Source organism: Camelus bactrianus, chromosome 23 (assembly GCF_048773025.1).
Source record: "Camelus bactrianus isolate YW-2024 breed Bactrian camel chromosome 23, ASM4877302v1, whole genome shotgun sequence".
NCBI classification, from domain to species: domain Eukaryota; kingdom Metazoa; phylum Chordata; class Mammalia; order Artiodactyla; family Camelidae; genus Camelus; species Camelus bactrianus.
The window spans coordinates 14,323,341-14,395,429 of NC_133561.1; the positions used below are offsets into that span (position 1 = coordinate 14,323,341).

Below are 72,089 nucleotides of genomic sequence, written 5' to 3' on the forward strand. Positions count from 1 at the left end.
TCAGGATGGAGCACCGTGGAATGCTGAAGGAAAATTTCCTCACAGAAAAGGATGTGAGAACAATGCAAAACATGTGCTTATCAGACTTTTGGTAGAACTTGATTTTCCAGGTCTACTTGTCACTGTGTCATTCTGCTCAGGGTGTAGCACCATCAGAAGTCCCCTGACTGTCCAGTGCCCAGGAACCAATCTGTGTAGCAGCTTTGAGCTGTGCAGGGTGGGGCTTGGATGGGATGTAGCCTGCAGAGGTGGACTGCTGACCCTAGGCTACACCACAGAGATTTTCTTGGCCACAGCCTGCTAAAAGTGACACACAGGAGGAAGACAGAATACCAACAGTGCATGGAGGTAGGACTCTTTCTATTGTTTACATGTCGTTTGACCCAGATACATCATCTCCATAGCCCATTGCTGCCTCCAATACTCATCATGTGGGGGAAGGGCCGGGGGGATTTCCAGGCTTCACTTCATTCCCATAACTTTCCACCTGAGAGGAAGAGGAATGAATTATGTGAGCGGTAATATTGATGAAACAATCGTTGGCCATGTTTCTATTGGACAAGTTTTAAACAGTCAAGGTCACTGCTTCTATGTGCTCCCCCATGTCCCAAGTTCTCTCGGATTAGCCTGTGTTCCAGAGCACTGGGTTCTGTGCTGTCAGTCTCTGTGGGTGAGCCCTTTGGTGAGGCCACCTCAGAGCAGGGAAGTCCAACTTTCCTCAGTTTCTTGGCCTGGAATTGGGTGGATAAGTCAGCCTGGCAGCTGTCTTTAATTCTGAGTCGGAAACAGGAAGTTTTCCTACATTATTCTATCTGTTACAAAAAGTCCTGAATGGAACTGATATGATCTTCATTTAACAATAGAGTTATCTTTTATCAATGAGCATCCTCAGGGAGGAGAGAGGTGGGTGACAGTGTTACAGTAGAGTAGGCTCTTGTCTCGTCGCAGAAAGAATTCAGAGACAAGACACAGAGGTCAAGAAAGTAAAGTGAGGATTTATTATGTGATAGGATGCTCTCAAGGGGAGAGTGGGCAAATTCAGTTAAGTAGCTGCAGTGAGTTTCTTTGGCAACATGGATACATAGGGTGTAAAATGAATGGGTGGAATATTCATTGAAGAGGGAGGAGCTTGGAGGTCATATTCCCCAATTTTCACTCCAGGTGCATCTTCCTGAGGGGAGGAGGATTTTTGTCCTTATTTAGTCTGGATCAGAAGCATCATGGCATTGGTGCATGATGGATACTTCTAATCTGCGAGGCTAATTTTATTGTAATAAGGGCATAATGAGCACAAGTTACATTCAGACACTGGAGATTCCTGACTTTTCCCACCTTTCTTCACCTGCCTTCAAGACTTGTCACCCCAAAATGTGTGATTTCTTATCAGTCCAGAGGATCCTGCTTTCCTCTGTCTCCCCAAGGTCCCCCGTTGTTCACAAGGTGTGTGGTTTTCTGCCATTTGACGCATTCCCCCATTTCTCTGCGCATATCTAGAGATCTGCCCGCTCTAATATTACGGTCTGGGCATGAGGCCTCCCCACCACCCCACATTCTCAACTATCTGAGATTCCCACGTGGGCTTCTCTCATATCAGGGTTTATCGGAAGGTGTGAAGGTTTGTTGGCCTCAGCACAGCAGAGGAAGGAAAGGGACTGAGACTTGGCATGAGACATGCCCTCCAGGGTGGGGCAGGCCCCGCTAACGAAAGAGATTCAGGGAAGGCACACGGGCAGGGAGTTCAGCCTTCCACACTCCTGTTCAACAGAACAGTTGGCACCAGGTGTCCTGACTGGAGTGGTAAACCATGCCAAAAGGTGAGCAGGGCCTGCTGGGAATAGGGGGTGGGTCATTCTTGGAAGTCAGGGCCGGCTGCCAGCCTCTGGTAGCTTTGTCCACAGGCACCCAGGCCCCAGCACTGCGCTAAGATTCAGAGCTAAATCCTCCCCTGACCCTCCCTTCGATAGGGAGTTACTGTCAAGGGCAAGTCACTGGGATGGGAACTGTCGACCGAAAAAAAATGCACAACCTCGAAGTTGAGAGTTAGGTTTTATTCGGTGGAAATTTCTGAGGACTTAAGCTCGGGGTTTGGCCTCTCAGATTGCTCTGCAGGACTGTTTTAAAGAGGCAGAGGAGGAGCCAGGATATATAGGAGTTGTTGCAACAAACACCAGATGGTTGGAACAACAAAAAATTACTGTTAAAGAAAAACAAATATCTCAAGTTAAGGAATTTGGCAATTTCTACTTACGGGAAGGTGCAAAGTCTGAGCTCATTGGAAACATGCCTTGGACAGGCACCTTAGCTACCAAAGGCCAGTATCCAGTACTTCCCATCCTGCGTCCCCTCAGGGGCACTGTTGGGGGTGGCTGCCATGGCTGAGAGCTTGACAGCAGGCAGCCTGCTTGTCTCCATCCTGAGTTCCCTCCAGCTCACCGTTGGGGGCAGGAGTGGGTGATGGCTGATGGCAGATGGCTGTAGTGTCCTTTGTTTGCTGGTATGGTAGGCAATATTTTACATTCGCAGAACCCAGGTCAGAAAGTTCAACCCAATATCTCCCCAAGGGAAGCCTCTATATAAGTGCCCTGTAATCACAGCGGGGCTGTTATTTGACGGAAGAACTTCAGCCCAGGGAGAGAGAGGAAGCCCACTGGGCTGCACCGGAGCTAAAAAAAAGAGCGAGGGAGAATCAGGTAAGATGCGGAGCCCGGTCAGCCGGCTCAGCCTTCGTGGGGAGAATGACTCGGTATCAAGGTGCCACTGCTGGGCAGAGGGGAGGCACTCAGCCTGCTTCAGTACTTCCTGTCTCGAGCCCACACTGGTCTGGGGACTGAGGCCTGAGGTTGAGGGGACCCGTGCATCTGGTTGTAGAGATCGGGAGCCTGTAGAGGGAAAGCAGGAGTCAGGCTGGGATTTGTCATACACCCTCACTACGAGGGCCTGGGCCGTGTCGGATCTGAACAGGGGACCCAGACAATTATCTTAATTTAGATTGCTGCTTGCCCTGAACAGACATGGGCGTGCCATCTGCCAAAGCCTGCAGACAATAACTCCGGCCCTGGCACCCATGGCAGCAGCTGGCGTCACTGTAATGGGACAGCCTCCAGCTCCCTCCAAGATGCAGTTGGGGTTTCTGGCTTCATTCTTGGAAGAGTTTTGTTGGATGAGTTAAACTGGACTCATCTTGCTTTCCTGGGAAACTTGTTGTTTTGTCTGCTCTGCCTCTGGGCAAGATCCTTAGGTCTTTCTTGCTGCTGCTTCCTCCTGCTCTAACAACACCTCCATTGTTAGGCAGACGGGACACCAACATACGTCTCACGATCCTGGCCCTGGGGATCTGGGGGGGTCTTACCTTCTAATTTTCTGTAAGTTCTTATTTGTTATTATTGTTTTGGGGGGTTGGTTCTCTTTGCCCTCAGCTGGGGAGCAAAACAGACCAGTGGTAAGTGGAGGAAATCAGCAAAGTATCAGTTTGTCTTGAGTTGCTCTGAGTTGCTTTTTTCATAATTTTCAGGTGTGTCCCCACAAATGTTGTTCAAAGGACTTCATGCACAGCAACCCTCCTTAATACGCACATGAGTGAGCTGACGAAATTCGGTGGGTACTGTCAACAATCTCACCTGATCATTTGGGACAACATCAACAACTACTTCTGTTTTATTGTCTTATTTTGCAAGTTAACAGATAAGAACCAGGCATATCCAACCCCCTTACCCTCCATTTATAGCATTTCTCACTTAAGATTTTTTTGGTTCCTCTGTTTGAACCTCCACCCTACCTCCAATGACCCTGATCCCCGACCCCAGCCAGCTTCTTTATTACTCCCCAGAATGGAAGCCAAAAGGCAAACGATTTTGCCATCAAGGAAAAGATATCTGACAATCTGAAAATTAAGGAGGGCCAGGAAGACTGTCAACTGTCAAGGTGAAGCCCCAAGAGCAGCAGTTCCCAGAGCCTGGGGCTCCGAGTGCAGGCACCTGCTTCATGATAGAGTCTGAATAATACGACCTTCAATTTAGAACACATGCATTTCTTTGCCCAGCTCAACCTTTCCCTAAGGCAAGTTTGAGAGCTACTCTTGGCTCTTTTGTGGGCACAAACTAAGGGGCATTATTTTCTAGGCTTCTGGCCCAAGGATATGTACCCCCTGTGTCCTTCCTTGGTCACCAAGGCTGCTCCTTCCTCCATCACGTAGCCGGATGGTACCACCCTAGACACGAACCTCTACATCCTTTCTCCAATACATGGTGGACATTCAGCAAATACAAATCAACTTGATTCCCAATTCCTTTTGTTCATAGTATCTCCACTCCACCTTCCCATCCACAGTGTTCTCCTTTCTCCATCACTGCCCATCGAATTCCCCTCTCTGGTTCAAAGTTCAAAACAAGTTCCAATTATATCATAAGGTTTTTCTGCCAGTCGGGCTCTCACTGGCATCTCTTTAAACTATATTCTTTAGCACTTGTTACAGTGATTCATATCCTGGATACTCTTGTGAATCACCTGGGGACTATTTAAAAAATATAGACCCTGACCAGACAGACCTCATCAGAACGTCAGTGGGCGAGCTACAGGCATCTGTGGTTTTACAAAGCTTCACAAGCAATTCACCAGCTAGGGTTGAGAAACACAGATAACACATAGATGACTAATTGTAGTATCTAATCATACCTTGCTTTTTCTACTTGTCTGTCTTATTAGTAAATGCTTTGTAAACTTCTAAAAGGCTTGTTTTAGTTTCCTGCTGTACCTAACTCAATGTTAGGTACGGGACTGGCACTTTTCAATGAATATTTTGATATTAAATAAATAGTAATCAGTAAGAGTAAATAAATAGTAAAACCACTTACGAATTCACTTTTGAACCCCTTTGCTGTGTCAGGCAATAGAGCTATGCAGATGAAAGCAAGCTTAACCCTTCAGACCACAGTCACTGGCTAACAGGTAAAGGTTGCTGGGAATGTTACTTCGTTGTTGAGGTGCCCTTGGGGTTAAGGGAGGTTTGCTATGATTAAGATGCCTGACTGCAGAGAGGATAGTGGAATATGGAGAGGTCTCTGTCTCATGAAGGGTGAGAGGTTGCTGAGTATTTGGAAAGGATTTAAATATTAGCACCATCAATGTTCCGCACCTTCCCATGCTGTGCAGCAAGCAGGGAGAGCCTGCAAAGCCAGATGCACCTGCTTATACCCACAAACTACTGCCCAGATGGCCCCTCAGTTGGAAGAATCATTTGTGGCTTTTCTGCTAAGTGAACACATGGACATGCATAAGGTGTGTGAGTGAGGGCACGTGTGTTCGCTGCGGCACTAACGTGGCTGCATCCAGATGCCCACCGAGTGGACGTGGGCACCAGGTTGGGCCCCAGGGCTGCCCAGGCAATAGGGGGCAGATGGTGAGAGGTTTCTTTTAGGCGGGCCACTCTGTCTTTCCCACATCCTTCCTCTAATCTGCAGTGTTTGCTCCTTCCACCCCCAGGGGGCTTGGTACCTCTAAGATCTCTATTCCTTCACGTTTAGCAAAACATACTCTTAAGAATGAATCTTACAAATAAATTCTTAGAAGGTATACTTTACTGATAAGAGTATTTGCATCTTACCAAATAAATAAGGAAATTAACTTTTATTGAGTTCCTAATGTGTGCCGGCTCTGCTAGGTTGAGAGATTATTAATAAATTAAATTGGAAAGGTGATTAGAAAGCTGGGGTCTCCTGTGGTTCAGGACCCATGACACATAGATATTTGCTTCTTCCTTCTCCCTCCTTATAAGTTAAGCCCCATCTGCAGCTTCCTAGGGGATCATACACTTAGTCTTGGCCTTAGATACCTATCTGAGATCGGCTATCTTCTCTGGGGTGTTTATCCAGTTGATTTTGTTCCTGACTCTTCCTAGAGACACAAGGTTACTTTCTAAACTGGGCCACTGTTTTAAACTATGAGCTCAGGGAAAGGTCAGTCTCCAGGGAGGGCTGCCATCTTGACATATGGTGCTTTGATTTGAATGTATCTCTCTGCACACAATCTACATGCAATATCTCTATCGATCTCGCTAATTGTAATACTGCCCTTCTATCTGCAAGGTGACAGCAATTTATTTCCCCAAGAGATCATAATAGTTCCTACCTTATCGAGGTTTTTGAGAATTCAGTGGTATAACACAGAAAAAGGACCTAGAAGAGTGTCCAACACATAGCAGGTCCCCAAAGGTGTGTCCCTTTGTTATCACTTTCCCTTTTGAACAGACAATGGAGAGTCTGTTGTTTCTCAAGTTACCTTTATTAGCACTGACCCACCCAATTTCCTCCCTGCTCCCCACCCCCAAGCTCCCCCCTCTTCCTCCTTCAATAGAGTTTCCATTCATGGTGGTGATAACAGAAGTAACAGAATTAAGAATTAACAGTAAAAGCTTTCATGTGTCTCTTTAGTCATCACTAATTGTGATCACTTCCTCAGCATCGATAAACATGAAAGGCATTTTAAGTGCTGCTCCAGCCCTCTCTTCACTTCCTGTCTCTTATGACCCTATGAGTTGCGACCAGACACCTGGACCAGCTTTGTCTGCACTCTGCTGTCATTAGGAACTTAGTCACCTTTCTGAGGTGGGGACCTCTGTGTTGTTAATGCTGACCCAGTTGTGACATCAAGAAGAAAAACCAGCAAAACTTAGGCTCCAGTGTCATAAACACCTACCTAGGAGGGCTTATTAAAGAGAGAAGTATAATGATTGTCTTTGACATCCTAAAAGTAAGTAATATATCACAAAGTAAACAGAGTTACAGGGGAAACTTGACTTTGTAGCATAAAACAGTAGTGAAATATAAACCTGCAGGCCGAAAAGAACAGACTCTCAGGTTAATATCTGGGGCTTGGGGGAGGCCTGTGGAGTGAATTTCAAACAAATGCATAATTAAAGAAAGGGCCGAGACTCTCAGGCACTGCAGACTCCAGATGTCTAACATCACGTGATGCTGTCCACCTGTGCTAGAGCGAAATCAGACAGGCCACTGAAACGCCGCTGCTTTTGTATCAGCCAGGTCACTGGTGATGTTCGCAGGCCTGGCTGTGGGAGCCTTCAGGGGGATTCGCTGCCTGCATTTGTCTGGGGAAAACACTACCCAACCCCTACCCACTGAACATGGCTAAACAGATTCTATACTGTCCTCCCCTTAAGATAAAATGGTCAAGGTCTACTAGGAGCCTCCCGGCAGAGCCAGCCAGAGTTTTGATTTTCTCTGGAATTAAACAGCTTCTAGGAAAAAAATCTGAAAGCAAATATGTACCTATGTTTGATTTAAGGGAAAAAAAACTCTGAAGAAATGTGAAACACACCGATAAGGAGAGGGAAATTATTTGATTTGCAAAGTAGTCTTTATTCTCCAACCCCGATGTCAGTGAGAAGGGGGCTACTCTAAAGCATTTCCAGGTTTGTCTGGTGCTTTTAGAGGCTCAAGCAGAGGTCTGTGACCATGGGTGGGAACAAGAGAAACATTTCCAGTGGCTCAGTTTGGTGTTGGACTGATTGTACATTCCATACACGTATTGGCTATCTAGGGACAGATTAAGGCCACCAAGATCAAGGGCTTAACCCCCAGCCTGATACTCTCATGTTTCTTCTAACAGAACAGATCTCATACTCATTCAAGTATCTGCAGCTTCAAGAAGGCATCCACACATAGTGAGAGCTTCATATGATGTATGGATTTGCGGTTGGATGGATGGATGGATGGAGGGATGGATAGATGGATGTTAATGTTAATGGCAGGACATAGATGCTTTGCTAGTATAGTCAGGTGGTGAAATAATCCAATCATGATTGTTGAGTTGGCCAAGAGAACAGCTTAGGGTGGATCAGCGATGGACCCGCACTGATGACAGATTGGGTTCCACAGATTCAGGATGTTTTCCTATATACTCAGGACATTTGTTAGAGAAAGGCAGCAGGGATGACTGAAAATTAACATGTGACTCTACATTCAAGTAAATAGATTGAATTAGTAATTTAAAAATGGACCACAAAGAAAAACTTATGCTTTTCTGTTTATCACAGGCTGCGTGGCTTCACCCGGTGATCTTGGCCCCTGAGAGAGAGCCACTGAGTTTTAATGGGCTGGGGCAGAGCTTCTGGCCTGACTCTCCCCTGGGGAAGAAGTCTCTGGTGCCCAGGAGACTGGAGTCAGCGGGAGGGGTGATTGTCATTACTGAGACTGTTTCCTGTGTTGGGGTCACTTACCCTAGAACCTGAATCTGAGAGAATAGACTCTCAGGCCTCTGAGCCTTAATCCCAAATCAGCTCTACAATCAGGCGATGCATCTCCCTGGCAGCACGTGCAATTGGTGCTGTGACCTGGGAATTTGACAAATGGGAAAGAAAGAGGCAATTTGAAGTTTAACTGGAGCCTCTAGAAGAGTAACAAGAATGCCCACTCTCATCTACTGAGGACCCATTACTCTACAATAACTGCTGTACCATGATTAGATATAGTAATATGATTCATGGTGACATCCTTTTATGAGGCTTCTGTTCTTGTTCGTTTTGCTAGTGAGGAAACAGAGAATCAGAATCACCAACTTTCTTAAAGTGGCAGAGTCAAGATTTGGACGCAGGGTTTGGATGCGCCAGCCCATCCTTTTTTGCTTACACTGTGTGTTTTTAGAACTACCCTGTGCTTAGTGTACCATCACACACAGATGTGCTACAGGGGCAGGCAGAGGGCCGGGAGAACATGCTACTTCATTTGCATCCTTGTATATAGCCCTTTATTTGGGGGGTCTTTTCTGGCACATGATTGGGGAAGAGCAGAGGATTTAAATTTGATGATCTCGCAAAGGCATCCACGACCGGACTCTTGCTTGAAGACTTTTAAGGCAGACACTGGCGGCGGGGCCCGACTCCGGCAGCGCGTCCTTGTGAAGGACAGGTGAGCTGACCCCTTCTGCTTTCTGAGCTACTCTTCTCAAAACATAAGCTGGAGAAGCAGCAGGAAGTCAAGTTCCCAGAAGAGGCATTGCTATTTTCCAACTGCCTCGGCTGTCTGCCCTGCTGCCTCAACAAATGTTATCCCAAATATCTGTAACAGTCATCTTCCAAGAATGCACCTGAAATGCCCAAAACAGGACAGGCTTCTGAAATGGTGAGTCCACACTTCAAGATGCAGGTAGGTTTTAGATTTTCTCTATGTGCCTGGCTGGGCCTCCTTGATATTTACCAGATACCAGTTCATTAGTTTTCTGGGTTTTTTTCTTTTTCTTTTTTTTTTTTTTTCTCTCTCTCTGGCCGAGTGCCTCCTTGTAACACTGTGCAATTAACAACTGTTGGGTTGGACTAGCGGCAGGCACGGCTGGCTTGCATGGACCCTGCTCTTTAATTTCAGGTTTGGAGATCTGCCATCCATTACATCTCCCTATCTTATTAGTGATGGTGTAATCAATACAAATAAACCTCAGGGGGCCCCAGCTCTAGGTGAACCATGCCAGCATAAATCAATGAAGTGTTGAGAAACTCTATGCCACATACACTGATACGCTGTAATTCCCTTTTTCTGGTTACCAGAGCCCTCCCACAGACTCCAGGGCTCAGTTTAGAAATCTCCCTGCCTTTCCTGACTTAGCTCATAATGATCTCATGCAAAAATGTGGACTTCTCAGAAGAGACGCTGGAACATGGGAACTATGGGGGTTGCGTTACTCTTACTACTTGACTAAATCTGGACTATGTCCAGTTTGACCATCAGGAGATCCAGGAAAAGAGAAGCAGGCAGTTGGAGGGGTATAAGCAAGTCTAGACCCCACTTCCCTGAAGCTCGCTGAGTTCCCCTCGTGCTGCTCTGCATGGTGCTTTTTCTATGCCCCCTCCTGCTCCCTGACTCTTCTTCCCAGTCTCCCCAGTCCAGTGTGAAGCCTGTGTCCTCCACACACTGGTAATTGGGGGCAGCGTTTTGTGTGTTTTGACTCTTCCTCTTACATCTATTTTTTTTTAATTGAAGTATAGTCAGTGTACAATGTTATGTTAATTTCTGGTGTACAATATAATGTTTCAGTTATACATATATATTTCCTTTCATATTGTTTTTCATTATAGGTTACTATAAGATATTGAATATAGTTCCCTGTGCTATATAGAAGAAACTGGTGATTTCTCTATTTTATATATAGTAGTTAATATTTGAAAATCTCAAACTCCCAATTTATCCCTTCCCACCCCTTTTTCCCCAGGTAACCATAAATTTGTTTTCTGTGTGTTTGAGTCTGTTTCTGTTTATATCCATTTTTAATCCAAGTGGTTTCCCATGTTTATGGGCACTTTTTCAATGATTCATTTGACTGATTCCAAGAGTTCTGTGACAAGTTACTATCAAAGGTGTGACAATGAACCAAGAGGGCCAGCGCTGGTTAGAGTGGTGAGACCAGAGAGGGGCATCTGACGGAATCTCAGAGAAAGTCATTCAACATTTATTTTTACTCTTTATTGAGAAGCTAGGCAAAATTTGAGATGACCTAAATGGTCTCAAAATTAGGCCTCCAGAGTAGGACCTACTGCCAGCTCCTTAAATGTGGTCATTTATCTCATAGGTATCTTAGCAGTTAATGTAGCAAAACCTGTCCCAACCCACTTTGCTTTTAAATACGAAAAATGCAAATTTTTTTCCTATTTGATGATATAATTTACCCTTCAATTGTATTTTCTTTGGCTAGAAATTCCCCTCACAGCTCCATCTGACTCTATTCCAGCATTCTTCTTGCACCAGAGTCCTTATAGAGCTTGGAAGTGAACATCAGGAGGTACAGCTCAAGTCCAGCTGGGAGAATAAATGCAAAGCATGAAATTCCTTGACTTCTCCTCTCTGCTTTTCCCTGAAAATTAAACCTGAATTTCTCTCTGTCCTCCACATCTGACACCCAACCAACTGGCCATCCAAGTGCACAAGCATTTTACCAAAAAGAATCAAATCCACAGGGAAAGAAGAACAAGCAACAAGAGTTACCATTTACTGAGCATGTACTATATGCCTAGCACACTCTACATGTTTATTCTGTGCTATTTTATTTAACTCTCACAGTGACACTGTGAAGGAGGTACTATTATTATTACTGTTGTTCAAGGGTGTAAAGTGAGGCACAAAGTGGTCAATTACCTGCCTAGGATCATCCTGCTCGTAGATCTTAGAGCCAGAATGAAAACCAAGGTGTCTGACTTTGGAGGCTATGCCCTTAACCACAAAACCTTGCTGCCTCTCTGGGCAGTAAGAGCCTCTCTGTTGAAGTTCATCACTCTCTTTCCATTTGTTTTTCGTTTTTCATCAATAAGCACTCAAAGAGCACCAGACATCAGTGGCACAAAGCTGAGTAAGACTGGTTCTCCCTTCCAGTGGGAACATGATGGGTCTACAGAGTAGAGGAGGGGGTAAGGCATTACTGAGACGTGTGTAAAAGACATAATCAGAGGTGTGAACAGAGCGCTGTGGGAAGACAGAGAGGAAGTGACTAAGTCTTCTTAGGGAAGTTGTGGAAAACTTCATGGAGGACGTGACATGTAAGCCTGTCAGATAGCAAGCACTTAGTAAATGCTGAGTGAATGAAGGAATGGAAAAAATTTATGAGTGAATGGAAGAAGGAATAGCAATTGAAATTCATCAGACAGAGACGACATTAAACAAAGGGAAAGTCAAGGGCAGAAGGTGGTCCTTGACGCTGTCAACCATTAGGAGACTCAATAGATTATGTGTCCCAAGTGGGGCCAGACTGGGGATTCCTGAGCTCTGTCTTTCTTGAGCTGCTCTGAGCACCTGTTTGCTGAAGTCAGGACCCCATGTGGCTGGAAGCCTGGCTCACGGGGGTAGAATGGGGCAGAGTGATCTGCTGGGGCAGCAGGTGAATGAACACAGCAACACTGAGGTGTCTCTAGACAGAGCAGGAGCAGAGGTGAGGCCAAGAGAGGAATAAGATGAGCAGGAAGGAGACCATACTTGTTACAGACAACAGACTGGGGGAGTTCTGGATCCCCACTATCTTTAAATGGATAATAATAACAACAATAGTAATAGCAACACCAACAATAGCTCCAAGACTCTAAGCAATGAAGTAAAGTGATAGTATCAGACAGATAAAGCTCACATCCAAACCAACTGTGAGAAACCAAAAGGCTGAGGAGGAGTAATCCATGAACTAAATTAGACATTTTAGAACACCCTTTACTTTCAAGTTTCAGTTTCAGGTCTTAATTTAACTTAATTTAATGTTAGATAAAAAGGAAAGAGTGCAGCTGTCACGGCAGCGGGCTGTCTTGGAGTTCCTCACCATGGCAATGGTCCTGAGAAAAGTGAGAAAGACGCAACTAAAGAAGGAAATGAGGACCTTGTTGTTTATCGCTTTTATACATAGTAGTGTGTATCTGCAAATCCCAGACTCCTAATTTACCCCTCCCACCCCATTCCTCTTTGGTAACCATAAGTTTGTTTTCGATGTCTGTGAGTCTGTTTCTGTTTGTAAATAATTTTATGTTATCTTTTTTAGAATCCACATATTATTGAAACTAATGCAACATTGTAAATCAACAATATTTCCATTTAAAAAAAGAGAAGGAAATGAGGACAAAGGAAGCTGAATCTAAGAATTAAGTCCATTCCCCAAGGAAGTACTTAACTTTCAGAATGATATTGTTTGGAAATTCACTGAACCTCCATAGACAGCATTGGTTTTCATATTAAAACATGTGAAAGAACATGCATGTGAATATGCAGTGTCACAACTTCTGCAGAAAAAGCAATTTCCCTTATTTTCTTCTCCACTGGGGATGGGGTTAAGACTACAGTAAGAGGAAACTGTTAAGGCAAATAGTTTTATTGTAAAACTAGGATCATATGGTTCTTTAAGGACAAAAATAAACCTGTATTTGACATGAGGGAGAAAAGGAAATGGAATTTTACATACACACACAGAACCCTGATCTTCCCATCTCCATCCCTGGCAACATCATCTACTCATGAGGCAAATATATAAGGCAAGAGACAAGTAGTTGGTGCTGCTCTCTCCTTTTTTTTACTTCCTCTACAGCTACTCTAAGCTTTACCAGAAATGCTGAGATTCAAAATTTGTAAGTCCAGGGGATGTGACCTGGTGACACTGGGTTTTCTGCCTGAGAACATCTTGTTTATATCTTAACACCCTACAAGGCTATTTTTACAAAGCTACCCCTCTTTCCATTTCAGCCGCCCTCCAGGATGGCCTTGGATTGTTTTCTGGGAACTTCTGGAAAACAAACTATTCTAGTAAGGAGTAAAGTAATTCAAAAAATCAACTTCATCGAGGTATAATGTACGCAAAGTAAAAATCAATTATTTGGGGTGTACAATCCAATGAGTTTTGGCCAATGTTGATGGTTATGTAACCACCACTACAATCAAGTTGTGAAACAATTCCTCTGCTCCCAAATTTTCCTCACGCCCAGTGAATCTCCTCTCTCTCACCCTGGGCTCTGGGAACCACTGATCTGTCACCATAGGTTGGACTCTGTAGAATTTCACATAGATGTAATCAAACAGTAAGGAATCTTTTAGTCTAGCTTCTTTCATTTAGCAAACTGCTTTTGAGATTCATCCACATAGGTGCATGAATCACTAATCCATCCCTTGTCACTGTGGACAGTGTTCCATTGTGTGAATGTGCTACAATTCATTTATCCATAAAACAAGTCAGTGGGCATTTGAGTTGTTTCTAATTTGGGGCTATTATGGATAAAGTTGCCTCGAACATCTACGGTTCTACGTGGACATATATTTTTAATGAGATATAATTTTATTATTAATATTTAATTATACCCTTTTTTCCTATTGTAAATTCGTTTTTCTCATCCATTATAGATTCTCATGGTTATTTGGGTATGTGAATGCTATCAGTTTTTTCATGTTAATCTTACATCTTGCAGTCTTGCTGAATTCTTTCACAGATATTTTATCACTAATTTGCTAAGATTTTTCAGGGATACTATCATGTCTTTTGCAAGTAGAAATCATTTTATTTCTTCTTTTCAGAGTTATTGGCCTATGATTATTTTCCCTGGTCTAATTGCACCAGCTGGTACCTTGAGAATGATATTAAGCGGACATGGATGTGGTAGGCATCCTGGCCTTGCTCCTGGTCTCTGTAGGAGTGGCCCTAGGATTTACCATCCATTAAGATGCTGTCCAGTCTTTGACCGTATATGTCCCCAGTAGAGCCTTTCCATGTACACCCCAGACAGTCTTTGAACTCCAGCTCCTACCCCATCAAGTTCTCCCTGAAGACTTCTTGGACTTCTTAGCACATATAATAGTGAGAACCATCCCGTGTAGCAGGGAAAGGTTCCTTTGCTGTTATGAGTTAGCTCCTTCTATGGAACTAGATTCCAAGTACCCTGAAGGCACAAATCTCATTTCTTTCCTTGTCTCTTCTTCCTGCCTACTGCCCTCTGCCCGTTATGACATAGCTTGAACACCGAGTGTATACTGCGCCTAATGTATAAGGTGTGTAGTGTGTAATGCACATAGTTTACAATGCGTGTGCTGCATATTGCATGTTGTTTGTGATGCCTGTAGCCTATGATGTGCCTAGTTTATAATGCACATAGTGTGAAATGCACCCAGTGCATGACAAACCAGAAGTATAATGCACCTAGTGGTATATAATGTGATTGCATTGTAATTGTGCAGACTCCGATACAGACACCACCACTGTCAGTATGTAGATTTGCAGTCTTCCTCTGTCAGTATGTAGATTCCATGTCAAGCACTTTTACCATCTTCTTCTTTTTAACCATACGCAGCATCCACCAGCAACTCGCCTTCCTTCAACTCTGTTTAGGGGCAGGGGACCTCAGATAACCAGAAGAAAGCCCTGAGCACCTTTTACAGCGGTCTGCACCCTCCCACCCTCGCCTGCCCATGCAGCACGGTTTGGTCGCATAATGCAATTTCCCTCACATTACTAACACTTAGAGAGGACAGGGATGGGCTTTGTTCTCCTCCTGGCTCATCCATCCTGGGATGGAGGTCTGCACCCTTGTGATGTGGTTTCCCTCTTGGGCAGCCATCCCCAGCCTGACCTTTTGGGATACATACAGAACGGGCAGCTCGTTGTCCTCAAGACCGTTTTATAAAATCTCCCCCTTCCCTGTATCCCTCTGTGGCTGCCAGAGGTGACATCTCACGTCTCCACTTGGCAGCCATGGCCCGTGAGGTCATCTTCACTGTGCTGCTTCCTCCAGTATCCAGACTCTCTGGCTGTGACTCAATGTTTACTATCATGTCAACCTGGGAAGAGCACGGTGTCGAAGAACATGGCCCTTTGCTGGCACCCAGGGAAGTGAGGACATGTTCTTGGGGGCAGGAGGGGAACAGGGAGCCAGCAGCAGCCACGCCGAGGATACCTGTCTGCAAGCACTCTCCTGGCAGGACATCGAGTCCTGAAGGGAGGAGGGTGACTCGTCGTGTCCAGTCTAGTCCGAGCTGCTGCTTGGAAGGGAAAAGGAACCGTCTGTTCACAGGCGAGGGCGGGCACAGTCCCCAAGCAGCCAGTTCATGTGCGCAAGTCACACACGATGACATCCATGCAGGAGGAAGACCATCTCGAGAGGCCTTACCCCCCAAACACACAAGCAAATAAATCTCGCTCTTAGAGCGGGAAGAAGTGAAAGGAAGCGCCTTCTGTTGTGGAGGTGACCACATCCGGGATGGACAGTTCTGAGCACCTGAACTATGTCCTTCAAACTCCAGAGGATGGTCTCCACCAAAAAGTGATAACAGTGTCTAAGTCCAGTGAGATCACAGACTTTATTCCCACTATGACTCAAGAGTACATGCACAAAAAAACACACCTCTTGGTTCTGTCTGTAGCTATGATGGTTTCATTCCTGAGGGTTCACTGACCCATTGGAAAGAGGGTTAACTTAGAGCCATATCAACTTCCAACCCCACTGCATCAGATCATTTAAACAGCCTCCTTAGTGAATGCCCAGGTCACATGCTGGGCTCTCAGATGTCTCTGCCTCCCTCCCTGGGAGGAGGAATCCTCAGAGATGCTATCTCAGCAACTGATGCTATCTTAGGGCAGAGGCAAGGCTATGGGCCCCCCAGCTTCTCCACTTCCTGGAGAAGCTGGTTGTTTCTCACCTTGCTGCATGGGGACACAGGTATGAGTCTGGGCTTACTCCTGGGAGACTATTTCCAGGTCCTGGCCGTGACACGTAGGAACCAAAGGTAACACCAGGAAGCTAAGCTTTAAGGCCTCCTGTCACTGGACCATGTCGTGTGGCCAAACTGACCATCAGGCCAGGATAAATCTGCCTTCTCTCGAGCTGCCCACGGAGGGCAAACTAAGAGGACTTCTTTGCCCTCAGTGACTGTCTCTCTCTCTCTCTCTCTCTCTCCTTTTCTGGGCCTCACATAAATACACATCCTGGAGTATGAGTTTAACTTCCAAAGAGGGTAAGAACAAACCAGAGTGACAGTGTGATCACCTAGTCCAGTGGGATTCCAACATAATTTAAAGACACTTTTAAAATACTAAAAATTACTGCCCAGAGTAGCAGACACATGAAATTGGAGCTGGCCTTTTAAGTAATATAGGAAAGGACCAGACCCTACAGGATGTGAGCCCCAGGGTTTTGCAGATACCATTCTACGAAAGTTACTGATCTTTTTCAAACCCATCATCTTCTGGATGGAGAAGCTGAGGCTGAATGCGTGGAAGGAAGTTGTCACGCAAGTCACAAATGGCAGAGCCTAGACTCAAAATCTGTCTCTGAACTTTCCACTACACTATGCGTTTAATTTCCCCCAAACTTTAGCTTGATCACAAGGACCATATGCTGCTGGTATTCAGTTGCAAACCTACATTCTGATTCCCTCAGAGTCAATGACTTTCATATGCAAGAAACAAGTCACCATCAAAAACAAATAGTCTAACGGTCATACTTAACTTTAAAAAGAAAAAAAAGTGAAAAATTCTAACATGCTTCAATCTGATGACTCTTTACTTAATGACTTCCTTATGTCTGGCCCCAATGAGACATCCCAACAAAGTCTCCCTGAAGCGTAGGGTCACGTTAAAGTCACAGAGACACAGCAGACCGGGCCTACTCAACCTTCTCCAGGTTTATTCTGATTAGTATACTACTAAGGCAAGGATGAATAAACCTCAGGACTGTTTCGCATACTTGCTGAAGTAATGCTTACTTGAGGTTGACAGAGCAGAGGAACAAATAAATGACTTTAGGCCATGATCGGAGTGCCCTTCAGAAAGGACAGAGGAAGAAGTGAATTTCAAGGTGACACCAAAGATAAATGTGTCAGGGGCTTTTAGCCCCAATCAAGGCAGCTGGCATTTGGATCTTTGAAACCTAAGCCACCGCTAGTTGGGAGGAACGTAAATCAGTGGATCATTTATTCCACAGCTAGTGACTTATAAACACACCTTGTCACTACATCACTACATGCTTTCAGTCAATTACTGGGCAATTACACCTGCAAACTACCTAGTAATTAAAAGAAGGAGTCTCATGTGGGCTATCATTTGGTAAGCAGTCACTGCTTTCTCACTTCACTGGCCTGATCACATCCTCTTGCGAAGACCAAATGCCTTTAGGAGCCAATAGATAGGTGATCCATTTATAGGACAACAGAATCACAGAGGGAAGATGGCTCTAACCCTAAGATGGTTCAAAGCAGTTCTTCCTGGGTTAAAACACATCTTTATGGGTAAAAAGCAGGTCCAGGGTGCGTGTGTGGGGTGAACATTTATGCAGCAAGGATCTACCAAGCGCTGGGCACATGAGGAAGCTTGGATCCACCAAACAACCCTTACAAAGTGCCAGGCTCTGGACACTGTGCTGAGTGTTTTACATCTGCTTTCTCATTTAGTCTTCCCAACTAGCCTGGGAGGGAGATGTTATTATCTATATTTTCCAGACAAGGCTTCTGAACTCAGAAAGGCTAAATAATAAGCCCATATTCCTCTGCTAGTGAAGGGTCAAGCTGCAATTTTAACTCCTGTATTCTAACCACAGACCCTGCATTTATCCCTGTTTCCCTTCCTGCAATCAGGAATGATGGAAGAGAATTTAAAGACGTAATTCTAGTCTTTCAGGAGATTACTAAGAGTGAAATGACTCTAAAACAATTAAAATTAGCCTACAACTGCAGGAAGGGCTATAATGTGCATCAAAGACAACACACCAAGTGTAGAGAATGTTAAAGGTCTACGGCTCATATATACGCAGTTAGATGTCCCAAACGGATGGGAGTTTCGAGCCAGGTTCTTAAAAATATGGCTATTTTTAACCTCACCTACCACAAGTGTTTAATTATGTTGCTATCATTCCATCAGCCTACCTCTGTGACTATGGGACTAAGGGTTGGAAATATGTTTTTCTTACCCTTGAAAATATGATGTGCTAGAAATCGCTGGCAGGTGTGATCACGTTTTGACTGAAAACCAGCTGGTGAAGAAAAACCTTGGTTTGGGACCTGATTTTAGGTGTTTGATAACTACAGCCCTAATACTTCTTTTCCTTATTATTTTGGAGAATACTGCAAAGCTAGGAAATTGTCTTATTAACGGTTGTCAAGCTCTGTGTAAGTTTTGTTAGTCTAAAGACAAGTAGACCAGGCATAAATGGTAGACATGTGGAGCAACTTTAACAACTGAAGTATGAACTCATTTCTGGCCATAGAAAGGAACAACTGCTAAGAACAGGAGTCCAGTTTCTACTAGTGTGAAGAATCCCAGAGGTCGGTCAGTGAGAACTTTCTTGTCAGTGTCAGGTCCTCAAGGGAGTGACTGGAGTCTAGAAAGGGAGGGCTAAGGAAAGAGAACTGATTTTATCTGTTATCAGCAGGTCGGTTTTATCACTCTTACTATTCAAACCTATATAATTGGAAAAATATGATCTATTTATGCTATTGAACATGAAATGTATGCAAAATTACTTTATCAGTTGGAGAACTCCTATAGTCATAAGGTATTCATAATACATTGGGTCCTTGCTATGTAACTTCAGGTCGATGAAATTCATGTATTCAAAGTTCAAGTATGTTCTCACTTATTTATAATTACTAATAACCATAATCCAAGACTATGGTATTATTTAAAATAATGGATCAGTATTTACAATAAAAAGATTTTTAAATTCCTATTAAAAATTCCAGTGGTTATCACTGGTCCAGAAAATAACTTTTTCCTAACTAGGATCTAACTCAATGAGCCTGAAAGTATGGTACCCATAGAGTATAAATCATAGCAGTGCAAAAATCTTACAATTTTTTAATTTACGTTTTTCCATCAGTTGAATGAAGACATTAACACTGACTTAGCTATGTGACATTGGTTCACACCATCGACAACACACTTATACAATATCCTGCTAAAATTCTTCTTCTTTGCCTCCCTTGGAATGGAAGGAAAAAAGATGAAATTATATGTATTGTTACTGATCCTAGGGTGTCACAGACGAAAGTGCCAGGTAAGCCCACTGTTTGATGTCTTCAAGGGTGATGATGATGTTAACAATACATTTTTCAAAAATGTTCCTCCAACAAAGTTGTGTTCAATTGTCAGTTGATAAGCCAGCTTGAGGAATGCCAACTAACCCTTCCCTTTCATGTTGTTGATAACAAGTTGCAGAACTTGGAAGCTGTGTTGACACCAACCCATTTTGTGTTGAGGCAGCAGTGTTGATACTCTGCCTGCCCTCATGCTTCTTTCCTGATTCCATCCCTCATACCTGCTATTCTGTGAATCACATTCAACTCTAATTAACCAGAACTTGATAAATGCATCTTTAGCATCCAGATGCATTTGGGCAGTAATTTGACCTGCAACATGAGGTCCAGCCCTCCAGGGTGGGACCCCAGAGTGAAGGCTGGATTCCAGACTACCTACCAACAATAAATCCGGTTGGGAAGCAGCAAGTAGACTATGTAGAAGCAAGAGCCAGTAGACCTGGGAGGTCACCCAAACACAGTTATCAAACTTTGGTGCCTTAGGAAGAGAAGCAAAGACCTATAGGAGTAAAAGAATAACTAACTGAAAGAAAAGTTATCCATAGCAGGTAGGGAGACCTGGGGGTGTTGCATTCAGGAAGTTATTGAATCAAGGGTTACTAACCATTTTCTTCAAATTGGATTTTGGGGGATTTTAAGCAGAATAATCAGGCAATTTGCTGTTGCTATCTTTTTTTTAAAGTCTGTGTTTCTCATTGTTGCCATCATCGGTTTATTTTTATAGCATAGCTCATGTAGGAAATAGCCAAGTTAAGAACAGAGCTGAAAATCCAGCAGAGGATGCTGAGAGAGAAAGACCTGGTAAATCCTAATGCCTGTGGACCACCGTCTAGGGTCCTCGTGGCTCTGAGGACCCACTTCCTTGCACTTGGTGGAGGACAGCCCAAGGATTCAACAGCTTTAGGAGAAACTCTGGGAGCCCATATATTTGTGGGTAAAAAGGAAGAAAAGGCCAACTTTGTTTTGTGAACAAGTTTGGCTTGTGTATGAAAAATGTCACACCTGCTTCAGAAACAGGCCCTTACAGAATTGCTTACCAAGTCCAAGTCCAAGTCCAAGTCCAAGACAATCTCTTAGAGCTACTGTACTAAGAATCCGCCACACTTTTTCTCGCCAGCCTGCCAAGTCAAGCACGTCCTGGGCATACTGGAGTGATAACTACTTCTTCCTGCCTTACCCCATCCTTTCTGCTACTTCTGTAATCGCTTGTTTCCACTTCCTGAAACCCTTGCTTCCCTAAGCCACATCTTCCTGTAGGAGGGGAAGCAACGGTGGAGGTAAAAACCCTGGTGGCGACAAAACTCATTTGTAGCCCTGAGTCTCCAACCCACAGATTTGTTGAACACCCAATGACTTCCCATGTTAATCCATTCTTCTGCCTGCCTGATTCCAGGCATCTTGCAATGTCTTGTTGAAGATTTGTCTTAGTTTGAGTTCTTCCTCACCTGCAGGAGATGTTGAGACAAAGATTAGGGTGTAATTAGTTTATTTGAGAGAAGATTGCAGGAGACACTGGTTGGGGGTAGTGGGGATGCGAGACAGGGAAAAGAAGGAAGCCAGAAAAGAGTTGGGGAGTAAGTTACCACTTTGGGCAAAGTTACCACTTCCTCTCCTGCTGGAGAACTCTGTGGAACACATTTCACAGGATATCACCGGAGTGGTGGGGCAAGTGGGGTATGAATACACTAACTCCATCAATATGGGTCAAGAGCTCTTGTGAGAGAGGCATTAATTCCTTAGCATTTCTGGCCTGCTGCACAGGTGGGCAAACCAGCCTCTGGTGGCTAGAGCAAGCTATGAAGCAGAGAATTGCAAGCATTGGCAGTTGGAAGGTGGTCCTTGTTCACTGAAGTGGGAAGCGCAGGAGATATAGGTCAGGGCACAGACTGTTTCAATCACACTATGGAAAGTTCCTCATTGCTGCTACCCATGTAGTGTTCTGCTCCACTGCCTGTCTGTGACAACCAGTGGCATTGATGATTTCTGCTTGCATACTGCTGCTATCAAATTATGGTTGACATAGAAAAGGAATACATAATTGTAACCCACTAGCGTTACAGTTCAGGTAAAAGGCGCCCAAAGTTTGGCCTTGCTTTTGATCTTCTTAGCAAAACTTTTCTCCAGGATCTTGGAAAAAGTTTCCTAGATTGGGTTAATTTGGGTTAAATTTATATGGCACCAACCAGGGTTCCAGACAAAATCATGTCTGTCTACTGAAAACCACCTAGGGTCTTGGATAGAGAAGGCATCAAGGTGAGTTTTTTAATCCCTTAGTGATTCTTTGAGGTAAGTTGGTATCTTTCTTTCCTTTTCAAGAATATAAACCCAGTTTCACAGGCCTGGTTCTTGGTCTCAAAGTCCCCCAAACTGTTTCCTCCTGGAGACCATCAAACAATATACCAGATCATTGGAGGCAGGCGTGCTATTTGGACCTCCACATACCCCATAATCCCACCTTGCTTTGTATCTTTAACTGTGTTGTGGGTTTCTAGAAGGTAGGTCTGCTTCTCAAATATCTTCATACTTGCCAAGTATAACCCTAGACATGTGAGGATGGTCATTAAATGTTAGTTCAATTGGCATGCCCAGAAAAGGCAGAAGCATGAACACCCAAGGTCCCACCGCAGATCCTCGAGGTGCAGGAGCATAGCTGGTCCTGCTCTTTTACACAGGACACAGAAGCCACCCTGCATGATCACTCTGGGCACAGCTATATTTTTACAAAGACAATGTGGGGAAGGGCTGCTTAGCTTTGAAGCTTCTGTTACGACATGGAAAAAGTAGATGTCAGACAAATGCTGCATGAAGGCATGTAGTCCCTCATCTCTAGTGAGAAAGAGGAGATGAGGGGAGAGAGGTAGCCTAGAACACTTCAGCAGCTCCAGGTGTATTGCTCCACTCTGTCCTTGAACTTTAGAGGAGCACTTGATGATATGGGCATTTTACTAAGTTTCTGAAGAAGGGTGGAGACAGTAGTAGCAACGAGCTGGTGCTCAGGGTCCACGTTTGGAAATTAAGGTCATTGCATCCACTTTTGCACATTTCAGATGAGAACATGGAGGCCCATGGATGCACAGCAACATCCTCAAGGCTGTACAACAGTTGGTGGCCAACAGGGGGGCTCTTGCTTTGGGAGATGCTTTAGGTTTTCTGGGTCTCCTCATTAATGGAAAACACACAAAAGATCTGCATCCCCTAAGTATAAACCTAATGTGTCCTTTAATCAGAATATTTATTTTCCTAAGCATAGAACTTTCACAAAGACATCTCTGAGACCAAACACACACACACACACACACACACACACACACACACAGCCTCTTTTCAATCTCCTTCTCAGGAACTTGACTACAGCTTTGATGCCCTTCTATCTTGTCTATATTAGGAACATTCGTGAGGTGGCAGACTGGGTTGTGTGTCTGGAATTAGTTAATTCTGATCTTTTTTTTAAAAAATTGTGTTTAGTTATTCTACACTCAGACCTCTCTCTGTGCTTACCACTGTAAAAAAAAAAAAATACTGAGATACATACCAAACTATCCCTAAAACAACATGGAAATACTCTATGTTCAAAGAGTCTGATGACCTAAGAGTCTATAGCAGACTCAGGAAGCAACACAAAGCAAAAGGCAATCCAGTGCTGGGAAGAGTAGTCAGAGTGAGAGATGTTCAGAGGTAGGTGAGCTTCCTGGTGGCCAAAGAGAGTAGAAAAGGGATCATGGAAGGGGTAAAGATGCCAGCCTGAAAGCTTCTGCTTCCTATGTGATTTCACAGCACAGGGATGAGAGGAGGGTAAAATTGAAGACTCAGGTATCTCTTGCTCTTGTCTCCGGGTTAGACAAAGTCAGGGCTCCCAGGCAAGACTTGGGGTTGAAGAGGAGACCTCGCTTGTCCGAACTTTGTCCTCCAGTGGGAAGAATCAGGCTGTAAGCCTTGTAAATTTAAAAAGTGGCATCATACCTGCTCATTACCTCAAGCAGAGGGTTAATTAACACAGAACTCTGAAATATATCACTCCGGTCCTCAAAGGGTAATGCTAGATAGCAGTTCTCAACGTGAATGGCACTGGGTTTAGAAACTTTATGGAGATTTAAAGAGAGTGTAAAACACTGCTACAACTATTAAATAGGAAACTCTAAAACTTGAGAATGAGTGGCGGGGGAGAATGGAGAAATGATAAATCTGCCAACTGTTTGAGTCAACATCATATTGGAAGATAAATTGAAAACATCTGTCTGTGAAAAACCATGGTCACAGAGTGGACTTGACAAGCTCTTGATTAAGATGGGAGAGTAGAAAAAGTTAAGAATCACTGCATTGGATGGTTCTGTCTTTTTGCCAAGTTCCCCCAGCCTGGAAAAGGATTGCTTTTCTAGATGGGTTGGTGAGAAATTTCTATTTATAAATCAAACATAAAATAAAAATCAAATCATAAAATATAAAAACTATAGACAAACATCTGGACAAAAAGTTTAAAAATATGCAGCCGATTGCAGTTATTTCCAAATACGTAGTCATTTAGTTGATAGAATTCTCATTTATTTCTAAGCGTTGACTACTTTATAGAAGCAATTTCCAATGTAGTATATTTACCCATGTGTATTTGCCCTACATAATTTTCAGCCTGGTAATAGTTCTCCATTTTGAACAGGAGTCATTTTCTTTTGGAAAATGTGTCTTGGCCTTAGCAGGACAGCCAGGATTATGTCAAAAGGGGAGAGGCTGAGCTGCGTTACGTCCTGGAAGTGAGAACAAGGTAACCGTCTCTTCCAACCTGGACTTGTTGTCCCTAGGTTACTACCTCCCAACTTGACTCGGTTATTGGCTGTCCTCAAGAACACTTGAGCAGCACAAAAAGGAAGCTGGTTTGTGGTCTAGTCCATCTGGCCCTAAAGATTAGAAACCATAACATGGTGTCAGTAACGCGTTGACCTTTCCTTTTCCTGGATAAAGTAAGTGACACATTTAAGGACAGAATGAGAGGCAAGCTGAAGGGTACATTGCTATTTAGGCATCTCAAGGCAGATAGCTTACTTTAGGACAAGGCAGAAGTAACTAAATAGCCTATTGAAATCACTGTGGAAATTTTGAGATGAAAGCACCAAAGGAGGAAGTGATGGAGATATTCACCACACGGGATCATACAACTCACCTCAGTACTCAAGTAATCCACCTTAGTAATCAACACACACACTCCTCCCCTACACAGATGAGAACAGTGAGGATCAGTGACGCGAAGTGACTCATCCTAAAATACAAAACTAATTAGTAGCAAAATGAGGGCTAGAACTCAGACCTCTGAATATTTAATGCATTTCTTCTCTACACAATGCTTTTTGATGAGCTAGAATAAGTCCATCCAAACTTCAAAATGATTTAAACTGTTTGAAATGAGACATATCGTGCCCCCCACCACATGTTCCTCTCTCTGTTCCATCCAAACTGGCCTAAAGCACAGACCTGATCACCCTGTTTTTAGAGAAACCTACAGCAGCTCCTTATTTCTAACCAAGAGAGACCACAGGACTCTACAGGCTGGTTCCCCAGGAGGTCATTCCCTCCTTTCCAACATCTCACCATTGGGCGAGTTTTCCAGCCAAAGAAAACCACCTGCTGTTACACTTCCTCCTCCACCCCCTGAACCTCTGTGCATTCTGCACATTCCCCCTGAGAAACCCCAACCCCAGTCTTCCCTGTGAACATTCCACTCGTCCTTTACGGCCAGACGACACGCTGTCTCCTTTAGGAAACCTTCCAGGAGACCCAGCTGTCTACAACTGCTCCTCTTCCGCTTTGCTTGTTTCTCTCTCACTCTCTGCCATCTGCTCTTTTATAAGCCCTTTGAGGAAAAATCCCTCTCTTACGCACCTCTGCAATTCCAGAGCTTTGTACAGTGCTAGACGCATAGTAGGTGCTCAGTTAAAACAAACTGTTGAGTAGATAAATGTGTGGTTTAATTAACAATACAACAGTTCCATCCTCCTCCACCCCCCAAATCAGTGAATTCGCATGAAAATAATCCAAATATGAGATAGTGGTGAACAGATAAAATGATTAGCCTATCTCCTATTTTTATTACCAACTCATTTTGCGTGACGTCTGCACAACCCTAGTCTCTCAGGAACACCTTCAGTAACTGGAAATTTAAAGTCAACTTTAAACTTAAAAGCAGCATGCATTTGTTGCTTTATCTTTGGTAGAAAAATAGACAATTATACTGAATTCCCTAGTCATATACAGGGTCACAGGTGTGACCATTCATTAATTTCAATGATGCCACAGAAAGTTCCTATTCTGGAACTTATCAAGTATGTTAATACACTATAAGCTTCTAAAATTGCTTATAAAACATTCAGTGACATTGCTGTGTGCTTTGCATATTACCAAAGAAGAGCTTTTGGAAGAAAATACCAGATAGAGAAGGCAGCTATGGGGGTTAGGGTGGCACGCACCATACTGCTTACTTAATAAGCAGTTAACGATGCTACCAAGTTCAGCAGGTAAATAACTGGAGAGGCAAAATTATCCTCTAAGTGCATTCATTTTATAGTTAATAAATATAAATGGTGAACAATTCTCCCTTCCCAAGTGGCCCAGTAAGTCTAACAGAGAAAGTATTAATACCCCCAAATCAGGGATCAGTCCCTTATCAAGGAGGTCAGCCAGGTCCAAAAGCCTGCCCCAGGCCAGTCCTATTTCTCTTTCTCCCTTTTTCTTCTTCACAATGAGCTTCCTATGCCCAGTGTCCGGGTTCCTGGCCTCAACATGACTCTTGTTTTCCACTCGGCGTTCTTACTCACAGTGAGCTTACAAAGCCTTGAGATATCACCTTTCAGTGCAACACATCTAACTCCTCCTCCTGAGATGTTTTGAATTTTAGGTACTCTTTGAAATAACCAAAACAAAAGAAAGAAAACAAACCCCTGTTATACCCCGCAAGATGAAGTTGTGATGGAGTACCATCGGACATCTGGAGTCCGTACATTAAACCAAGGGTTCGTCAATCCATCCTCCCAGAAGGTGTATTTTGAACATGGAAGCCAGGGTGACGAGAGCTCCAATGGGGAGGGCTTGTGGCCAGAGGGTGTTGCCGCAGTCTGAGACCCCAGGCTGTAGGGGTGTGAGGAGGGGGAAGAGACTTGGCGTGTCACTTCTGAAAGGCTGCCAAGGTCCGTGTCATCCCTGGAGTTCTAGTTTTGTTGTTCGGCCTCATCCAAATAAATGCTCTCTCCGTGGGCCTTGTAAAACCGGGGCGCTCATGAACATGTCCTTCCCACGCTGGGCAGGCCAGCTCTGCTGCTTTAAATCAATTGTGATCCAAGCTGATTCTGCTTAAAAATGGCTTGCAATCAGCATGCAGCAACGTGGTAGAAGAGTTCCAAATCAATCAATTAAATAGCTGCATTGGGAAGAAATTATTTCTCGTGGGTCCCATTTTTTTCTGTCCTTCACGTACTCAAACAAATATATATCTTTTCCCTGTAAAAAAAAAAAAGACTCCTCAGTAAAAATATGAAATGATCTGATTGAAATACTGCTTTTGAATGCTGCATTCGAGGCTGATGGAAATTTTTCTTTCAATCTTCTCTGACAGTCATTATCCACCAGGCTTTGACTCATAAAGCTCACCTTGTCACCCTGCCCCCTTTCTCCCAGGAGGATGCACACATCACAGGTCATTATGACCTAAGTGTATACACATGTAGCCCAAGGACGGAAAAATAAATAGCCTCAGCCCAATGTTTAGCATCCTGGAATAGAAACTATATATATATATGTACATATATATATATGAATTACTGTGTCTTTCTCCAAAACACCTCAAAATAATTTTATAACAATTTTCTTATTTATTATCAAAGACTAAATACTAACACACATTGAGACTTTAGATAAAACTGTTGCTTCAGGATTATCAGCACATTCTGATTTTAATTAACCATCTATTCTGTCTTTTCAACATTATATTGCAGAATGATTGCATGTAAAAGAATAACAATATATATAGGGGTTTTGGTGTTTGTTTGGTTTTTTGGGTTTTGTTTTTTTTTTTGGCCTATAGTTCTTTCTTTCAGTTCTCATTGATAACTGTTATTTACTTTCTTTGAGATAAATAGCCACCTCTCTAAAATTCCAATCTTTTCAAAACAGTTTTTCGCAGAGTTTGTTTCAGACCTGAGTCCACATGGGCTGTGGTCGATCACCCTCCTTACTCTGGAGAAGGACTGACTCCCTCGGTCCCCGCTGGAAGAAACTCCAGGCTCTATGACTAATTAAAGGTACAAAAAGGAGGAAAAGTCCATGAATCCAGATCCAACTCTGTGATGAATTCTCTCGTCCCTTTGGTGAGTTCCTTGTGGCTCTCTGTCAGTTTTGTTCCTGTAAAATGGAGCGATTTCCACTGCTGGGATGGACTGCTCAATGCTGTGAGCTATGCAGACAAATAAAGATAGTGATTAACCAATTGCTAGTCCAGTCTGCAGTAGTTTTTTTTCTGAATCAGTTGGAAAAAAAAAAAACTTTTCATTTATGTTATATTTTAGTGAAGATTTTAACCACAGAAAACCTTAAATTTTAAGGGACCCAAATCTGTAATTTACCAGATTCCTTAGAGACTTCTTCTATTAATTTTACTCTTTAGAAGATTTTACCTCTTGAGGTTTTAGATGATTTTTTTCTGTTATTATCTTCTTGTTTGTCTGTGGTTTTCTTCTTAAGTAGTTAATTCATTTTTTCTAGCTCTAATTTATTTTTTCTTGTGTGTCTGAAGGGGAAGGCTTGTTCTGATATTTTCCCCCTAAATGCTAATACTTTTCGTACCACCATAGCGTGTGGATCACCCCGCATTTCTCCATTGATCTGTGATGTTTCTTTCACCACGTGCTGGATTTTTATCTGTAAGCATCAGTCTTCGGAGAGGTTACTTCTTTCTCCTTTGAAACCACACAGAGTCGTACGTATGTTTTGTGCTCCTAGTATTTCTAGAGAAACTCGTCTATGCCTTCTGCAAGACTGCGGCTTTTCCCAGGCTGTGGGGAGTGTGTTTTTCATTTTCCTTACCTTCACTACAATATTTAACTGTTAATTCACAATATGTTGTTCAGTAGGATTCTGATAACATATACCAAAAATACACACAAAGGTGGAGGAAGGAAAAGGCAGATGAAGTAAAAAAAAAAAAAATGCTTTATGTGAAAGCAGAATCAAGGCTGCTGGCCAGGACCCTTGATCCCTGGTCCGTAGGACAGTGTAGACAGCTATGATGCTGGCTTCCGGGAAGGGCTGCCCTCATTAGGTTGCCCTGAATGGGGGCCCATGGGAATCTAAGCACCTGTGCCCTTCCCAGTCCTCCCCCATCACACTTGGCTTGATTCCCCCCCTCCCCAAACTTTCCCATTTGAATCAGAAGGGGAGCTAGGACACTAGGCAGGAAGTCAGGAGGGAGCTCAGAGCAACACTGTTGCCCTCAACGTCACGACAATCACTCTTTTCCCACTCCATGTCACTAGCCTACAGATCATTCCAGAACCTGTCAGCATTCATTTTGAGCAAGGGAGGTGCAGTCCAAGTCTTGGGATGACAATCAGGTCTACCAGTCCTCGTGTGGTTCCCATGAGCCGTTAGCTGTTGAATCTTTTGATAAAGTCTTTTTCATCCACAAACTTGCATCTGCTATGGGTCATCTGTTATCTCAGGAGGGACATGTGTCACCCATTCTGGCAAGAGGCACCTGAGCTGTTAATATTAGAACCAAATTCCTTCAGCCTTTGTAAACTCCGGTATAAGGTGGTACTGCACAGCCTCGAGTCCCCTTGTAAGAAGCTGCTTGATGTCCTCAGTCCCAGAAAGGATGATCCCTACCAGGGCAGCTCAGGTGTCATTTCGGTCCTTCTCAGTTTCAGCAGGGATGACTGCAAATCGATGTCCTGCTCACTAAGGTCACTTGGAGTGAGCCTGGGGCAAATAAGGGTAGCCCTTCTTGGACCTCATTCCTTTGCCCTTGGAGGATGGAGAGTTATTGAATTGTCTTGAAAATACATGCATACAGTACACTGGAATTTGAAAAAAAGTGAAATTGGTTTAGGAGAATTAGTCTAGTAGGTCTGTGTTTGAATCCAGACGCTACTTTGTTGAGGTACATGGCTGGGGCCAGTTATTTAGCCTCTCTGAGCCCTGGTTTCCATGTCTGCCAAACAGAATAACAGCCACCTTAGTGTTGTGCAGATTAATCCTATATGTTTGGAGCACCTGGCCCATGGTAAGCGCTCAATACGATGTCGCTATTATTAGGATTGGAGTAAGCAAGGTTTACTTAGAGGTTCTTGAATGCTAAGGGCAGAGATCAGTGAGGATGAGGATCGAGTTATTCCCTGTGTGTTCCCTGGGGCTCGGCCAGAGTGAGGACACAGCAGTGTCTGGGCCATTAGGTTGCTCAAGTAGTGGTATCTTCCTGATGTCAGGAAGGGTTAGTAATGCAAGGGATGGTAGGAATCGGAAGCTGTAGGCAGGAGCTATGCTGGAGAGCTGGTGCCTGGCCAGGCTTTACTGCTCACCCTATCTTCTCACGGATTCTTCTCCAGAGGTGCAATGCTGGTAGCCGAGGCTGATTGCAATGTGACAGTAAGACACAAGCGCTTATGGTCCCAGATGGCTTGTGCCACCTGCCATGGTGTTTCCCAGAGAAAAGAAAGGAGCAACTCCTGTCTGTCCACTTTGAACCCTGGCTCCCCCGGTAAAGGAGCAGAGAGCCATGTTTGGCCACTTGGCCTTATCTGTATTAATAGAAACCTTCGTAATGTCATCTGGGAGAAAAATAGAAACCCTGGCAGAAGTGGGGATGTATTTTAAGACAGCACAGTTTAAATTTAGAGACAGATTATGCCCCTTAGGAGACACGAAGGAAGAGGAAGCAAGATCAGAGCTAAGCATCTGGCTGGGGCAAATGTCATCTCCTAAAGTGGTCATGCTCGGTCACGCACACCACAGCAGAAGGAGGTGGAAGACTCAGAGCTTGCCCACCTCCAGATCTCCCCGTTGCTCAAGGTGCTGATGGGACAATCACCAAAGTCAGGGCTGGACCAGCCCGAGAGGATGAGCCTGGCCACGGGGCACATTCACTAGCCAAAACACCTCTACTCTCATCCAGGAGTGATGTGGACAACGTGAGATAAACTGATGGACACCAGGAGCTTGAGACATAGCATATCTCACCTCTGAGGTACGCATTAGTGCTTTCCACCGAGGTGCTCTAAGGACTGAGATCATCCTTTGAAGTAGAACTGCAAGGTTGATATGTTAATTTGGCATCCAGTTATCACCCACCTAAGGAGGTGGTATGATCTGTTCTTGAATAATCTTAAAATTAAAATTTTATTGCTGCTTCCCCCAAAGTTGAGTAATCACCACAAAAACGACAGTGCTCACCCACAGTTTTTCAGCTGCCTTCCATTATCTCATTTTATTCTCATAATATCCGTGTAAAAGTTGTTGAATCACCCTTGACATATTAATATAAAAGTTATTCATAGAATCATTGTAAGAATTTTTTTAAATCTAGAGAAATTGTATTAAAATATTTTTAAAATTATCCACCCAGAGAAAATCATTGTTATATTTTAGTGAATCTACATCCTACAGTATTTCCATGCATATGTTAAGTTGTTGAGATATTCTACATAAAATGCTGTGCACTATTTGTTCAGCTAATATTGTACCATAGGTATTTACTATGCGAAGAGTTGTTTATTCAAAATTCTTTGCAAATGTAATTTACAGCAGTGTAGTATTGCATGGTGGGATATACCTTGATATCCTTGATAAATTCTTGATGTTTGGAATTTATTGATTTCCAATATTGTCTGCTCTACTGCTCCAATGAACAATTTGGCGGATAAATCATGGTCTGGGGAGAACACAAGGAACTTGCTTTCACAAAGGAGAAAGCACAGACGCAGACATCTGGTCACCTCATTCACAAACAAACGCTCAGCCTGCAGAAGTGGAATGGCAGTTACAGCACAACTTTTCTTTATGCCTGACTCACGGTAAAGGGGCAAAGGGAAAGAGGATGATCAACCCAGCCAATGGAATAAAACAATCAGAGAGTCGTAGACCCAAGTTTACACCCGCAGTCACATTCATGTACTTGTAGACCCTTACAACTCAATCAAAATGAAGAAAGCCATTTTAGATTGGTGGACAAAACTGGCTGGCACGATAGAATCACCTCAAGCGTTTATTAAACTAAGTCAATAGGTCTAAGGTAGAGCTTGAAAATCTGTCTTAAACAACAACAAAAGAAAGAAGGTGAGAAAGAACAGAAAAGAAAACAGATGGCCCTTCTGCTTTGAAGCAGACCTGCTAGCATTGCTTTAAAGTTATTTGGCAACTACCTTAAGATAATTGCTGACTTTGAAGAGATGGTTACTGAACTTCCATTTGTGTCACAGCCCCGGGATGGTCAGTATCACAAGGCAATGTTAAGGGCAGATGGGCCGGTGGGTCTCCCGTGTGATGTGCCGGGCCTCTGGTGGTCCTCCTGCTGAAAGGGAGAGCCAGCTGATGGATGAAATGCATAGTGTCTGAGCACAGGAGTGACCACATGGGGGGAATTGTTTGACCACAAACCAGTGACCTCTCTGGATGCTCATACATAGCAGCATCTATTTTGAGTCAGGGATAAAGAAAAGGAGATAGCCCTCTAATCTTGGCTTAAATAGAAATAAGCAGGTTAGCTAGAGGCTATGACAAACAGCTGAGAATGGCTAGAGGAAAGCTCAGCAGTATCTCATTCATGCACTTAGGCAACACAAAGACTATTCCAAACGGGACAGTGGTGAAAAGATTAGCGCAAGTGCTGGAAATGTGGGGTCGACCATAAGGGTGTAGTCTGGGAGAGTCGTGTGAGGGTCAGCTTTATGCTCTGGAATCAGGTCACCTTTTAAAGATGACGTCAGGGTGTTCTGGGCTTACATTCTCCTAACGACTTCCAGATTGAGTGTGTTCTGTGAGCGGTCCAGGGGATGGAGGCTCCAGACGCTGCTGTGTGAAGAGCCCACCTGGGACTGACTCGCCCAGTTGGATTTCCTTTCTTCTAGCATCACGGCTCATCATGAAAGCAGCTCAGGTCTGCCTCTGAGTTCGTGCAGACAGCTGGCGGATGCCTCAGGAAGAGGGTCCCGGCTTGTTCTCACTTCCCCCGTTAGCTTGGTCCCGGACATGGAATGATTGCTGTGCCTTGGCGTAGTCATGCAGGCCCCTTTCCCCACAGTGAGGCTCCGCTCATTTAAAGCACTGAAAAAATAAAATGAGATACCGCCAGGCAGAGTGGGATATACTCATTTTGTCTGCAAGTTCATTGCCACGGCATGTGAAGTTATCCAACGCCAGTGGCACCATTCCAGAGGAAGCAGTGGAAGCAGTGCTGAGGGGCACAGTTCAGCAGGAAAAGGTAGCTTTCCTTCATACGGCAAACCAAGGAAGTGTCCCCAATGCTATAGCCCCCAGCGGAGCCTCTCTACTGGGGTGACAAGGAGGGGACAGTGAGGGTCAGAGAGGAAGGAAAATGAAAAGACAAGTGTCACTGGGGCCAAGGCCGAGCTGGGGCAGGATCACTGGGAAACAAGGTCACCAGTCTTCCACGCTGACCCTCCTCCCAAAAACATTACCTAGTAGGCAGTTGCTCAGAGACCCAGTGACAAATTCTTCCTCCATTGGTTTAAATAGCAGACTGTCTCTTGAGATCAGCAGGGATAACGGGTTGGAGTCCTGGAATGAGCGTCCTATGGCAGGATGAGTTTTCTCTTCATCCTCTTCAAGCTGCTACCTTAGACACCATTCATACGGTCTTGCCTCAGGCATTGAAGGGTTGCTGTGTGTTGAGGAGATGGACATCTTGTGTCTTGGGGCCAGGCTTGGTGTGAGCATCCTTTCCCTGGACTCTTGGGTTACACAAGCTTGTGTCTTCCTTTCTTTTTCCCTCTGCAGACCTCTCTCACCTCTAACTTCATGTATGAGTCACCCACAGTGCTCTCTCAGCTCATTTTTTATTCCAGGGATTTAGCTTCAGAATTCTGACCTCCCTTTCCCTCGGTGCTGTCATGCTGTGGGGTGGGAACTGTGCCCAACTATAGGAATGTTTTCACTTGAAAAGCCCATCATCCAGGGAGGAGGGTATAGCTCAGTGGTAGAGTGCATGCCTAGCATGCATGAGGTCCTGGGTTCAATCCGCAGTACCTCCATATAAATAAATGAATAAATAAACCTAATTTCCTTTCCTTTCTCCAGAAAAAATCAAACCAAACAAACAAAAGCCCATCATATTAGGTGACATATATACCATCGCTACAAAAGCCAGGTATAGATAGATGATGGATGGATATATGGACAGATAGATGGATGGACAGACAGATATAGATAGAATATCTATTTATCTATCATTTACCCATATGTTTCATTATCTACCTCTCTACCCATTGTTTCCATGATATAAAAATATCTTGCAGCAATAAAATGCCACCCTTGATATCATGAGACATACTTGAGGGGACCTAGAGATTGAGGCAAACATTCACGCCTTTATAACAATAGCTTTTCCCCCACTGAACCAGGGCTCCAGCTCCAGCTCCAGCTGACCTGTGACTCATCCCTGGGGCAGGTCCTGATCAACCAGGCTGGTGGAATGTCAGTGGAAGTTGACAAGAGGCCCCTGGAGGCTTGGTGTTACCTGAGTTCAAGGACGCACTTCATTCTTTCTATACTCCACTTAAAATCTGAGAATTGTGTGAGATATTCATAAGACAAAATGTTGTTCACACAAAAAAGGGCCAAGTGCATACTAAAAGTATCCATTGAAAGTCATGCTCTATGAGTTTCTTAAATGTATCCTCTTCCAAGCCACTGTGGTACTTATATGTCACTATTCCTTATGAGTAGCTAGGCATTGCACAGCCATATGCTGTGTAATATGGTATCAAGTCCTAACTATTCTGTGCCCCTGTTTCTTCATTGAAACAGAAATAAAAACAGCACCTAACCCACAGGTTTGTTGTGATGATTAAGTACATTAAAACATCCATCATAGAATAGCAACTAACTGGCAAGTAATAAGCCATAATATACTTTAGCTGTTTTTATTATTGAAGATAATAAGATATATTTATCAGTCTTGCTGTTACAGGAATGGTGTAAGAAGAGGCAAAGAAATATTACAAAAATGAGCCTTTTCCTCTGTTCAGGATGGGGGAGTCATCTGCTCAATGCTTAGTAGGAACATTTCCTAACTGTTTACACGATAAGGGCGAAGTGTCTCCTACTCAGATAATAGCAGATATTGGATAGATTTGAAATGGTTTCAGGAACTGAGGTGACTTAGACAAAAGAAGACTGGAGGGAAGACATGGCCACTGTCCTTATATACTGAAGGACTGACATGGGGAGGAACAGCTGAATCTATTTTGTTTAGATCCAGAGGACAGAACCATAACCAACTGGGAAGAGTTATAGGCAGACTTGGATTCAGCATAGAAAGAACTTTCTGAGCCTCAGAGTTCTGTAATAAGAAATGAGCAGTTCATAAAGTAATCTCCATCAATGGGAGAGCCATGTGAACTTGAGCAAGTAACTGAAACTCTGTGCCTCAATTTCATAATCTACAAAATGTGGATTATAACACCTATTTTTCAGGATGTTGTGAAGACTGAATGTGTTAATATGTGTACAGCATTTCAGATGGTGCAGGAGCACATTTAGCATTCAGCAGACATTAGCCACTGTGTAACTGTCCTGTAAAGATGGAGAGGGCCAAGTGTGATTACCCCTTATATGATGGATAAGGAAACCAGATCAATTCTCAAGCAACCTTGTCTACTCTTAGGCAACTGATCAATATGACAACTGGAATTACCTAAACTGTCACTTCAGCATGCCATTGGTGTGTCTCATGGCAACAACTCTTGCCTTAGTGTCAATTCTTGGGGTCATAAACTCTATTGTATGTATTTTTGGAGATCTCCCCAATGCCCCTGCAAACAGTGAGTCTTCAAAATGTCCTTGTTGTCTAGACGTGTATGACAGTGCCTTCTCATAGACAGTGTATTGATTTATGCTTTATAATTCCAACGATCTTCACATCCCTCTCTAATCAGGATCAGTGCAAGCTACAGTCTACCTGGGCTCCAGACAGAGTCATTTTACATTTTTTTCCCTAACTCAACTGTCACTGCAATTTAATTTGCTTGAATACAACACAGGTTTAATTGGAACTTAGCTGCAAATTACGAGCAAAGAATCCATACAATTGACTGCTCTTTATGTATAGTTTAGCTCAGCAAGTTAATAGCTCTTCTTTGGAGATGCCACACTGGGTAGACTTCGAATTGTGGTTCACATAGCAAAACAAATAGTGTGTGGGCCTCTCAGTATTTATTGTGATTATGCTATATGAGTAATAAGTAATATTTGAGGACATTAGTCATTATTGGCTTTGCATACTTCCTAAGCAGTCAATCCTAGAGCCAGGATAAACAAGCTCCAGGGTGCCCTCATTTTTTTGGCATGGGCTGGGAGAGAATTATCTCCTCTCTAGATGTTTGGTGGGAGCTAGGAGAAAATGACTCGTTTGACCAAGCATCAGACGTACCATTACGAGACAGTATGTCTTCTCCTGGCCAAAGAAATCAAGATCTGCATGGGATACAGTCACATAGCCCTTCTGATAGATACATGGGTTGAAAGAAGAGGACAAAGGGACTATTTCCCAGTTGCTTTGAAGCAAACTTTGTCCATGTTTTCCTTAGACATTTTTGTATAGGTGATGAGGACCTCAGGAAGGGTCTCTGGAAGAAGGAAGACTTGATCAGATTGGTTTTTCTGGAAAGTTAATGTTGGCAACACAATCTTCAACAGTAAAGATTGGGCTAAAATGAAGGAAAACTGGTGAAGAGAAGTAAGTTATGATTCTACTGAAATAATTCAGGTATAAAATGAAGACACTGTAATAAAAAAAGAACTGACAATGGGGGGAAAGCCAACTTCTAGACACAGACATAAGGTGGAAGTAATAGAGTTTATTGGTCCATGGCTGTATGGGATGAAGGGAAAAGAAGAGCTGAAATTAACCCCAGTGATCAGAGGAAGGAGTGAATGATGACTATTAATGGGGTTTAGGAACAGAAGAAGAGAAAAGGACTAGGGCACAGTGCATTCTGTTTGGGACCTGCTGCATTTGAGGTTTATCTGTGGCTCTGTAAATATAGCTTAGCTAAACAGGCTAATAGTCAGGTGAAGATATTTGGAAATATGAGTCTGCCCCTTAGACTGCATATCATGACTAGGATACAGATTTGGGAACCATTTCAGCACAATGTTGCAGTGTCCTCACTGGCTCCCAGTTTTCACATGAAGTTTCTAAACACCTACAAAAAATATAAAAAAAAAAAAAAAAATTTCACTTCCAAATATTAGGTACCTTAGATCCTGGAGAAAGTGACATCATTTTCTCCTTCATCGTCTCCATATTTCAAGAACTAACTAAAGGCCAGGAAAATTCATCTGCAGTAGACAGAATAATGGCCTCCCAAAGACATGCATATTCTAATCCTTGGCACCTGTAAATATGTTACCTTATGTGGAAAAGGTGCAGGTGTGATTGAATTAAGGACCTTGAGATGGGGAGAATATACTGCATTATCCTGGCAGACATAATCTAATCACATGGGTTCTTAAAAGCAGAGAACCTTTCCCAGCTGTGGTCAGGGAGAGCTATGACTATGGAAGAACAGTCAGGAAGATGTAACATTGCTGGCTTTGAAGATGGAGGAAGGGGATCATGAGCCAAGGAATGGGTGTGGCTTCAGAAGCTGCAAAATGCAAGGAAACAGGTTCTCCACCAGATCCTCCAGAAAGAAATGCCCACACCTTGATTTTAGCCAGTGAGACCCACATGGGCTTCTAATCTAAGAACTGTGAGATAATGTGCAGTCTTAAGCCACTAAGCTTTTACTAAATCATTATAGCAGCAATAGCAGATGAATACGTCTCGTCAGCTGAAAAGCTTTAGCCTTTGCTGCTGAGAAGAAATAGTTTTTCCTTTATCATCATCAATATTTATTAAGATTAAGATGGTTTATGAAGATTTTACCATTGAATGATCTGTACCCTAGGTCAACTTGGTTTCCTCAAAGGTAAAGTGAGATGATGTTAATTCTGACTTTATGGAGATACTGTAAGAACTAAATGAGAAAACATATGTGAGAGCACTTCAGATACTGGAAGGTCTTGGTCAGACATTAACTGATAGCAGTGGGAGTCTGCTGACCTGGTCACTGGAGGGATAAAGCTTAAAATCCTTTATATCAAAGACTATTGGGAGGCTGAACTTCCACTGACAAAGTTCTGGGGAGAGAAATCACAGTAGTGGGTGACTTCAAGGAGGAGTTAATCCTTGAACAGGCTTTGAAGGAAGGCTGGAGCTTGATCAGAAGTGGGGAGGGAAAGTAAGCCTCCAGGAATCTGGCACCTTTGAAGAAGCCAGTATAAAGAAGAAATGGGGAATACTTTTGAGCAATGAAGTCGACATCAATCATAAATGACCCTGATTGATGTTCTAAGAACCTTGAAAGTGATAGGAGCAGAGGATATGAAAAATCTGCCTTCATTTCATGTGATTCATCAGTTTTATAACACTTGACTATCCAGCCATTATTAAAAACGCTCTCGTTCGCTTGCATGACAGAGTTCATTCTTAGTTTTCCCCCTTGTCTTTGCAGATTTCTCCTTCTCGTCTTAGCTCTTAGACCCTGACATTGCATAGGTTATCTTTGGCCTTTTTCCTTTGTTTGTACTCTCCACTGGGGGTCTCACCCACTCTCGGGGTTTAAACACAGCATTTTGAACATGACTCTCAACCTGTAGCTGAAAATCAGAGCTCATGAGAACACCTTGTCTGTATTGACAATTACCTGCTGGACGTGTCTGCCTCAGTGTTTCCTGGGCCCCTCAGATACAATCCATCCCTGATTCTACTTCCTGTGATCTGCTCCTCTGTTTCTCTTACCTCCTGTGGCTAAGTGGATATTGGTGTCACTCATTAACTTGGAGTTGACCTCAGTTCTTCTCTTTCCTTTATGCATCCATTCCAGTCACTGCCCATGTTCTGTTGATTCTGTTTTTCTTCACTTTTCTTACCCATCCCCTCTCTTCAAATTTACTGCCACTTTCTGGATTCAGGAGTTGATCATCTCTCCCATGGACCATTGGGCTCCATATCTAATAGTCTTCACTCTGCTGTCAGTCTTGCTTCTTTCAGTTACCCTGCACTGAACAACCATAGTGACCTTTCAAAATGAAAATCCAAATATATTGATCCCCTCTTCAAATCCTCCCCTGGCACCTAACTATATAGGCCTTAGTGTTGCATATACAACCCAACATAGTCTAGCCTGTCCTAACTCTCTAGTCCTATTTTTCACCACCTTATCTTCAAATCCTGTTAAAGGACAGGTTGCTTCAAGTCTCAGGCCCTCACCTGCATGGAATGTTCTCTTCTGTCTTCTCTCTCTTGAGAACACCTACTTATCTTTTTAAGACCCAACTCAAATACCTTCTCCCCTATAAAGCCTTCCATGATCACTCTCTGCTTTGGATTTTCCACCTGAGCCTCATGTACATTTCTATAGTAGAATTTACAACATTTGTATTACACTTAATGGTTTATCTGTTGGCTTAGTCCATTTGGGCTGCTGTAAGAAAAATGCCATAGATTAGGTGGCTTATCACGAACAAACATTTATTTCTCATAACTCTGAAGGCTGGGAAGTCCAAGATCAGGTCACCAACAGATTTGTTCCTAGCGAGGGCCCATCTTCTGATTCATGGATAACTGATTTTCACTATAGCCTCATGCAGTGGAAGGAACGAGGGATCTCTCTGGGTCTCTTTTATAAGAGGCACCAATCCCCTTCATTAGGGCTCTGACTTCATTTCTCAACCACCTCCCAAAGGCCCCACCTCCAAATACCATCACTCTAGGGTTAGGTTCCAACACACAAGTTTGTGGAAGACACAAGCATTCAGTTTATTACGCCCACCCTTCTTCCCCCTCCTCCTCTGTAAGCCTTGTACAGAGGCTATCTTCCTCGTTTTTCAAAATTCCAGTGGATTATCTGACATGGCACAAGATTTAGACATTCACCAGTAAGAAAGCGGGAAAGAAGGAAGACAGAATGAAAGAACGTACGCAGAGTAGGAAGGCAGGCAGGAAGGAGATGTGTGGCAGCATTATGTGAAGTGGCAGGAGGATGGAAAGCAGGGGGACTTGTTAGAAGGTTAACCTGGAAGTGGGGTCATGGGGGTGAGGCCTGGACCAGTTTCCTAGCAGAGGAAGTGGACAAAAGCATAATAAGATGTACAGGAGACTAAAATAAAATAAAAAAGACCAGAACTTGGGACACAGAGTCAAACTTGGCTCTCAGTCCTTAAGCCCCTGAGTGGTGCTCTTTAGGCACAGAAGTGCTCTGTCTAAAACTCATACCCTGAACTCAGATTGCAACATTCCAATGCGGTCTTCCCACTAGAACAACACATGGATGTTTTAAACCATCAAAAGGTAATTTAAAACAGCAGGACCCAGGCATTATTGCTCAGTGAGTCACAGTACCGTTCCTTAAAATAAGTTTTTCACACATCTGGTCAACGTTTAGACACAATGCCTTTTGCGTTTAGTTTTCTTTAAGATTGAGGTAACACTCATGTGGCTTTTGGTAGCCCTGTAGATTTGTTTATTCCTGGAGAATCAACCAAATCGCATCGTCAAAGGAACACAGAGAGCAATGCTTTCTGCTTCATTTACTGACTGAGGGCACCCCCATCCTAGGCCACAGCTGTAGGGCGCAATTAAGAGCTTAATCCTGAGAGACAGCCCTGCCACTGCAGCTTACTGTCCACCGAGAAGACCACACAACCCGGGCTCTGCTCCAAGGCCATGCGTTCACCTGCCAAACAACGGCAAACGGATTTCCTCACTGCTCTGCAGCACCTCAAGACCAGAGTCTTGAGGCACCTTTCTCTCTGCCTGCCTGCCCTGAGTGCCTCCCTTCTCTGTGAAAAAGGAGGCCTTCAGATCCCTGGAAATGTGCCCTCAGAGAAAATTCACTTCTGTGTTAGAAATTAAAGCACCTCTGCTTTATAACTGAAATACCAGGTAATTCTAGAATGAACCTTGGATGAAGGATCTTGAATCTAACCCAGGTCATCTGCTAGAAGCACAAGCAAAGGGCTTGAGATTCCAAAATTGGCCACTGCTGTCCGCTAGATAACCAAGGGAAGGTTGAGTCCTCAGCAACGACTCCACCCATGAGCCAAGACAACAGGGAGCCAAAGGGGATGATGATGGGGGCAGAGAATGGGCTGTGAACTCCCTCATCTGGAAGCAACATCTGCCTCCCATGGACCCCCATGGCACTCCTATTGCCCACCTCCCGCAGCCCTTGGCATTTCCAACTCCTGTTACAGTTTGCTGGCTGGGTGGTGTTGAGAAAGTCACTAATGTTCTTTAATAACAAGATGGTGATAAAGTATCAACCTACTGGATTATTGTAAGGAGGAAACAGTTAATGTTTTGCAGAAGGGTCTAGTTGGGTCAGTACCTGGCAAGGAGTCGGATTTTTTTTAATGCTATTTTTCTTCCTGTTTTGACAAGTGTGTAGCACTGGGGGTTAAGTTCATGGACCCCGGGGCCAGAGAGCCCAGGTTAAAATCTGGCTCTGCCAAACGTGCTGTGTGGCCTTAGGCATATTTCTTAACTTCTCTTCACCTCGGCTTTTTCATCTGTAAAGTAGGAATAAGAATCATATGCTCATTCCTAAAAGATGTTGTAAAGATTAAATAAATTACAATATGCAAGATGCTCAGGATGATACTGCACAAAGGCATAATAAGCATTGCAAAGCTCAGCTCTTATCATTACTATCCTCCTTATGTAGGAATGGCTCATTCCTGTAGTTTCATGGCGCCAGTAGAACACTACTATGTCCATGCTAGGTGCTCACCGCCTCTCTGTGAATGAATGAATAAATGAATGAATGAATGAATGAATGAAGCTTTCTTTTAGACATTGGAGACTTCATAATGCATTTTTTAAGATTTTTATTCAGACAAGAAGTGTTTATTGAAGGTCTTCTATATGCCATGGGACACCTCACCTCACAAAGCAAACAAACATTCTGCTCATGACTTGTGGCCTAGATCCAGAAGTTTTAGCTGCCCTCTAGTCCCCATGCCTCACTTAGCGTGAACTGGGGGCCAGAAATCTGGGGTCCTTGTCCTGGCTCTTGATCTGTCACTGATTGGTTGCATCTCCTTTGTAAGTCTTGTAGCTGAGTTAGGATGTTTTCATCAAATCTTAGAAAGGGCTGTTCTGAGTATCCAGTGAGATGATGATGTAAAGGTCTAGATCTACAGAGGTAGATGCAGATAGAGATACAGAGACATGACCTAGATAGTACGGAAGAGAACTCAGATGTTCAGTCTTCTTAGACATTTAATCCGTAAGAATGGGTCCAGGGCCTTAAGGTGAGGGGGAATGCATCGGGATTCATCAATGCAGCATCTATGGGAAAGCCAGGTGTGTGTGTTGGTGGATAATGGGGCAGAGTCTTATTACTTAGTATTTCCAGGTAGCACAGTGGGGCCCGGGGGCTAGTAAATGGTCAGTGAAGAATTAGAGGTTGACTTTGCAATGCAAAAACTACCCTACCCCACTGGACATGCCTTGGAGGAATCCTGGCCCACTGAAAGAGCCCATCAGGACGATGCCCACCAAATGCGGGAAAGGGCAGTGGTTGTGGAATCTGACCAGATAAACAGTGAGATGTTGGTAGCCAAGAAAGAATTGAAAATAAATTCACTAGTTGAGTCCCTATAAGATATTTGGAGCATGAAATGACTTGAAACCATTCATATAAGGAACATATAAGTAACGATACATAGCCTGAAAAAGACAAAGACAGAGGAAGATGAAAAGGCAAAGACAATTCAAAGCGGTCTTCAGACGTGACTCATGTCATATGGAAGAGGGATTCGACCAGCCACAAACGGAGATTTAAGATCAATGGCAGGAGATACAGGTCACCTGCTTTTTTCTCATTTATTTATTATTTCATTGACCCCAAATAGCAATTAAGTGCTCAAGTTCAGAGCTGCACACTTGTATTAAATCCTCACTCTGTCAGTAACTAGCTATGTGACCTGAGGCAATTTACTTAGGCTCTCTGAATCTCATTTTTTTTATTCTGCAAAGATAGAAATAGAGATTATCATACTAAGTGAAGTAAGTCAGATGGAGAAAAGCAAACATCATATAATATCACTTATATGTGGAATCTGAAAAAATGATACAAATGAAATTTTTTACAAATCAGAAATAGACTCACAGACACAAAAACAAACTTATGATTACCAAAGGGGAAAGGATGGGGAGGGATAAATTAGGAGCTTGGAATTAACAGATACATACTACTATACATAAAGTAGATAAACAACAAGGACCTACAGTATAGCACAGGGAACTATATTCATAATAACCTATAATGGAAAAGAATATGAAAAAGAATACATAAATGTATATGTATAATTGAATCACTTTGCTATACACCTGAAACTAACACTACGTTGTAAATCAACTGTACTTCAATTAAAAAAAATAGAAAACTTATCACAAAGGGCTGTTTTGAGGACTAAGTGAGACTAAGGTGGGGGAAATAATGAATATCAGATCTGGCATATACTAAGCACTTGGTAATTGTTAGTTATTATTATTTTCAACAAGCACTTGCTATGCACTGGATTCTGTACTAGGCATTGTGGTCACAAAGGTAAGTGGGGCAGTCACTCACCAAGAGCTTCTCCATCTAGGAGCTAATCGATAACGTGCAAGAATAGCCCTGAGAGAGAAGTCTGCATCTATAAAGGGACCAATTCCCCACCAGCAGCTGCTCTTACACAGCAGCTGATCAACTGCTTTGGAAGATGGAACAGAAGGAATTCACGCTTCAGAACGGTCCTTGAATGGGATCATCTTTAAGGTCGCCTGGAACCCCAAGAGTCTCAGGTTCTAAATTTCTTCCTGGAGACTATGTTGAATATCTAGGCTCTAATCCAGAGCCAGATAAATAGGGTAGAGGGATGGAGGGCAGCTTCAGCCCTTGAGGAAAAGTCCAATGTCAAAGCCTGGTAAGGGGAAGGGCGCAGATCCCTGACCACGCAGCAGTCACTACATCTCGTCCTGTGCTTTGGTCCTGTGCCTCAGGGCAGTGACCTCCCTGTCAAGTAGGGCCCTGCTATGACTCCTCTTTCCCTGGTGCATATATGAGGGTCATGCAAGAGACTCTTAGTGGTCTTGACCCTGTCTACCGTATTTTATGCCTGCCATTCGTTGAGGTTTGTTTACTCTGAAATTATGGGGAGGGTGACATTGTGCCTGGAACAACATTTGATGGATGTGTTCCCTGAACCCTCACCCAACAAAAACTCACTTAGGAAAGAAAGTCTAAATTTAGGCATGTGTGCTCAATTATGGGTTGTGGCCTGGCTTGCAGTTTTGCCTCTTATCTGTGACCCATTCTTGGGAGCTGTGACCAACAGCATAACAATAACTTCAGGCCCACAAGAAAACTGTGCAGAGAGGATAATTGTTAGTTCATCAGCTTGGAAATGCCCTCAACATGAAACCAACATGTATCCTTAAATTATGCAAGAAAGAATAGCCCTCTTTCCTTCTGTTCGATGTCCAAATATTTGGAAATACTTGAAATGAAAAAATACATGAAGTATTTCTGTATTCAATTTGCAATCAGTGTAATCAACACATTTAGTTTAATTTGCCAAAATGTAATTAATTTAATTTTGTGCTTAATATCCACAGAAGATACCCTATTGTAACTCAGCATTGGTGTGCATAAATACACAAAGACCTTTGGCAAGTCCCAAAACCATGACAGACTGAATCAACAATTTAGCATTTGTTTCAATACCACTTGTCAATGTTCATCATGTTTTATGAATGTTGATTTTGACTCCTGAACATATGAGAGGTGTCTTAAATTTAGGAACTGTATTTTCGCATCTCTTGAACCTCATTCCATCCTTATCATAGTAAGAGCTGACAATTATTGGCCACTTTTTATGTGCCAGGCATTGAGCTAAGAACTTTACATATATTCACTTATTTAATTGAATCCTTACCACGAGTGATGAAATCATAATTAATATATCCATTTTACTAAGGAAAAAACTCAGACGCTTAGTACCTTGTCCAATGTAAGACTAGCTAGTGTACTGCACAGCTGGGACCCAGATATGTGGGGTTCAAAGCTTATCCACCTACTCTGTTATGTTGTCTCCAGCTCACGCTGGATGTAAAATAAATTTTCTATAAGTAATTGAATGATGATTATCTAGGCAGTTTTATTGCAAGAAAGCCTACTGTGGCTGGCTCCACTGAATACTGATTATTTGACCAGGTTACAATGAGCAAGAGGAACTTTTATAGTTTTATTTCTTGGAAGTCCAGAATTTAGATAGGACGAAATTTTTTTTTGTTATCAACTGTGTATAAAGAATCCTCTTTTAGGAATGGTTGTAAGTTGACTAAAGTAAAAAATATGTTTGTGCAAATAAAAATGTTCCAAGCAGTGTTGATTTAGAAAGGTGGAGATTCAAATGCAATGTGCTGGAATATGTCTTGGGTGGGGTAAGTTGTAATAGTAGGGGATGTATTTGCAGAATATCCTCCTTAAGTTAATATGGATTTTATTATCTGTTCTCCGTCTTTTTTTTTTTTTTCCCCAGAAAAACAAACCAAAATAAGATTGCCACAGATTGTTCTATTCTTCTTCAAACTTTAGGGGCAAATTGCAGGCATATTTTGAATACATTTAATTGGGACCTATGAAATAAGGCCAAGATCCTGACACTCTGATTCTCTAAGTGCATTGCCTTATCTCCCCCTCACACGGGCTGAACAGAAAACAGCCTCTGTAGCATTCCGAACCTTGGAAATGATCGCTGTCCCTCTTTTCCCTGGGCAAGAGGAGCCTTTGTAATTTTATTTCTTGGAAGTCCAGAATTTAGATAGAAAGCTGCTAGCAGTTTTTTGTCAGCCACAAGAGCTGTGCTGAGGGGGGGGAGGCAATGTGGGAAAAGGAGCAGATTATTCCCAGAGATCTGCACCCAGAGATTCCCAGACAACGCTTCTCCAGGAACTTTCTTCTCTAGGAACTCACTTATGTCAGTTTCAGTTGCCTGTCCACTGGCTCATAAGCCTTCCATCTGCTAGTTCAATTGTTCAGTCTGCAAGCCCCCCAGACAGACCTCCAGTCCCCTCAAGGGCGCTGTCAGGGTCTGTGTGTATGTTGTTAGTAACCTTGCTCACTGCACGGACCTGGCCCGGGCAGAAGCCAGCTCCGTTCCAGGACCACGTGACACTGGCAGGGTTACTCACTTGGTTGCCCTCCAGCCAGGGCAGCTGGGGACACCTCCCTCGAGTGACTACAGCGTTTATCACTGGGATGACTCAGCCTGAGCCTCTCTCTCCCTGAAAAGGGAATCTGAGGCCAGGCCTGGGGGTGGGAGTGTCGATTAGACCCATCTACGGCTGCAAGAGCACGGAAACTGCCCCTCACCTGGGAAGCATGGAGGACAGGGTGAGTAAAGCTCAGGTCAGTGGCTCAGCAACTCAGAGTGAAACATGACTTTATTCCAGAAGCTTGGGTGACCAGTGGGACTTGGTGTCCAGACACTTAAGGAAGGTCCTACTCAGCCACCTAATGATAATATTTTCATTTCAGATTTCCATGCATTCCATCTGACTGATTTCACTCCCATTTTAATTTTGTTTTTGTCATTTCTAAGATCTGTCAATTGCTTATATTTGACTAGGGGAGTGACAGCACCATCTTTGGGTGGAGTCCACATGGTTTCCTGGTCAAGGGCAAGGCTCTATTTCCTTTGTCAGAGCAGGTGATGTTTTGTCTCTCCACATTATAGGGTTGTACCTACTTAGTCCTGTTCATTGAGCTTCCTGTCACTTATGATCATGGTCTCACCTCCCCCATGTGCTCCTCCACAGCTCTGGCTTCCTCCAATGGTCCTAATTCCCCACGGCATCCAGCACACGGGTAAGCACATGGCGGATACTTCCTCAATTCTTGTTGCTTGCTTGTTTACAATTTTAAAGACCCAAGGGGAAAGGAGTTTCACAGCCCCGCCAGTTGCCAAATCCAAGACAGAAATCTATTTAGAAAGAACTTTTGATAGCAAAACAAAAGCCTGCATTTTTCATGCCATCTCTTATTCGATTTCAAAAACAACATCTGTAGTTTAATTGGTTAATTTCCATCTGCTGGCTTCCTTGTTAGCTCTGAGATGTTCTCCTGATGTTACCATAATACTCATTCCTGGAGGTTTACAGTGAAGACAACTGTTATTTGTACAGTGCTCAATCACTTGTAAACTGACTTCACAGGTACTTTTACTTAGTGCATCACACTCTGTGGTTGGGATAAATGCACCTCTCAGCCTTTGATTATGGGAGCATACTGGGCTCAGGGCCAGATGCTGCTCTGAAGTCCAGGGCATGTCTTTAGTGTGGTCTGATGGTCCTTTCAGCCTCTTCTCGCTCCTGTCCTATTTTCTCTCCCAGGCATTGCCCCTAATAAGTGTTCTTGCTCACTTACCCTGTCTTCTCATCTGCTTCTCAGAGGACCCACTCTCTCCAGCTTGACTACAGTGGTCCCTTCTCTGGGTGCCGACAACACCCTGGATCTCTCTCCACCAGAAGACTGACCAAACTGCACTGAGCTGCCTGTCACTGTCTCCCTATCAGACCTGAATCACTAACCATAATGTAATAAGATGGATGCTGGAAGTGCTGGAGAGAGTGATTCATTTCACTGGGGAGCTGAGGAGGGAGGAGTGGAAGAGTCAAAGGTCATCACAGATGAGGTACATTCAGCTGTGTCTTGAAGGGTGGGTGGAACTCAGGAGAATGGTGGCCAGGCATTTGATGTGAGAATGAGAAAAGTGATAGTCTTTTAGAGCCTGATGATTGTGCTGGTACCACTGGAATGTAACTGCAGAGATAGATAGAACAGCTCGACTGGAAATGCCACGCTGAATGGTTTTTACTTTGTGCTGTATGTAATGTTTCTCAAGCATTTTTAAAAACTGAAGTATAGTTGGTTTACAATGTATTAATTTCAGGTGTACAGCAAAGTGATTTGGTTATACATGTATATATTTATATATATATATTCTTTTTCAGTGTTTTTCATTATAGGTTATTGTAAGATATTGAATACAGTTACCTGTGCTATACAGTAGGTCTTTGTTATTTCTCTCTTTTATATATAGTAGTGTGTACCTGTTAATCCAAAACTTCTGATTTATCCCCTCACCTGCCTTTCCCCTTTGGTAACCCTAAGTTTGTTTTCTATGTCTGTGAGTCTATTTCTGTTTTGTAAATAAGTTCATTTGTATCATTCTTTTACATTCCACATATAAGTGATATCATATGATATTTGTCTTTCTCTGTCTGGCTTACTTTTTACACTATTTATAAGCAGAGTGTCAACATCTTTCCTGTGATATAACAATTCTCTGGGTGGGTGGGCTGTCCTCTAAAAATCACCCTGCATTGCCAAGATAGGTCCACTAGTTATATGTGGCTATATAAATTTTAATCTAAAGTAATTTAAATTTAAATCAAACTAAAAATTCAATTCTTCAGTCATGCCAGACACATGTGGTTAGTGGTTGCCCCATATAGAGCAGCACAGAGGGGAGTTCAAGCAGATATAAATGGAGAAGGTGATAAAAACTGGAGACCAGGGAGGTAAGGAGATTGTTGCATGGCTGATAGTGGAAGAGTAAGACTTAAAGCCCAAATTCTGTCATTCTTAACCAGTAACTATTTCCACTGGGTTTTCCATTTTTCCCAATTTCTTGCCGCTGGTTAGCAAGAAATCTCATTTATGGTCAGATCTTAGCCCTATGGTGCTGGCAGTGAAATAAAGTCCAAAGATTCCGGGACCTTAGGTGAGATGACATGGGTTTGACTCTAGCATTGCCATTTAGGAGCTATAGAACTTGAACTACAGAACCATAGAAATCAACTACCCTTTCTGTGCCTCAGGTTCCTCGTTGATAAATGGAGATAGTGCATAATTGTCATCTATTTCACAGTGTTGAAAAAAATCTAAACTTCTCAAAATCAGTAACAATATGGTTATGTTTTACATAGAAAACATTTTTCTTTATTCTTTTCCTGAATTTATAAAATAATACATGATTACTGTACATAATTTGGAAAAAAATTACCGAAAAGAAGATTTAGAGACAAAAAGCATGCAAAAAAATAAAAGTCATTTACTTGCAAAAAAGTTTCACAAGTGAGCCTAAATTTTAGAACAGTGGCCCTCTGCTTTGGTTGTATATTAGAATTTCTTGGGAAATTTTTAAAACTCTTGTTGCCCTGCCTACCCACACCAATAAAGCCAAGATTTCAGAGAGAGGGTTAGAACCCACAAATGAATAGTTTTAAAAACTCCTCACATGATTCCAATGTGCAAGCATGATTGAGAACTAGAGTTTTGGAAGGATAGCTCATCAAATTAAAAAAAAAAACATATACCACAGCTATGTAAAGAAAAGACACATGACAGGCTATTTATTCATGCTGGGAGCTGGGAAAAGAGCAGTTTTGACAAATGACTAGCACAAATGCAAAGTTACACAAAGATATCAGCCACTGTAAAAGTCCGAATAAAAATGTTTTGCAAGGAATTAGCAACTTACAGCAACTGGCTTAAGATCTCATTTCCCTGGGGACAAGATGGGGACAGGTGACTCTGACAGTGCTCGTTGTTATTTGCCTTCCCCCTGCCTGTCTTGCTTCTAAAGCAGGGCAAGAGGTCAGTTTTGCTTTTTCATAAAGAAATATGTGAAATACATATTTAATATCCTTCTCAATCTCAAACGCACTCCCAAGAGCTGCCCCTGATATTGTAGATGCAATGTCTATTCTTATACAGACTACACACACATGCACACACAACACACACACATAAACACACAACATGCACATCTCCATTTCACAGCATCCTGAATGAATGGTAAAAATGAAAAGTCTTGTAGGAAAGGAAGCAGCATGCACACACACACTTGGGATTTTCACTAAGCACTTTATTGTGACCATCTTCCCATATCAAGACATCAGATTCATCTCATTTTTAACAGACGCATAGCTTCATAATTCCTGTATATAATGGATTATTTGGATATTCCCAATTGATAGTAAGATTTTCCCTCATTTTTTTTAATATTTCAAATAATACTGCAACAAGCTCACTGATGTGTTTATCTTTATCTTTTAAACAAACATAAAGGATAAATTCCAGGAAGTATGCTTGCTAGGCTACAGAGCAGACACTGTCAAATTGCCTTCCAAAAAGGCTGCAGCAATTTACGTTTTCTCCTAGTGATACAAAGAAGTGCCCATTTCCCACACTTTCCTCGATACCGTTTTTTTTTAAAACTGGTTCACTTAATGGATATGTAAAAGTGCTTTGCAAATAATTAAATGCTCTACAAATGCAAGGTATTCTGATCAGTAACTTTTATGAAAGTACCCACATCAAGACAAACTACTATATATAAAAGAGATAAACAACAAGGCCCTACTGTACAGCACAGGGAACTACATTCAATATCTTTTAATAACCTAAAATGAATAAGAAAATATATGTATATATAACTGAATCACTATGCTGTACACCAGAAGCTAACACAATATTGTATTTCAATAAAGAAAAAAAGTAGCTCCCCAAGCCTCTGAAGAGATAGTTCCATCCAGAGGGTTCTGCTATATGTCCAGTTGTTTTATGGAAATAATGCTTTCGGGCTTGGGTCCTAATTTCTTAGGCCACAGTGCCAGTCTTTCAGGGTGACAGGGTTGTAAACAATGAGTGAGAGGGGCGGACTCTCTGGCAAGAGCAGCTATATTCTCTCAAAGCTTTACTGACAAAATAATTGAATACCAGATCAGACAGGCCCACTGGTGTCACCTGAAATGTCACTGAGTGAGCCTGGCAGGGAGTCATTTGTGGGGGCCTCTCCTCTGCTCTGTCTTCAAAGTCTTTACTCTATCTACTTCCTCTCCTAAAAGACTTCTCATTTTTACCGTTCATTCAGGATGCTGTGAAATGGAGGTCTCAGCATTCATTAACTCATTCCTTTAAGAAGCACAGGCCTAACCCAGTGGACTGAAAGCGTGTCCCCTGTTGACTTGGACTCAAAAAGAAGGGAAGTCTGACTCTAGGCTCCTTTTTCTCTACTTTGGGATTCACTCATCCCAACACCAACACCTGGTGAAGTCCTAATTCTTCTTTAAGAACTGCAGGACCATCTTCCATGTCTGTTCCTTCATAGATCCTTACCTACTATAGAGTTGATCTCTTCCTCCTCCATTCTCCAGGAAATTATATATATCCCAATAATTTACTCATTTTCATCTTTTCCCACTCCCATCTCCTAATTATGAATGCCTGAAGCTGGACCTGGGTTTTAGGTATCTTTGTATCTCTAGTTGGTAGCACCTGGCAATATCGTTGAACGGCTTTATCATCATTTGGAATCCCTGCCTGGGTTGGACACGGCAAAACAAATAACATTCATGGAGTATGTGACATGTGACAAGTGCTTCCCAAATATTCCATAAGCTCCTGAGTATCTCCCAGTCTTCCTTGAGCTTTTGATGAAGTTATATGGCTAATTCTGGCTCATGGGCATGCATGTGAGTGAAGTAATGCGTGGCATTTGCTGTCTGAGGCAGTAAAAGGGATGTAGGCGCCACGCATCCTCTCTCTCCTGCCACTATGGCTGGAAATAAAGAACACTGAGATAAAGTTGCCAAATGGAAGCAACTCAGATTCTCACCACTGTCGAAAGGTGGCCACCAAGGAAAGCAGGCTGACCTGTATCAGACTGTCCTGAAAGTGAGAAATAGGCCTTTGGGATTTGGAGGTTTCCTGCCACAGCAAAACTTAGCTTATCCTGACTAACAAGCAGCATGTGCGTTTCACCAGTTGAAAATGTAGGTAGGAGAAAAGCTCATGGAAGATGGTAGCATCACTTGCGAGTGAAACCTTTCTGTATCCTAGCACCGGTCAGGATTTGTGCCATGAGCTTGAGGGTTTTAAGTCAAAATTACTTTCTAAGAGGACACAACCATCTCCATTATACCAATGGAGAATCTAAGACATTGAGAAGTAGAGGGATTGGCTTCTAGAATTATGAGTGAGAATAGCATGAGGACACAGATGTAAATTTCATCTAGGCTATTTCTGATCGCCTTCTGGTTGGAGTTTCCCTCTCTGACATTTGTGTCCTTGGGGGTTAGTATTCTAGGAATAAGACTGACCTATTCACAAATGGGAGAGACTTTGCCTTTCTAAAGCTAACTTCATTAAGATCATCTGTTTTGAAGCAACACGGTGGTCAAAAGGTTAACACTGAATTTGAATGTTATTTCTAGGCAGACTTCCCGAGCCCTGGGGGAAAGATTACAGCTGCCCTGTGGCCCAGATAATGCAATATCAGGGTAAGCAAGGACATCTTAGAACATTCTGTTCTCCTCCCTCGAGACCAATTAAAATCTGTAGGCATCTTTCTTGTTGACCAGGCTGACTTACTAATTGAAACAGAATTGTGATATTTCCATCAGCTTTCTCTTAGCCCTCTTGGCCTTGCTGGCAGAGAAAGTTTGATGACCACAGGGCTTCAAGCATATGAGGTCCAGGGAACAGAACTACTCCCACCTTAAACCAGTAGACCAGCATTATACACTAAGCAAGACTCCAAAAAGTATGGTGTAAGGTTGGGAGTACATTGATAGCCCCAAATCTCAGTCTCAGTTCATCTAGATAAGGAGAAGCTAAGTACCAAGGCACCACCTTCAGGATGCCCGATGAACAATAAATCTGTCATTTAGCAGCTGTTGTTGCAATAAACCAGCTCCTGGTCTCTGCCTTCCCAATGAACCATCCTTATGTCTCATTGGAAATCTCCTAGTAACAAAGAACCAAATGCCTCTGCAGTCCAACTAGATCCCTTCCCTCCAGTTGTGCTGGAAGATATTTTATCTGTATGTGAGAATGGCCTAGTAGTTAACAACACCCTAAGCCTCTGGGAATGGGCTACATAAGTTAGATGATAAGACCTTTTTCTGCTTCAGTATGAAGATCTCAGTATTAACAACCACTGTGGGTTGACAAGATATCTGAACAAACAAACAAATAAAAAACACACAAATGAACAAACAAAAATCCCTCTGGGACCTGTTCCTGATCTTTCTAGATGGAAATCCAAGGCTGGGGCACAGTTAGGAAAAGCTATTTTAGCCTTGAAGCCACCTCTCACCACACTGGCAGGGAGAGGCATTGGTATCAAGATAAGGGCCTTGGGGAAGAACAGGGATGATGGAGGATAAGTGGACTGGAAGTTCTCCCAGGGAGCAGGGCTGGACCTACCTGGAGTGAAGTTTCTCCCACAAAGGCTCACAGGCTGTCATGATCACCCACCCCAGCCCCAAAGATTAAGAGCCTGAAATTCTAGGTCTGGAATCTCTTCTTCATTCCACCACTGTATTTCCTGTGACCTGAGGATGATTAACTAGCTTCTGGATAGGTCTCAGCTTAGGAAAGGAGGAAGGACAAGATTGTCATAAATCTGGTGGCCAGAGGGACATGAAAGAGTATCAGAGAATTTTTTTCTTATAAATTACAAATAGATTTTTGTCTTATGTCCTCTCTTGGTATAGGTTTGGACAGCCTCAGAAACATCTTGCCCTAAACATCCTTCAAGTTCTGTGGCAACAGACACCTCTTAGTGATGAAGAACTGAGTGTTTCCCCTTAAATTTGGGAACACGTGAAAAATGTCTACTCTCTCCACTTCTATTCAGCTTTGTACTGGAGGTCTCAGCCAGTTTAATAAGGGAAGTCAAATGAATAAGAGCATATCGTTGGAAATAAAGAAGAAAAAATGGGCTTGTATTGAAGACAACACAATCATCCATACAGATAATCAGAAAGAATCCAACATATATGATCTGCGGTTTTCAAAATGGTTGCAAATGGATCATTTTCATGATAAATGATGCTGGAACAATTGAATATCCACATGTCTTTTAAAAATGAAACTTGACCTTTACCTCAATAATATACAAAAATTAAATCAGAATGGATCACAAACTTAAAGTGGAAGCTATAAAACTTCTGGAAGAAAATATAGAAGACCTTGTGGACTTGGATTAGTCAAAAACTTATTAAATAGGCTATATAAAGCATACACTATAAATCATTGAACTTTATCAAGATCAGACACTTTTGCTTTTGAGAAACATTGTTAGCAAAATGAAAAGACAAGCCACAAACCGAGAAAAATATTTGCCAAATATGCATCTAATTAAAATCTGGTATTCAGAATATATAAAGAACTCTTATAATTCAATAATAAAATGACAAACAACCCAATTTAAAAACTGGCAAAATTTGAACAGATACGTCACCAAAGAAGATACACAAATGGCAAAACACATAAAAATATTCACATCATCATTATATACTAATGAAATGTAAATTAAATTCATAATGAGAAACCACTACATTCCCTTTAGAAAGCCTTAAATTAAGTCATGTAGAGGATGTAGAAGAACCAGAACTCCCTTTGCTGGCAGGAATGCAAAAATGGTATGTCCACTTTGGGAAATAATTCGTTTCTTATAAAGTTCAATATGCACATACCATATGACCCACAATTCTATTCCTAGGCATTTATCCAAGAGTAATGAAAACACATGTTCACAAAGAGATTCTTGTATGAATGTACATGGAAGCTTTATTTTAAATACCCAGAACTGTGAAGAATCCAAGTATTCATCAACCGGTGAATGTTTATACAGACTGGTGTATTCATACAATGGAACACTTTTTAGCATTAGAATGTAACAAACCACTGATGATACAACAACATGCTTTAAAGAATTATGCTAAGTGAAAGAAGGCAGCTGCAAAAGATTACGTTGTATATGATTCTGCTTCTATGAAATTCTAAGAAGAGCGAAACTGTAGTGATAAGAAGGAGGTATTTCCACAGTTGCCAGGAATACGGGGAATTGTACTGATTGTAAAGGGGCTCAACAGATCTCTTTAAGATGTTGGAAATGTTTTGAGGATGATGGAAATGGATTCTCATGGTGCTTACATAATTGCATACATTGTTAATGCTCATGGGATTGTGCACGGAAAATTGGTGAGTTGTATGTAGATGATGACTCAAAGCTGATTTTATATATTAAACATGTTTAATATGTATATGTGTATAATATATACACACATGTATAAAATAATAAATAATGTATATTATTTTAAATAACTAGATTCATGTGGAAAAGGTTATAGACCACACACAGCTTGGTCCTCTCCATCACTGACAGGACATAAAAACCTTTGGCAAGAGACTTTGGATTCCAGTTTCTCCTTGTGTTCCTATTGTTCTTCCTGCTGCCTCTCTGGGATGGTAAGAGGGTGAAAGATAAAGTGTAAGGAATGCCAGACTCTTCTAAAAATTGGTCCTGTATAAATACAAGCTGTCATTATTGTGCAGATCTGCAGATGGACATAAACCCTGTGCCCTTGGGCAAGAACTCTGGAAGCACTGGTGCCAACTCAAACAGTTTATCAAAATATTTTTCTGTTGAGAAATCAAGCAGCCAATCCTCAGGACACTTGGCTGGCAAGGGAATCGTTTTGGCTAACGCACCATAGTGCTTCTTCTGAAGCCAAAGTCCATGGGGCATGCTAACCAATATGGCGCAACGAGACTTGTATTGCAGGGTGGAAGGACAAGGGAAGGGGGCACTATCCTCTGGCATGTATTTGTTTAGTTTGCATTTGTTGAATCAAATAATTATTGAGAACATAGTATCTGCCCAACACTGTGAAAGTTACTGAGGAGGATACTAAGGAGAAGGGCAGGGGACACATGGTTACTGGGCTGTGTAATACGTTATGCTTTAAAGTATGTACCTTTTTACCCTTAAATTCTTATAAATCGATAACTTCAAATACATATATCAGAAAGCAAGAAAGAATTAAAATAAATGGGTTAAATATCCAACTCAAGAAGTTAGAAAAAGAACAAACAAAATACTTCTGAAGGGAAACAGAAGAAATGAATTAGTAAAGCTAAAAGTGGAAATTAATGAGTCCAGAAAAAAAAAAAAGAAACAGAAAAAAACAGTAGGACCAACAAATAGATCCAAAAGCTAGATCTTAGAAAAAATAAATAAACAAAAAGCAAGAACAAAAACTGAATAAATTACTAGATTGCCTAATCAAGAAAAAAAATAATTGGAGAGGTCGTAAGAAACTGAAACTAGTAAGAAGGAAATAATTGTAGGCTATAAGAAGAATCACAAACTAAAATAAAGAATCACAAGAGACTTTTTTAATTCAGTTCCATGTAAATACATTTAAAATAAATTTGAAACCTTCTAAATTCATTATAGGAATTGAACAGAACATTGATAACAAAAAACAACGGTACACAAGAATAACCATATACCAGTGATACTTATTAATTTAGATGCAAAATGCGAAGTGAAATATTAGAAACAACAAAAAAATTAGTGGCACATTAAAGGATCATACACCATAACCAAGTGGGATTTATTCCAGGAAGTTAAACTATTCCAAGATAGTTTAATATTAGGAAATATATTAAGAGAATTTATCATAATCATAGATTTAAAGAGAAAAGTCAGTTGGTCATCTCAGATGTTGAAAAGATATTTGACATAATTCAACTTACTAAATTGATAACAGGCACTCAAAACAGGAAGAGCAAAAGACAGATACTATATAAGATATATAAGCATATATCAGGAAAAAATTGCATATATATGGACTGAGATTTACATCGTGGTCTCGCCTGGTTCTCAAGCCATCAAATGTGGACTGTATTTCACCCGTGGCTTTCTTCAGTCCCTCACTTTCAGATGGCAGGCGTGAGATTTAACCTTCATAATTGCATAAGCCAATTCCTCATTATAAACTTTCAGAAACAGAACAATTCTATTGCTTCTATTTCTATGGAGAACCCTAATACAAATTTATGAAGTAAGCCCAGTAGCCAATACCAAACTTAATGAGAAAACACTGCAAGTGTTCCCTTTAATGCCAGGAAGAAAAGGGACCCCATTTTATCACTATTGTTTGACATTGTAATAAATTACTAGCTAACAGAACTGACAAAAGAAGTGTGAAAAATGGAAAGAAAAGATAGAATTATCAGTATTTGTAGCTATGCTTGTATATCTAAAAAATCCAAGAGAATCAACTGAAAAAAACATTATATACATGAGAGAATTCAGTGAGATTATGGAGGACAAAATTAGTATGTGGGAATCAATGACTTTCATACATGCAAACACCAACAAATTAAAGAATTACCATTTATACTATGAAAAATGTGATAAAATTTCTAGAAATAAGTATCATTAAGAAATGTGCAAGGGCTATATATAAAGTACTTTAAAAATGTTCTCTAATGACAGAAATAAAGACTAAAAGAAGTGATTATCCAAACCATGTTTTTAAGAAAACTCATCAACAAAAATATACCAATTTCCCTAAGTCAATTAAAATTTTAACATAATTTTCCCAGTGTTGGTAAAGTTATAGGGACACAGCCACTCTTATACTTCCATACACTGCTGGCAAGAATTTAAATTAGCATAACTTTATAGAAAGCAATTTAGGTAATAGTATCTATCCAAATCGAGAGTAAATATACTCTTTGAATAATGACACCTATTGAGTTCATCTTACAGATATACTCATGCAAAATTACATCTGTGCAAAGTCATTCATCCCATCACTGTAATAGCAAAAGATTGGAAATGGCTGACCTGTCCATCAGGAGGGTGTGTTCATGCAACAGAATACGATGCAGTTATAAAATTCAATATAAAGAAAAGAAAAAATTTGAGAATATTCTACATACAGGAATACGGAAATAACTTCAAGATTAGTATTAAGAAAGAAAAGAAAGAACAACATACAGAATAAGCTACTGTTCATGTAAAAAACAGTTTGTGGATCAGAGGAATAAAAATTCATACTGCCCTGTATATGCAAGGAAAATCCTTGAGCATAAACACAGAAAGAAATTAGTGACAGCTACTGCTGCTTCGGGGACAGGAGTTGACTCTGAGAATGACAGGCAACAGGAGTGAAAGGGAACATGTTAAGAATATACATTTTGATAATTTGGATTTTTGTTCTTATGAGACCCTTACAATTCAAAATGCCAAAATAAAATTCTTAATAGAAATAAATGGATTAAGGTACAATAAAATTAAAATTAAATCTCAAACATAAATTCAAATGGGGGAAGTTTGATTACTAAGACATTCAAATATTAATGATTTATTACTTAGTACCTAATAGGTGCTGTGCCCCGTTTTAGGCATTTTACATGTAAGTATGAGCTGGGTATTATTATTTGCCTCATTTTAGAAGTGCTATTATTATCCTCATTTACCAATGAGGAAACTGAGGCAGGGAGAGATGTGTGACATACCCAGAGTCACAGCTGGGCAGTCTCCTGGGCCCTGCAGTTTTAACGGTTTGGCTACATCAGCTCCTGATACATGACATGATGTCACATGGCGCAATTAATCACACCCACCACCACCACCACCACCACCACCACCACCACCACCACCACCACATCAAAACATCCAAGGTTCAATTCCTCTGCTTACTAGCTGTATTGAAAAAATCACTGGCATTCAAAGCTTCCATTCCTTCATTTGTAAAATTGTCCTGTCTCTAAGACTTGCCACGAGCTCCTGTGTGATAGGGAAGCAGGTGGGAAGATACAGCATTTAAATATTTGCTACAGGACACAGATCAGAAAAGCTGCAAGAATCCCCCTTCTGGAAAGGAGGGGAAAAAAAAAACAGTCGAAAAGCAAATCTTGTTTTCCCACTGATTTCCTTTGTAACTCTCAGGGGGAAGTTATCCTGGGAAAAGTTCTGGACCCTGGCGGTCATGACATGACATTTAAAGAAAGAAATGATGTGTACTGCCAAGAAAAAATGGTAACTTTCTAAGAAAATATCAACAGTCACATCCAGAATAGTAACAACTTTAAAAATAGAGTGACACAGGAAGAGCCAGGAACCCCAGCTCCTGGGGACAGCAGAGCAGCTGGGACCAGAGCTGCCCAAGCTGCAGGTGTGAGGAGGGCATTTCCAGGGGTGAGCTGATCATTCAGAAATTGATCACCTTGGGCTTCCGTTAAGTGGGTTTCTATTAAGCTCTGTAGCTCTTCAGGAGGCAGGTGGCACACGGTAAAGAGAAAAACCCTCCTTGGGGATCTAGCAGAGTGACTTCAGGCTGAAGTTAACTATAGTCAATAGCTTGTAATAGCTAATGAAAAAGAATATGAAAAGGAATACATGATGTATATCTACCTGAGTCACTATGCTGTACTCTAGAAATTAACACAAGATTATAAATTGACTATACTTCAATTTAAAAAAAAAGTGCCTCTGGCACTGTGCACCAGCGCCAGTGTGGCATGCTGCTCGTGACCAATGGCGGGGTTGGCTGGGGGTGAGGAGACCTCAGATTTGCCCAGCGCCTCCCGCTCTGCCCTGTTCACAATGAGCTGAGTGGTGGTTATGACCAGGAACGACTCCTTCAGGATCCATGATGCGCCCTCAGAGCTACTGTCCGGGAAACCGCTTCGCCCTCCTCCTCCACCGGGTAATCACGCTAACGGTGCAAGCTGGAGTGCATCACCTTACTTTCATGTTGCAGGTGACAGTGTTGGGGGTTTACTTCACCTGTGTGACCTGCATACATAGTCCCAACCCTAAAGCCAGAAAAGCATTTATTTAAATGTATTTGCCAGTCCCAGTCATTAACTAGACTTGGGATGCATAAGTTGATCCTTTACAGTCTTGCAAGGCTTCCAGAGCTTCCCCCTCTGACTCACAACAATGTTGTGAGGGAAGCTAGCTATCTCCATCCTAAAGGTAAGAATACGGAGGCCTGGAGAGGTTATGACGTCCTCCAGGACAGATAATGACCTGGAGGAAGGGTCAGGACAGCGTGTGCCTCCAGGATTCCTGTTACCACCCTCTTCTCGTGTGTCTGCCGAGGTCTCTTTAGTTCTCTAGGTTTGGGATCTAGAAGGTTTATTAGGCTCAGAGCTGTCCCCACGGTGTGACAGCCCTTTTGTTGACAGTGATTAGGTTCTTGTCTCATCACAGAAAGAATTCAGAGAGGAGACATGGAGGTCAAGAACGTGAAGTAAGGTTTTATTAAGGGAAAGATGGCATGCTCTCAAGCGGAGAGTACCCACACCAAGTTTCTTTGGTAAGTTGATTACACAGGTTGTAAAAATGCATGGGTGGACTATTCATTGAGGAGGGAAGGGTTTGGGGTCATAGTCCCTGATTTTCATCCCAGCTCCGCCTCCCCACGGGGAGGAGGGACTTTGTCCTTATTTAGTTGGTTCATGCTGGGTACTTCTAACCTGCAAGGCTAATTTTATTATAATGAGGGCTTCATGAACAAAAGGTTATATTTGGACACTGGAGATTCCTGATTTTTCCTACCTTTCTTTGCCTGCCTCCAGGTCACTTGTCACCCCAAAATGTGATTTCTTTCCATCCCAAGTTTCCTGCTTTTCTCTGTCTGCCTAAGGATGCCCTTTGTTCACAAGTTGTATGGTTTCCTGCCGTTTGGCTGGTGCCCTCCTCTCTCTGCTCATATCTGGCTGTCTGCCTGCTCTAACACAATGACACTGAAGCACCCCTCACCCTTTACCAACGGGAGTTCTCTTAAGGAGAGACAGACCCACACCTGGCCTGGGGATGTGACGGTCTTCTCTTGGTCTACTTAAGTGGCTAACAAGTACCCAGTTTGGGAATTCACCAGACTGTAGTCTGTCTCTCCCCTCTCTCTCATGTTACTCGCAGAGACAAAACTGGAGGCTAACCAAAATGAAAATCATTTTGCTGCCCCTAGTTTCTCATTCGTAACTAATCTAAATGTTGGCTACTTTCATTCAACAGTTAATGATTCCAAAGCCATAGTGACCACTTATCATCTCTCAAACTGACCAAAGAAATCAACTCAGAGAAGGGCAAACCCGGCAGCAGAAAAGATTGGGTGTCTGCCAGCCACGAAAGGACCCAATTTTCAGAGGAAAGCATGGTTCTTCATAGAAAGATGCAGACCCCTCCCCTACAATGATACACAGCCACCAGGTCCTCCGGAGTCAGCCACTCAACAAATAATTTCTGAGGACATTGTAGGTGCCAGGCATCATGCCAGGGAGTGAAATACAGCAACTGACAACACAAACAAAAACCCCTGGCTTCTCGATCCTTTCATTCTAACGGGGAGATTTATACCATAAACCAAATTTAAAACTAAAATATTTAAATAGACTCACCTACTGTTATCCCTCATATCACACCTTCTCACCCCTCCGGGGTTCCAGTTTGTAGGACGATATTTCTGCCTCTGTCTCAGTTTCTATTACTCAGCTCAACTAAACGTTGCATCCCACTCGCCTCCAAGCTCCGTCTACCGCATTTTGGTCACCATCTCCCTCGCCCACTCCTGAAAGCCGGCACTCTAGCCCTGAAGCCATTCTGTGGAATCCCACTCAGGTGCGCTTGACGAGACATCTTGGGACTTGTGCTCAGATAGATGCCCCATCACTCTCTTCCCTGGATCGTGAGTGGGGATGGCACCACTGTGCCCAGAAAGCCCAGCTGGCTGCTCCATTTTATCTTCAGTCAGACCCTAGATCTTGCTGGAACTTCTGTCTTTGTGATGGAAGCATCTCCAGGACAAGATTGTCTGGAAGGAATTGATAAACCAGGGACTGACCTGTGATTCCACTCTGGAACCTACCATCATGGTGGGCCGTGTTCTCCCATCACTTCGCATCACCTTGGGTGATCGTTTGCTTTGACATCAGAGTTCACCCTTGGCTCCTCTCTCCACTTATGTTTCTAACACCACTCTCTACACCACTTGTGTTCCTCCCTGACTTTGCAAGCCTCCAGCCTCCTGGCTCAGGTCCCTCTGAAGTTATTCTTTCTCCCAGACCAGCTCTTCCTGCCACTACTCAGCATATCCACATATGACAAAAGACACATGCTCCAGGTAGCCCCACCGATAGCTAAGAAAACAGAGGCAGGAAGAGGTGAAGGAACATCCTGATGGTTGTAAATTGGATTGGAGACAGGGAAGGGTGAAAATTCAGGGCTCCAAGCTTGAGCTCTTCTGTTCTTTCCTCTTTGTACTGGTCCATATTTCCTAGGACATCTAGAAACTTAAAGAGTAAGCTAACCTCCTTATTTTGGAGCTCTCAAACCAAAACATCAATCTCTTCTTTCTTCAATCTCTCTCTCTTTATCCAATCCCTCTCTCTCTCTCTCTCTCTCTCTCTCTCTCATACACACACACACACACACACACACACACACACACACACACAATCCCTTAACTTGGATTGGTATGGGTAGGTGGGGAGGGCTGGTATATGGAAACTGATGCCATGCACATCTCCATTTCTTGACGAGGCTGCTGGCGGGGGTAGGGGGTGGGGTAGATACAGATGCACTTTTACCAGCTAGGGTGACATGTGACTTTTTATGCTCCTCTCCAAACCCAGGGTGTGAGCATTCCTTCAGCTAATGTCTACGAGGACTGCTGAGCTAGTCAAAGTTCAGCAATACACGGTGCTGCCTTACTCTAACAGACAGACTAGCAACAGCTTACAACGTTACAGCCAAAGAATTTCTCATCTTGGCCTGTAGTCAGAAAAGGAGAGTAGAAATCAGAAATCACCCTGATGTCCACCTCGCTTGGAGAATCCATTCGGATGTCAAATGAGTAAGAGTGGTTTCAACGGCAGCTGATGTGTTACATTTGTAAAAGCTACTGCATCCTGGGGATTCGCGAGCTTCAAAGTGGAGGCTGCAGTGAGCTGTCCTGAAACTTTTTTTGCAGCAAAATTATTGACTGCTGAATTTTCAGAAACAATTCACCTTTGGGGCCCAAGGTAATGACACAAAGCTCTCAGGCAGCATCTGGAGGAAAATCCCCCAAGCAGATGAAGCACCTCAAAATGTTAAAAGTCTGGCAAAAGGACAGCTTAATAAAATGCATGTGTTCAATTGATTCTGGGGAGAAATGATTTTGCTCTGGCAAATTACATTTGTATCTAAACATCGTATTTTCAAACCGGACTGTGTTCTCAGCCCAGCATCACTGGGGAAGGCAGACAGTGTCCTGAATGTTGAACAACATAATATACGGATTCTTTTTATTAAAATCTCATTTCACTGGGATTGCTCCTTCGAGAGAGATGTGCAGAAGAACACTAAGAGATCAGTGAACCAACACCACATAATTATATCATGCATATTAAATATTCCTGCTTACGCATTCATTACACACTTGGTCTGCACTTAACGCACCAAGAAAGCCAGAACGTCGGTAACTCAGCAGCTTGGGAGATTTTTTTTTTCTTGTTTCCTCTTTCCTTCCTTTTTAAATCAAAGTTCTTCTGGCCCCACACCCTCTCTGCAATGCTGCCACATCAGAAGTGCTTGATCTGGTTGCTTTCATCAACAGAGCCCTGAGTGATCAATGGGAAACATGGCTAAGTCATCCCGCCCGGATTTGCATCATCGCGCATTACCGAGCTCATTCCGCAGCCCCAAGTCCCAGCACCAGGAGCTTCCTGAGCATGTGTGCCTGGCTCCTCTGGGACCTGCTTGATTTTTTCTAAAAACAGGAAGATAGCTCCAGCTCCAAAATCCCACAATGTTAAGATTTTTTTAAATTTTTTTAATTGCAAGATTTAATGGAAAATGTTTACCCATTGTGGTGGACAACCACAAATAGTTTATTATAAAGGTGGGTAGCTGTGGAGAAGAGAAGCTTATCCGAGCACATGATTTTCTATAATTGTGGTGGGATTTAGTATAAGTCAAAAATACTGATCTTGAGTTCTTGCAGCTGATCAGACTTTCATTCACTTATCCATTTAACTAGATTTAATGAACAGCTACTTTGAACTGTGTTTTGTGCCAGGTACTTTGAGGATTCAATGGAGAATCAGGAAGAGATTTGCTCCTAAGAGGTTGGTAGTCAGATTTCTAGAGAGAAAGGACCTGTGTAGGTAGCTCTGAAACCAGACACCCATCAGTAGAGACATGGGATGCTGCAGAAGTTCAAGAGAGGGAGAGGTGCCCTTGCTCAGTGACCCAAGGAAGGCTTCTTGAAGAAAACGCTCTTTGATCTGGGTCTGGAAGCATTTGTGGAATTGCACTCATGGAGAAGAAAGAAAACTCAGGCAGAAGAAGTGAAATATGCAAAGAACAAGTTAGGAAGCAGGCAAACTGCATCAGAGTAGCACACAGAGTTTAGAGGAAGGAGAGGTGCTGCAAGAAAAGTAGTAGATGAACTGGATATCAGGAGGTTTCAGACCATTTCATCAATTCTCTTTGATAGTGGCGGGGGTGGGGTGGGGAGGATCTGTGAGCAGTCTTTATATCCAGAAGTTGTTCTGCTCTGTGTCCTGAGACTCTGCCTGGAAGTGGCCTCTTTGTTTGGACCCAGTCTCCTGCCTGTGTACCTGCTCCTCTGTTCTCTCTTCACCTTCGCATCAGCTTGCAGGACGCGTTGTCTGACCCTGGTAGGATGCCAGCCCTGACAGAATTAATGCACCACTGAGCTCACCTCTCCTTACCGATTTGTTTCAAGGTCCTTACACCAGTCAGAACAGCCATTATTAAAAGGTCTACGAATAATAAATGCTAGAGAGGGTGTGGAGAAAAACAAACCCTCCTACACTGCTGGTGGGAATAGAAATTGGTGCAGCCACTATGGAGAACTGTATGGAGGTTACTTAAAAAACTAAAAATGGAGTTACCATATGATCCAGCAATCCCACTCCTGGGCACACATCAAGAGAAAACTCTATATTGAAAATGTACATGCACCCCAGTGTTCATGGCAGCACTATTTACAATAGCCAAGACATGGAAGCAACCTAGATGTCCATGGACAAATGGATGGATAAAGAATATGTGGGCTGTGTGTGTGTGTGTGTGTATATATACACACATATATATATATGAAATATTATTCAGCCATAAAAAATGAAATAATGCCATTTGCATCAACATGGATGGACCTAGGGTTTATCATATTAAGTGAAGTAAGTCAGACAGAGAAAGACAATTATCTATGATATCATTTATATGAATATGTAGAATCTAAAAAAAAAAATGGTGCAAATGAACTTATTTACAAACCAGAAATAGACTCACAGACATAGAAAACTAATTATGGTTACTCGGGGGAAAGGCAGGGAGGGATAAATTAGGAGGTTAAGATGAACATATACACACTACTGTATATAAAATAAACAACAAGGACCTACTGTAGAGCACAGGAAAATATATCCAATAGTTTGTAATAATCTATAATGGAAAAGAATCTGAAAAAAAATATATATACACATATGTATAAATGAACCACTATGCTACACACCTGAAACTAACACAACATTGTAAATCAACTATACTTCCACCATGACCAGGCTGATTTCAGGTAAGAGAGTTAAAATGCAGTAACAGTGCTAATGACTAGATCACAGGAAGTAATCTGAAGCCCTGGGGGCTGATGTGTGATCCAATAAACTCATAAGCATCAAACTAAGAGAACCAAACCAATTAAATAACCCATCCTGCAGGAGTCATGTGAGAAAAAGAGGGAGGGGCATTTGCTTTGGTCCAAGGTCGCAAACACATATACACTCATGCCCAGAATGGCAGACATAAAACAGCCCCTTAGAGAAGCTCACACTGTCAGTCACACACACAAACATTCACACCACACCCTCAGGCATGAATGGAATAAAAACCGGTGGAATATCTTTCATCCTAATGACTCATTTCTAGATCTCACCAGTTTTCCACATATGAAAAGCTTTCTGGTACCAAACATAGCCATCCTTTGCCCTAAATATTTAAAAGCAACGATTGGCCCACATACTGTATTTGTAGGGGAACATGAGGATGGAGACCCTGTTAGGACAGAAAAAAAGCCCAGGTGGTAATGACTGGGAGGGCCAGGGGCCAAATGGAACCCAGAGATGAGCTCCAACATGTCCACAAGTATTATTGTTCTTCCCAACTGCGCTACACACTCCCTCTTCTAATTCTATGAGTCTTTTTACTACAGTCTATGGCCAGACATTTGGGAAGACTCTGCTATTTGCCTAGACATAAGTTAATTCGGAAGTACTTGGTAAGCAACTACTAGGTACCCACCCCCGTCTTCAAGACATCAAGGGCAAAGAAAAAAAGGAGACAGCCCCTGAACCCAAGGAACACCTCAGCTTGCTGAAAAGACGTCACACAATTAGCCAATGCTGTACAACGTGTGAATCAGATATAAGCTGCGTATTCAGAAAGCATAAGGGGAAATCCGAAGTATCAGATAAGTCGTGGAATGCTTCATGGCAAAATGGGACTGAGTGGGACCCCAACACTTTGTTTTCACTCCTAAAATTGTGAGGTGGAGCCTGGGTACCTCACCTGGAGGGGCAGCACACTGTGGTGGAGTGCCTGGTTGTGGGCATACCCTTTTGTGCCTGACAGACTTGGTTCAAATCCTGATTCTGCATAAAACTATGTTTGCAGAGTCAGCAGAGTCAGCTGCCCTCCCAGAGTCCTGCTTAAGTCATTCATAAAGTGAGACTCTAGGGCTAATGTGTGCAAAGTCCAACATTAGTGCATGACATGTAACAGGTGCTCAATTCACAGTAATTATCATCATCCGAAGTTGCTTCCATATTCTGAAAGCTGAAGCTTTTCCTGTGGTATTTTAGTCAAAGTTTAATTACACACCTGAAATCATCAAAAGTCACCAAGGACCTTCAAGTCTTATTTTTAAGGTAGTAATTCCTAAGTTTTGCTACACATTGGAATCATCTGGGGATCTATAAATTATACTGATGCCTGGATTCCACCCCAGACATTTGAATTGAATTGGTCTGGTGTGCAAGCTGGGCATTGAGATGATTAACAGCTCTCCAGGTCATGTGATGCTCATGTGCAGCAAAGTTTGGTGCACTGTTTCATAGCAAAACCCCACCTCCCATCCCATAGAAGCTTACTTACTAGAGCAGCAGACCAAGAATCAGGCATGGGAAGCACTTCCTGACATGGATGTCATATTCACTGTATTATTCAGGGCTCTGCAGAGAAACTGGGCCAATAGTAGATAGAGATAGATGATTAGATAGATAAATAGATAGATAGATAGATAGATAGATAGATAGATAGATAGATAGATAGATAGATAGACAGACAGACAGACAGACAGACAGACAGATAGATATTGACTTATTGTAAGGTCTTGGTGGTTATGGAAGCTAAGTCCAAACATCTACACTAAACAAGCTAGAGACCCAGGAGAGCAGATGGTGTAGTTCTAGCCCAAAGGTCAGGTAAAAACAACGTCCTAGCTCAAAGGCAGTCAGCCAGGAGTCTCCTCTTACTCACTGACTCTCAGCCTTTTTGTTCTCTTCATGCCTTCAACTGATTGGATGAGGCCTACCCACATTAGGAAGAGCAATCTGCTGTACTTAATTTACAGATTCAAAACTTAATTCCTTCCACAAACACAGACATATCTGAAATAATGTTTGACCAAATGTCTGGACACCACATGGTTCAGTTAAGTTGATGCATAAGATTAACAATCACATTCATATTGTACCCCAGGCATTGAGCACATTCCTTGGCATATGATTTGTGCCAGGCCCATTTTTATTGAGTGAAGCCTGCTAGAAAAAAGTTCCCACATTCTCAGCTCTCAGACTGTACCTGTGCTCCAAAGACAGGAAGTAGAGAGGAAGATGGGAAAAAGCTGAGGACCTGAAGATAAACTACAAGCCAATGAGGGACTGAGAGTCATGGGTTGTTAGATTTGATTCCTCAGAGGGAACACACACACACTTGCACACATATACACACATGCACACATGCACACATACACACATAACACATATATACACATGCACACATACACATACATATACACACACATGCACATATAAACATACACATACACAACTTATGCATGCATGCATACATACACACATGTACATGCATGCATACACATATAAACACGTAACACATGCACACAAATGCTCACACACACATACACACATGCATACACACAACACATATATACATACACACATATGCACCCACCAAATCAAACCAGAGAAAGAACATTTCTAGCTTCACCTCTTCCTTTTAAAGACAAAGAAACAGGCCTACAGTGATAGTGACTTGTCCAAAGTTGCACAGCAAACAAATGACTGTTGTAGGACCAGCACCCAGGTCTCCAGAACTTCAGTGTAAACCACAGTGTGACGTGGTTTGCCAGTTGTGTTCACCTGCCTGTGGAGCTGGGTGCCCCAAACATTCTAAAACTCCTTCTGGCTGAGCCCTGTGTGCTGAGAAGCTGACAGCAAAATGGTGCAACATCCTTACAAAGAGCCAGCGCTCCAGGGAGCAGTGGTTCAGCGTGGCCCCGAATGTACACACTTCGACAAGGAAGGCCAAATGAATGGGAGGCAGGCCTGGGAGCTAATTGCTTTGAGATCACTGTAATCAATATTGGCTGCCCCTGGCCACGGCTGCCTTTGCCTCGTCAGGCTGCTGGCATTTTGTGCTCAGTCAACTGGCTTCTCGCTCCAAAGTGATAACATTATTGATTTTCATCCTGTCCCATTAAGGCCACCCTCTCACCTCCAGAGGGATAGATGATCCTTGTGCTCACGGATTGTCTTGTGTAATAACCAGCAATATTGGAAATGGCATCAATAATGTGAGAGAGGTACACTCCAGGGAAAATAGTCAACATGCTTTCAGTCACTGAGCTCAGCACCCGGCAAGCATTATCTCATTTGATCCTCAACAAGCAGATGAGGCTGATAATTTACTAAACTGATGTCAGAGATGAGGAAACCGAGGTAGAGAATGTAAGCAATGGCCCCCAAGTCACATGAGTATCAGAGGAGTGATTTTGAACCCAGATCTGCTCAATGTCAAAATCCACACCTCATCCATCTGTGCACTGCACTCCATCAGTGTAGTCATCTTAGAATGTATTAGGATGAACATCTTAGTGTTTATTAGGATGAACACTTAGTGTGGTCTTATTTCAGCATTAAAAATTGCAGACTTTTAGAGTCTGAAGTAATAATACAGTTCTTGAAATATTATAGCATTTTATACCTTCCACAGCACTCTTATATTCATTTTGTCTTTTTAGGTGATAGCTCTGTTGGTCATTAGGGTGTCTCCTCCTCTCCCTCTGTCCTAAATCTATTTATTATCCAGCCATTAATTTGTTATTAATTATTCTTTTCCATGTCAGTTATTCCTTCCAAGTGTCAATTCCTTTCCAATGTGTCAAGCTTTTGTTCTGCTTTGTTATTTAACCTTTTCTATCTCTGTATCCCATGCTTCCCATATCATTTAGAACATACCTGGAGCATAGTAGGTATTCACTTAATATAGCTTGAAAGGTGGCTTGGGCACAGTAGACACACAATAAGTTTTTGTTGAATTAAATGTATTCTACTTCACTCAATACCCTAATATTTTGCATATAGAAGAGTATTTGCTGAATTTAACCCCATTTTTTAAAATGAGAAACCTGAGACTTACTCAACCAGGTGAAACCCGTGATGTTAGACCACACAGCTACTTGGTGACCTCATAAGAACTTAAACCTGGCATCCTGACTCCTGGCCCAGTGCTCTTTCCTTCCTCTGTTCCACACCATCATATGGTATGAACAGTGTTGGGGTGATTTGTCTGGAGATGACATCTTTAATCTGACCTGGAGTGGAATCTTCAAGCCCAGGAACAACAGTACAGGACAAGAATCCAGGAAGGCCATGCTCTGTGCTCCTGGATTTGGGACAGGAGAGAAGAAAGCAGGGTACAACCACTGGAGAAACACACAGAAATTGAGGACAGGACAAACTGGTTAGAGCCAAGATGGTGGAAGATTTGACTTCCAGTAGACCTTGATCCTCATGGTGCACCCACAGGTGCCATGACAGCTCCTAGGCTGACATAAAATGTCCCAAAAAAGTGGGTGGGGGCCTAGTTCCTGGAAATCCCCACCTCTTCCCCAAAATAGCTGGAATAATCCTCCTACTCATTAGCATATGACCTTACCAAGCTCATAAAACCTAACAACCCTGCAGTTCATGGATGCTATCTATCTTGCCTTATGAGACAGCCCTCACTCTGTCTACTTTTACTTTAAACTTAGCAGTCTCACACCTCTTGGTCTCTCTCCCTCTCGTCTTTTGGGATGGCCCACATTCTGCCAATGGAGGGTGCTCCCTGAGATGGCTCAAGCCACTACCTTAAATACATCTTCAGCTAAAGAGGAAAGAAAGAGATTAGGGTGAGGGGAGACTAGTTGGAGGAGGGAACCAGGAGAAACACCGAAAACAAGAAAAAGATTTGTTATGCAGATTGAATTCTGAGCCTTCTCTATGAATGTGAGTTTCTTGGAATTTAAAGTCATCCTTCTCATCCTGTACAAAGAAGAAGTGCTTACAAATGGAAATTTCCTTTATGAATGTACATTTCTCTTTCACTCTGTTTTCAGAGTTGTCCTGGGTCTGCAGTACCCAAAGAGATGTATTTTGGGTGGCATATTCTGCTACCCTTCAAAAACATGCTTGTTATTTTTGTCCTAGGGAGTGATAGGGCCATCTGGAGACAACTGGTACATTATGAGGTGTGTGTGTGTGTGTGTGTGTAGCAGGTGATGGGAGAGGTGGGTAATAGGGAAAGGAAATGTGGAATCCGACTTGGGTAAATTTATTTTCCTAGGGTAATGTATCAGATAATTAAGTGAAAACATACTTTAAGTGACACTCATGGTGAGTATTTTCAGTGGGATCAAGCAATATAATAAAGAATTCAATAGGAGCACGGAGTGACTTTTTTAAATGGGACTTTAGAAGAGTAAACATAATAGAAGAATTAAAGCAAATGAGGCCCATCTAGCTTTCTTTCCTGCACAAAACTGGGATAATTAAGTACAAAGGTAGTGTGATAAGCAATTATACAAAAATAAGCAGAAGCATTTAGGGACCATTCATTGCCTCCTTGGAATTCTTTCTTGGACTCCCACCACACTGCACTTTCCTGATCCCAGGCATCTCTCCCTCTCTAACAGCAGTTCTGCTGAATGCCTTCTGACTCCCCTCCTCCCTTCTGGACCTATTTGTGGTTCTCCCTGAGCTCAGGCATCAGCCCTCTTCCTCCTGCAACAGAGATGATGTGGCATCTTGAAACATCACATCTTGTAGAACCCAAAGCCTGGCATTACCCCTGGCCATCTGGGGGGCCTGTCCAAGTTACTTAATCTCCCTGAATTTTACTTGTCTCTTCTTTAAAATTTTGTAAATGAATATCTACCTTAAAAAATATTAATAATGATTACACAGAAAGATAGTTTCTAAAATTCCTGCCACCATGTGGATGCACACAAAATAGAACATTCTTTTTTTTTTATTAAAATGTGGTTGACTTACAGTGTTGTTAGTTTCTGGTGTATAGCATAGTGATTCAGTTATACATTTATATATTCTTTTTCATATTTCTTCTCATTATAGGTTATTACAAGCTATTGAATATAGTTCCCTGTGCTATAGAGTAGAACCTTGTTGTTTATTTTATATATAGTAGGGTGTATCAGCTAATCCCAAACTCCTAATTTATCCCTTCTTTCCCCTTCAGTAACCATAAGTTTGTTTTCTATGTCTGTGAGTCTCTTTCTGTTTTGTAAATAAGTTCATTTATGTCATTTTTAGATTCCATATATGAGTGATATCATATGATATTTGTTTTTCTGTCTGACTTACTTTACTAAATATGATAATTTCTAGGTCTATTCATGTTGCTGCAAATGGCATTATTTCATTCTTTTTTATACTGAGTAGTATTACACTGTATGTATATACAACTTCTTTATTCAGTCATCTGCAACGTTTAGGTTGCTTCCATGTCTTGGCCATTGTAAATTCTGCTGCTATGAACGTTGGGGTGCATGTGTCTTTTCGATACAGAGGTTTCTCCAGATATATGCCCAGGAGTGGGATTACTGGATCATATGGTAAGTCTATTTTTAATTTTCTAAAGAATCTCTATACTGTTTTGCATAGTGGCTACATCAATTTACATTCCCACCAACAATGTAGTAGGGTTCCCTTTTCTCCACACCCTCTCCAGCACAAAATAGAACATTCTCTTACCTCATCTAAAACTCTGCTAACTTCAAATATC

General features: G+C 42.4%; 2 long non-coding RNA genes across 4 annotated transcripts; one reads left to right on the forward strand and one right to left on the reverse strand.

The window, feature by feature from the left end:
• Nucleotides 1–36,506: 36,506 nt before the first annotated feature.
• LOC141574754 (uncharacterized) lies at nt 36,507–47,371 on the reverse strand. Its single transcript, XR_012501808.1, has 3 exons — nt 47,264–47,371; nt 38,587–38,848; nt 36,507–36,946 (listed from the first exon to the last, which is right to left on the reverse strand). It is a non-coding gene; the product is annotated as an uncharacterized LOC141574754 (long non-coding RNA).
• On the forward strand, nt 46,052–57,773 carry LOC105083960 (uncharacterized). Of its 3 annotated transcripts, XR_006721449.2 has the most exons (5): nt 46,052–46,231; nt 46,575–46,705; nt 47,288–47,531; nt 52,120–52,185; nt 53,404–57,773. It is a non-coding gene; the product is annotated as an uncharacterized LOC105083960 (long non-coding RNA). The 3 variants fall into 3 exon arrangements; XR_006721448.2 differs by lacking the exon at nt 52,120–52,185 and having other exon boundaries at nt 46,063–46,231; nt 53,404–57,771; XR_836656.3 differs by lacking the exon at nt 52,120–52,185 and having other exon boundaries at nt 46,064–46,231; nt 46,657–46,705; nt 53,404–57,771.
• The last annotated feature ends 14,316 nt before the right edge of the window (nt 57,774–72,089 follow it).